The sequence below is a fragment of the Mustela nivalis genome, assembly GCF_964662115.1.
Source record: "Mustela nivalis genome assembly, chromosome: 8".
NCBI classification, from domain to species: Eukaryota; Metazoa; Chordata; class Mammalia; order Carnivora; family Mustelidae; genus Mustela; species Mustela nivalis.
Window position 1 is genome coordinate 113,990,861 of NC_139027.1, and position 72,089 is coordinate 114,062,949.

Genomic DNA, 72,089 nt, shown 5'->3' on the forward strand with positions numbered 1-72,089 from the left:
CCTGGCAGTGTATGTATTATATATGTGGAAAGCATATGCACCGATGCTAGTCCATAACCACATGGATGAAACCCCCAACACAGCACCTGGCCTTGGATGTCTTGGGCATTGTCCTCAGGAAATGCCTATTCAATTTTTAGTCCACACCTTTCTGTTGGGGTGTCCAGCTTTTTTCTTATCCATCTGTAGAAGTTCTTTAGGTATTCTGGATACGAGTCTTTTGACAGACATAAATCTTACACATATCACTTCCCACTCCATGGCCTGCCTTTTTGCTCTTTGCATAGTCTTTTGTGAATAGATATTCTGGATTTTTTATGGAGTCCAATTTTTTGATCTATAACCTGCTTAAGAAAGATTTTCTAGGGGTACCTGGGTGGCTCAGTTGGTTGGGCACCCGTCTCTTGGGTTCAGCTCAATCCATGATCTTAGGGTCATGAGACTGAGCCCTGTGACACCACCAACCCCCGCCCCGCCTTTAAAAGGTGATCGTGATCTGTGACCACCCACGACCAGCGCAGCAAAGATGGCCATGACTCCTCCACGCTGGTGAGTTACTTACCAACCGCTGGCCCAGCCTCGCAGGTGATCTTTTCATTTGACAGCACTCTCAGCACCACACTCCCTCCTTCCTCACCTCTGCCCTGACGTGGGCTGAAGGGGTGTCCCTCTTGGCTCCTCTTAAATGAAACTATAGATTTAAACATAGGAGTTGATGAGGGAATAACAGGAGCCTGGGCTTGTGAATCAAGAGGCCTCATTTCTAATCCCAAGAAGCTGGACAAGTCCCTCAACTTCTCTGAGCTTGGGTTTCCTCAGCTGTGATGAGAGGGTTTGGGATGGAGAGTCTCAATGACCCTTCAACAGGGCAGGATCCTGTGAGATTCAGAACAAGGCTCAAGTCGAGCATGATGCAAAATGTTTCTGCAGTTGAAATTAGGCTTTTGGGGACGCTGTGTGTTTTGATGGCTGTTTCTCAAGCCAGCAGTGAACTTCCTATATGTAATTAAAATAATAAAATCTGAGCACCACAAAGGACGTCTGAGTTCAGCTTTTCTTTTTGGTGGTGAAGAAACACAGACCCAGATAAGTGATGAGCTAATTTTTTGCATCTAAGTCCCTGGACTCTCTGGTGCTCTTAGAACTAGCCCATTTGGCTTTATTAAGTTCCATTTTCTAAATGGCTAAATTGGATGATAAAAATGTCACATTTGAAGTTCTCTAGCCGTGGTCTGGCATTTAACAAAAGCAAAGGATGATGTGAACTATGGTGTTTTTTACTTGCTTTTTTTCTTTTGCAGCCACATTATTCCTGGAATGCAAGAGAGCACTTGCTCTGTGGTCCTCTGTAGAACTTCCTAGAAGGAGCCAAGGAAAATAACCCACCAACAAACTTGGGGACCCCTTCCCGAGCCAGATGTGGAGCCCACCGAAGGGTTGGACACCACTTCCCCAGGTAGAGTGGAGAGATTCACCTAGTCACATTTTACAGGTGAAGCTTTGGTGAGATGCCAAGAGTTATGCTAGAGAATTTTCCTTCAGCTGTATCCCAGGGGGATGGGGAACCATGTGCAGAAAATGGCCACATATGCCTCGGAATTTGCCAGAGTAAAGATGAGGGGTCTCATGGCAGGGGATGTCGATTTGTACCTAAAACAATCAAGAGAACAAATTTTGTCAACTCACTATGTAGAATGACTGCATTGGTTTCCTATGACTTCCATAATAAATTACCACAAACGAAGTGGTTTAAAATAAAACACACTTATTCTTCTACAGTTCTGGAGTTCAAAAGTCTGAAATGAATCTTCTAAGACTAAAAATCAGGGTGTTGGTGGGGTTCTTTTTCTTCTGGAGACTTGAGGGAAGGATCCATTTCCTTGCCTTCTCCAGCTTCTGGAGGCCTGCTATGGCCCCTGACTTGGCCTGTTCCTGCACCTTCAAAATGCATCACCCCGACCTCTGCCTCCATCGTCCCATCGCCTTTCTCTGACTTTGACCATCTCCCTCTACAAGCACCTGGAGATGACAGTGGGTTCACCTGGATTATCCAGGATAATTTCTGCATCTCCAGACCTTTAACTTCATTACATCCTCAAAGAGTCCTTTTGCCACATAAGTACCACCATCATGGTTCCCACAATTACAACATGGACATCTTTGGGGAGAGGTGGTGTTATTCTGCCTCCTCCACCCACCATACAGGCTTTCTGTTGGGAAGGGAGGAAATACGCCACAGAAAATCACTGCATTCACTCATGGGCTTTGGAAAGCTACTCACATCTCTCTCTGCTGCCATTTATCCATCTCTACAGTGAGGTGCTGGTTGAAGCTGGTTCTAGTACCAACATTCTGTGGTTCTAGATCCATGCTGTCCAGTTCAGTTGCCACTAGCCACGTGTAGCTACATGACACTTGAAATGCAGCCAGTGCCACTGACTGAAATTATATTTTGGATATATTGTGTTAAATAAGGGGGTATTATTCAGAGTAACTTCACGGTTTCTTTTTTATTTTCTTTAACATGGCTACTAGAAAAGTTTAAACAGCCTCCATGGTACACCTTAGGTTTCCACTGAACAACACTGTTTCAGACCACCTGGCCCAACCTTTATGATAGAAATCTGGATGAGATATCCTGAGAAATGAGCCCCAGGATGGCAAACGCATGGCATGATCAACACAATTCCCCTTTCCACTCCTGTGACAACACTCACCAACCTTACTCTTTCCACTGTACCAGGATTTGGCCCCAGGATCCTGCTCCAACACAGTGCTGGAGCTGGTGGCTAGCAATCGATCAGAGATGGTACTTACATCATTGGAGGCACATGATCTTGCAACTAACAGAAAACCCAACCCAAGGAAAAATGTTGGCTCGTGTTATAGGAATTCAGGGTGGATCTGGCTTCAAGCACATATAGATCAAGGCTTCCCTCTTTCTCTCAGTTCTGCCTTCTTCCAAATCAACTCCATTCTCAAGTTTCACATGGGGGCTACTGGTTACTCCAGACCCCCATCAGCATGACACCAAATCCTTCAAGAGAGTGTTTCCCCCAAGGCTCAGACAAAAGCACTGGATTGGACCCTTGTGGCCCTGCTTGACGTGATTTGGGTCACACACCCTTCTTGAATTAGTCACTGTGGCCAGGGGAATGGAATTTACCAATTACGTGAACCTCTGGATTTCCAAGTGGAGTGAACTTCCCAGAAAACACGTGGCCTGAGAGTGATAGAAGAGAACCCCAAACAAAAGTTGGCAGGAGGTGTTATCACGGAAGAGAATAATGGATGTCCATGCTGAAATCCCACTGCTGTTTCCAAACTCAGAATCCTATTACTCATGAGATGGACTATAATGCCATCTGATAACTCCGGTTTTTGAAAAAAGTCTTCCTTATCTCAAAGATGTGGTATATACACACACAATGGAATATTACTCAGCCATAAAAAGGAATGAAATCTTATCATTTGCAACAACACGGATGGAGCCAGAGAGTATAATGCTAAGCAAAGTCAGAGAAAACAAATACCATATGATTTCACTTATATGTGGAATTTAAAAAACAAAATAAAATAAAACAAATGAACAAGGGGAAAATAGAGAAACAAACCAAGAAACAGATTTTTTTTTAAAGATTTTATTTATTCATTTGACAGAAAGAGACATGAGACAGGGAACACAAGCAGGGGGAGTGAGAGAGGGAGAAGCAGGCTTCCCGCTGAGCAGGGAGCCCGATGCAGGGTTTGATCCCTGGGATCACGACCCAAACTGAAGTTTGATGCTTAATGACTGAGCCACTGAGGTGCCCCAAGAAACAGATTCTTAACTATAGAGAACAAACAGGTGGTTACCAGAGGGGAAGTGGGTGGGGGATGAGTGAAATAGGAGATTGGGATTAAAGAGTACATGTATCATGACAAGCACTGAGTGATGTATAGAATTACTGAATCACTATATTATATATCTGAAATTAACATAACACTATATGTTAACTGTACTTGAATTTTAAAATTTAATAAAATAATTTAAAAAGTCTTTCTTTTCTGGAGCCAAAATTCACATCTCTAAACCAATGGCACATTCATTCCTATCTATACATGGGGCAATGTGGAATAGGTCTGCATCCCTTGGATGCCACTCATTAATACATTCCACAAGTATTTATTGATTGTCTACTACTCAAAGCTTAGGGATCCAACAGTGGACAGTTGTCAAAGAGGTTATATTCCAGGAGCGAGAGACAGAAAATAAGCAAGCAACAACATAAGTAAACAGGAAATAATAATGGTTGGCCATATACCCCATTTGGATGTTCCTAATATTGTGTGGTCTTGGTATAGGGTTGTCCCAGTGCCAGCCTCCCTCTGCCTCCTCCTGGTAGAGAAGGGGGTCAGCATTTGGCTTTGGGTCAGCCAGTCAGATGCTTTCTCACTGCAGAACTTGGGTGGGAGGAAATATTTGGAGATCCTGGCAGCCTTTGTACCAGATCTTCCCTATGTCCTGAACAGAAGAGCACATCTCTCCCCCTGCTTATTTCCTGCCCAGACCCCACCCTAACCCCTGCTATGTACCTCCAAATCCCCTTTCCATTAATATCAATTTGGTTTCTGTTGGTTGAAATCAAGTTCCCTGATCGGTAAAGTGAAAATTATTTCTTACCCAAATTGCCTCTTCTTCAGACCATGATATGTTAGCATCTTCAACCTTTCCTTGAATAAGTTGATTTCCTAATCATTCTCCATCTCAACCTCTGACCATTGTAATGGAATGTAACTCATAAGTAGTCCCCATACCTTCCCTCTTCAGTGGCGATGAGGGAAGGGTTGAACACAGAATTCTATGTATATTTTGACTTTCCTCTCATTTGTTCTAGAAGAGTTTATAAACTAGATCATTTGCATTGAACAAGCAATAAGTATGTATATTTTAATATTTTTAAAAAATTGAATATTTTAATCAAATTACACCCAGAGGGTTTTTTTTAATATGCCTATGGAAGCACACAGAAATGAGGGCAAAGCCTTTTTGATGACAGCAATAATTTTAAAAATTTCCCTTGTATTTTTTTGAAAGGAAATTACCATGTAAATAATTGTGTTCAGGCTTTACTTGTCTCCTAAAATATGTGGGATTTGGGGGTGGTGGTTAAAGATTTTATTTATTTATCTGACAGACAGTGAGAGAGGGTAGACAAGCAGGAGGACCAGCAGAGGGAAGCAGGTTCCCCTCTGAGCAAGGAGCCCAACACCGGGCTCAATTCCAGAATCCTGGGACCATGACCTGAGCTGAAGGCAGATGGTTAATGACTGAGCAACTCAGATGCCTCTCTAAAATATGTTTAGTATGGTTTGAAGAAATTTAGGTATAAAAAAATTGATTGGCTCACAGTCCTGAGCAGTTCAGGTCTTTGAGGAATAAAGACTCAGAGGTCTCCTTGGCAATGACTTTATGTTTCTTGAATCCAGGCTTTACTCATGAGGCTCCATCTGCCTGGGACATGGTCCCCAGCCCAGCCAGTCCCCCTGGTCTTTCTTGACTGACACCAACTCATCCTGCCATTCCTGGCTTCTCAGAATGCTTTCTCTGTCATCCCAGACTAGCTTCAAAACCTTATTCTACACCTCTCAACACCCTGCATGTCCCCTGATGATGATTTTTCTAACATCTGTCCTTCAACACCATGGGGAGAGGGACAGCGATGTTCACTGCCAAATAAATCTCCAACATCTAGCTGTTTGGCACACAGCTCTCAACACCTCATGCACTGAATTAAATTCGTAAAGAAAAGTAGAAGGGAAGAAAATCCACAAGATACCAAAGAAATCTAGTCCACATATGCTCCAGGAAAAGCAGTCAAGGAGGTAAGATCATAATGGCCCAGGGTTCCATTGTGAGCACATCTTGGTTCTGAGAGTGGCTTACTTCTGCTTTGGGCTCCTGGGTCCCACGTCACTTCCCCTGTCACCCTTTCCTCACCAGGACCAGCTCTCGGTTGGGCTTTCAGTGAGTCCCCAGGAAGAGCCCTGTTGGACTGGTACACATACTGAGTCCAGCCACACTCTTCCACTATTCAGGTACGTGGACTTGGGGAGGCCATCTGGCCTCTGCAGGCTCCATTTTACTTTACCTGTTAAAAGAGGCGAATTGCACAAAAGGAATGCTCTTTCCATCTCAAAAGCCCAGGAATCTGATTTGGATGGAGTTGTGGCTGGATTTTCCGTTAAACCTGAATCTGGGGTAATGGAAATAAAACCAAGCCTGTGACTCTCAAAAGACACATTATCCTTTCTTCAACTACCTTGTCAATTATAATGGAAGAGGGGCTGTACCTTGCCCTTTGAGTCTGAATAAACGCTGATTATGTTGGTATGTTTCTCTGTTTCTCCCTCTTTTCTGATTAGTTCTCTAAAATGCAGGTTAGGCCATGCATATGTAATAAGTATTTGTGCGTTTTGGAATGAAGCTGTAATGATTTGCAAATGTCTTCATTATGAGCTTATAACATCTAGATGTTCATTTTACTCCAATGAAATTACTTCCTCAAAAAGTCTGCCCACGTGTTGACTAAGTGGGCTGATGGAGAACAAATAATCACACAGAATTTTTTCTTCCAAGGAATTCCAAAGGTGATTTAAAAGGGTCCCCCGGGGGAAAAAAAAAGAGAGAGAGAGAGAGACAGTAAAATTATTGTATCAGAAAAACAATCCAGGGAAATTGTTCATGGATCAAAAAGATAAATTGCATTATAAAACTTGATTGGAAAACATGAGTAAAATGTGTTTTAAAACCCTTTGTAAACTTCTAATCATTTTCCAGTGTCAACACTCTGTTCCAGCTAAGGCTTTGGAAATTCACGCACCACACGGGTCACTAATGTTCCTGATCCCATGCATTGAAAACAAGAAATTAGACCCAAACCCCAAATTACAGGCTATAAAAAATATGCTGTAGGAAAAATCACATCAAGACTCAAACATTTTACAACACCCACCAGTATATTTTTTTAAATTTCTCAGAAGTATAATAACGTAGGTACAAAGAAGTACACAAATGGTAAGTATATGGCTTGATACATTTTTTTTTTACAAAATGAATACACCTGTGTCAAGAACACTCAGAACAAGAAATAGAACATTACTAGTTCCCTTAAAAGCCCTCTTTGTCCCTCTTCCCAGACATTTCTCCTTCCAAGGTAACTTTTGAATGAGGTAGCAGAGAAAGGCCCTTGAAAAAGTACACTAAACTAAGAATGGCGAGATGAGGAGGATTTAGAGAGGAAAGAGGGGGGGTCTGGGGGTGGGGGCAGTGTCCCAGGGAGGGGGGGGCATTGTGTCCAAAGCCTGACAGCTCACAGCATATATCACTTTTTATATCAATGGAATCATACAATATGCATTCTTTCATGCATGGTTTCTTTCATTCAACGTTTTGTCTATAGCTGTAAATCATTCGCCCTCATTGCTCTACTCCAGTGCGTGAATATACCACCATTTGTTTATTCATTCACCATTTGTGGGCATTTGGAATCCACTAAAAGGTTGGGATTCTCACCAAGAGAGCTGTCCCACCAGCATTTTTATGAAAGGATCAGATGTGACATCCCTGCCATTTACCCTGAGGTTCTGGAGGTAAGAGACTAAGTGGTAGAAAACCAAGGAACTAGAACAATAGTGTTCAACTCCAGGAAGGATTCTTAAAGCACAGAGGGCTGGATCCCCCACCCCCCGCACCCCCTGCCAGGGTCTCTGATTCAGTAGGTCTGTGACGGGGCCTGAGAACTTGGGATTCTAACACCTTGCTGGGTGATGCTGAAGCTGCTGGGTCAGGGACCACTTGGAGAACCACCGAACTAGAGATATTCATGAAGTTCTACCTCTGTGGGACCCGCTATTATGGAAAACACTGGATGAAGGGCAGAGGCAGAGTCTGCAGCGACCCTTAACACATAGATTCATTTTCCAAATGTCTCTGATTTTATACAGCTTCTATGCAGAAACTTGTACCAACCTTCATGGGTATAGATCTTTCTGGTTGCAAGAAACAGAGACCCACTCAAGTTCCCTCGAGTGATTTCATTTTTATAAGGTGATCTGGGGAGTAAAAGAAGTACAGGATATAATACGAGAAGCCCTCAGCCAGGCTATAGAAAGCTGTGCTTGACAAAGTTATTAAGCAAATGAACTACCCTGGGATCTTGCAAAAATGCAGATCTTAGGAGGTCAAGTGCAGGGCGCAAGGTGTTCTTAATGAGCTCCCAGATGATGTTGGTGTTGGTTGTCTGCAGAGTAACGAGACTGTGCAGCAGCATTGCTGGGTATCCATGAGCAGCTCTGACCACCCTCTAGCAGCTCAAGAAGTCTTCCAAACTCAGATTCAACACTTCTGTTTCTGCTTTTCTCTGCAGCTCCTCCCCCACTTCCCCAGCACTGACCTTCCCATGCTCTGCCTCCCACTTAGACCTGTCATCTGTTTTCTCATGGTTTCTCCTGCTTGAGCTTGACTCACTGCCTTCTGTTCACTTCTGTACCTCTCGACCATCTGCTCATACTGTTCCTATATCTCACATTCAAATTCCCAGGCAAGAAGATCCAATCGGGTCAGAACATCATCTCTCCCATGTAGGATGCTCAGGTCGGACAAAGTTCTTGCACTTCAAAAGCCAAATCATACCTACCTGTCATTCAAGAGTGCCTGTCATTGGCCTCATTAGCAGGAGCCTGAGAAACATGGACATGGGGTACAAAGCATGATGACTTTCTCGGTGGTTCCATCTTCGGCTGCACAGCGGAACTACCTACTGGGGGCAGGGAGCAATACCGAGATCAAAACCCATACCATGGAAATCCTACCAATCTAGGGTGGGGGCCCAGGCATTCATATTGTCTGTGAGCTCTCCAGGTGTTTCTGAACACCAGCAGTTTGGTTTTCTTTTTTAAAGATTTTATTTATTTGAGATCACAACTAGGCAGAGAAGCAGGCAGAGAGAGAAGAGGAAGCAGTCTCCTCGTTGAGCAGATAGCCCGATGTGGGGCTCGATCCCAGGACCCCGGGATCATGACCTGAGCCGAAGCCACTGAACCACCCAGGTGCCCCTGAACACCAGCAGTTTTGAGAGTCACTGTCTGTATTATGTTCCGAAAGCTGCTGTAACAAAGAACAGTAAGCTGGCTTAAAACAATAGGCATTTATTCACTCACAGTTCTGGAGGCTGGAAGTCTGAAATCAAGGTGCTGACAAGACCATGATCTTGCTGAGGGGTCTAATAGAGGATCCTTCCTTGCCTCTTCCAGAGTCTGACAGCCCAGGTATTCCTTGCCTCCAGTTCCTGTCTCCAACTTCATGTGGATGTCTACTCCGTGTGTGAGTCAGTATCTGAATTTCCCTCTTCTTTTAAGAACACCAGTTATATTGGATGGGGCCCGCCCTCCTGAATGCATCTTAACTTGATTACATCTGTAAGGAATCTATTTCCAAATGAGGCTACAAACACAAGAATCAGGAGTTAAGACTTCAACATATTTGATATATTTTAATATATCAATATAATATATTTTATATCTTTGGGGAGGGGGACACAACTAACCTGTAACACTTAACTTTATATAGAAACCTTCTAGAAGGAGGTTACAGCTTAGGCAGGCATGCTAAGAGTGTTCTGAGGGAGTACTATAGGAGACGGTCATCTTGCATGACCTGTCCTTCCTACATTTCCTCCCACCCCCCCAAAAATAAAGCCACCTCTCAATTTGCCCACTCAGTTTTGAGAAAGCTACTCAGTCTATCCACCACGACCTCAACACTCAAGAAAACAAAACCCATACCCTTGGGGGTCTACATTTGGAAGGTGGTTACCCCCACCCTCTCTAACTTATTCTCAGACCTATTTACAAAATTGCAAAGAGGGGGAATTTTGCTATCATGTAATTAGCCTCATATATTTTGTAAGAAAATTATAACTCTTTAAAATGCTAAAGTAGATCAAGCCAAAACAAAATTTTTATGACCAGAAAAATCTGGTTTTTTTTTTTTTTTTTTTATGGCCAAAAAAATCTGGCAGGTTTGTGAGGCTTATTCCATAAATGATGGGTTTTATAATTTTGTAGGAATTATGGGTTCCCTCCATTGATATAAAGATATAAATATGGAGAGATTCCTCATCTGTCACTGACTTCTTGACATATTGATATTTAAGACATTTGCAAATTCTCTAAAAAGTCTAAAAATGTCCCCATCTTCCCTGAGGACCACATGAATAATACTTCAAAAGTAAACACAATTACTGCCTCCAACTCTTAAGACTCATCCAGTACAGAAGCAATGGTCCAGAGCTAATTCCAAAAGCCAGGGAGTGATTTTTGGTTTAGACTTGGCCGGGCCACAGGACTACCCAGTGGCCATAGAAATCACATTTTCAGGACAAAAACAAGTTTCAGTCGTGGCCTAGGTTCACAACCCGCCCAAAATGTTGAGCGGTCACTAAGCAACATGGTCCCGCGTCCACTGTTGTCGACTTTTGGGAGACCTTGGAACCCGGTGGATATCCAACCACATGTTGCAGCCAGCCAGATGTGGGTGCCTGTCCCAGCTTAGCTGCTCCCCCGCTGTGTGCATGTCACTCACCCCTCTCAGCCTCGGTGTCCTCACTGGACCACGAGAATCACACTGTCTCCCTCAGGTGCTATTTTGAATTTGACCTGAAACAATCAATTAAAAAGCTTGGCACAGTGGGTGTCACACTACAGAGATTCAGTTAATATTATCTATTAGTGACCTATTATTTCTGAGATAGCCGTCATCACTTGCTAACATCATTGATGTCTGCATATGTGTGGTGTGTTATCCAAGAAGAATGTTCCTGAAACCAGTTCCATTTTACTTCTCGGTGGTGACCTTCCAGCCAACACGCTATGAATTACCTGTGACCTGCATTGAACTAGGATTTGAGAAATAGAAGGGAACAGGAGACACCTGGTGTGGGGGGGGGGCGGTTATTTCATGTGATCGGAGAACCAGGTATAGCCAGTTGGGGATCAAAAGAGGTTTCATGGAAGAGAAGTTATTTCTGATGAATTTTGGAGGAAAAGGGGAGCAGGTGTGGTGGAAAGTGCATTCCAGACACAGGGAACAGTGTAAAGAAAAAGCCCGGATCACAGAAAGCAGAAATAACGTAAACCAAGAAAGTAGAGGGAATATAATAAAAATTGGGAAAAATGGTGCAAAGGTACTACTGAAAAGAAAATGGCTAAGAATTTCTCCCCATTGAATAAAGACACGAGTCAACAGATTAAAATATTCTGAAAAGCCCTCAGTAAAATCGGTCTAGTTTTTTGTTCTAAATTCATACACACGTTTCAAAACAAAAGGATGCCTAAGCTGGTGGATCTCTTGGCTCCTCTATCAGTGAAGGATGAAGAATAAGCTATCTATGAGAATTAACATGTACTCCTCGTGATCACTGATGTTTTGAAGTCACTTTCAGCCCCAGGCTCCTCCCAGGCTTATTTAAAATAAAAGTAAAAAGGGGGAAAGATAAAACCCAAAAGTAATCAGAGTGGAAAGCAGGTTACCTACAAAGGGCCAAGAATCAGACTGACTCAGGTTTGTCTTTAACAACTAGGATGCAAGGGGCGCCTGGGTGGCTCAGTGGATTAAGCCGCTGCCTTCGGCTCAGGTCATGATCTCAGTGTCCTGGGATTGAGCCCGCATCGGGCTCTTTGCTCAGCGGGAGCCTGCTTCCTCCTCTCTCTCTGCCTGACTCTCCGTCTACTTGTGATCTTTCTCTCTGTCAAATAAATTAATAAAATCTTTAAAAAAAAAAAACTAGGCTGCAAAAATCATGTGAATGATAAATATCTTTAGAGGACTGGAGGAAAATAAGGGAAACAAACCGAAATGTACAAATGGCTCAATTCTTGAGCATTTGGTCGATTGCCAGTTCTTGATGACTTCATTGTCTTGTCGGAGAAAGAAATCAATAGCATACTATTATTTGTATTTTAAAAACCACATCCAAGTGTTATAATAGAATATAAAGACTACTCTGGAATTAAATTCTGCCAAAGAGGGGCTATGAATCCAGTTATGCCTCCCTCCCAGGTGGAAACACTTGACTCTCCAGCCACTGAGTGTGGGGTTCCTGTTGACTTTGCGTCCTACAAAGTGCTGAGTGTGGTTTTCTGGGAGAATCCTCCATAATTTCTGTCTCTGTGCAATCCACATGTGCAGTTCCTTTTGAAAGAGTGGCGAGATATTGGCTGCCATTCCCAGGATATAGTGTGAGTTAGAATCTCTAATTTCAGAAAGACTAAGAAAAGAAACTGATGGAACATGATGGCACAACTTTTCTCTTCTTGAGCTTGGATGAGAGCACAGAAAATGCCATCTCACTGATATGAAACCGTTATTTTCATTTCTTTAAAAAATCCATAGGCTTCAGTTGTATTCTTTAAGATTGCGCTGAATCGGTTCTTCTTAATTTATCTATAATCAGCAATCGGTGACCCTTTAGAATAATGGCATTCAATAAGTGATTCCCAGGTGACAAAAATGAAAAACGACTGATTTTGGAAATGAAGTCTAAACTAATGTACCAGGAATGGCCATCTCTTCTGGGTTTTCTGCTTCCTGCCCTACTCTCTAGCCTTCACCAGAATGTACCATGCTGCCCCCTCTTCATCACCACACCAAAGGTCACCAGCCTGGACTGTCTTCCTCTCTCCTGCCCATTTACTTCCCTCCCCTAGGCTACCAACTTGTTATCCAAAACCCTTTCAGAGTTACCTCCCATACCTAGTTTGGCTAACAGAGCAATACCTGATGTTTTTCTTGTCAGAGAAAGAAATCAATACACTACTATTTGTATTTTTTGTATTTTTTTTGTATTTTTTTGTATTTTTTGTATTTCCATCTTCAAATGTTACAATAGAATATGAAGAACATTCTAGAACAAAATTCAGAACTGTGTTCTATCTGCTCAGGGTAGCTGGCGTTCAGACCAGGAGCTGCTGGGTTGGGCAGTGGGGGCACAAGTGGTTGGCAGCTGCCCAACTTTGGAAAGTCACCATGAAACCCTAGAATGTGCCAGGAGAGGTCTAATAGACCACCTGGGGGTTCAGAAACACAGGCAGTCTGCCCTTGGAAGGAACCATAGGAAAGAAGAAGACTTTTAATTCTAAATTTCACATCTTGCTCAGGAATAATTTTTAAAAGTAGTGCATGCCAGACAGACATGGGGGACCTGAGCCTGGAATCCACCCGAAGCAGAACCAGTCAGTTTCACAGAACAGTATTTGCTTCCTGTTTCCCAGTTGAATCTACGAAGAGTGGTTTGGGAAGCAAGTGGAGGGATTGACAGGTGATAATGACAGTTTCCATGCTCCCTGGGGCTTCCCGGGGGGAAGGCATCAGGCACCAAAGTAGAGTGACACCAAGACATCCCAGAAAGGGCAGTGGAAGGAGGAGCAGGGCATCTTCTATGGCAAAACTGTGAAGGGGTGGGGGGTGGGAGGTTGGGTGAGCCCGGAGGTGGGTATTAAGGAAGGTACGTATTGCATGGAGCACTGGGTGTGGTGCATAAACAACAAATTCTGATAGACTGAAAAGAAATTTAAAAATTAAAAATTAGGGGTGCCTGGGTGGCTCAGTGGGTTAAAGCCTCTGCCTTCAGCTCAGGTCATGATCCAGGACCCTGGGATCCTGGATCGAGGCTGGCATCGCATTGGGCTCTCTGCTCAGCAGGGAGCCTGCTTCCTCCTCTCTCTGCCTGCTTCTCTGCCTACTTGTGATCTCATTAATAAATAAATAAAATCTTTAAAAAAATTAAAAATTAAAAAAAAAAAAAAGCCAAAGTGAACTGTCGGATTTGGTGGTTTGCACAAAGCAGGGAAGTCCTGACTTTAAGAAGAAAGAAGCCCCGGGGAAGGATGGGGCAATTTTCTAGGCTCTTCCCACCCCAGCCTCCTGAAAGGCTGGTGTCCAAAGACTTCCTGTCAAAGAGTATGAGAAAATCTCTGCAGATTTTGCTCTTGTTCTTGTTTGCTTGTTTGTTTGTTTTTTGCCCAAAAGAAGCTCAGAAAATCCAGACCCTGAGAGAGGATGAGTTTGTCATTTCAGTTTTAGTGCAAATCAGCAAAAGATTTTCTCCGACTTTTTAATCTTAAAATTTCAAACCTATGAGAATTTGAAAGAATCGAACGACAATCATTCATATACTGTTTGCCCAGAATTACTGATTGTTACCTTGTCACATTAGCTTGTTTTTGACTGAAATCAATTAGAAAGTAAGTTGCAGGGACGCCTGGGTGGCTCGGTTGGTTGGACGACTGTCTTCGGCTCAGGTCATGATCCCGGAGTCCCGGGATCGAGTCCCACATCAGGCTCCCGGCTCCATGGGGAGTCTGCTTCTCCCTCTGACCTTCTCCTCGCTCATGCTCTCTCTCACTGTCTCTCTCTCAAATAAATAAATAAAAAATCTTTAAAAAAAAAAAAAAAAGTAAGTTGCAGACATCTTTGATAACTAACCCTGAAATATTCGGCTATGTGTCTTCTAAGAGTATGTATTCTCCCACACGCCACAATACCATTAGCACGCTTTATAAACTTAATATCAATTTAATAATACTGAACACAATTCATATTCAGATTTTCCCAGATCTTCCCCCAAAATATCCTTATGACTTCTTTTTTCAATCCAGGATTCATTCCAGGATCACGTCATGCATTTATTTATTTTTTTTTTTTTGTGCATTTATTTTTCAAGTCTCTTTATTTTTAAGATTTTATTTATTTATTTATTTTATGAGAGAGAACACAAGCAGAGGGAGGGGCAGGCAGAGGGAGAACTAGGATCCCCTTTAAACAGGGAGCCCCACATGGGGCTCGATCCCAGGACCCTAGCATCATGATCTGAGTCAAAGGCAGGTGTTTAATGGAGACACCCAGGTGTCCCATCATATCTCTTTAATTTTGTTTTGTCTAGAATAGTTCTCCTACCATGTTGTCTCCTATGATACTGTTTTTTAACTATCCAAGCCAGTTATTTTGCACAATGCTCCTCGATTGTATTTTTGTGACTTTTTTCCACCTAACAAGATTCAGCTCAGGCATTTTGGCCAGGAATACCACAGACAGGAGGTTGTGCCCCTTCCAGGGCATCATACCAGAAGACTCACGATGTCACTCTGTTGCATGGTTGGGCATGTTGGGTTTGACCCCTTGGCTACAGTGATGCCCTCTAGATAACTCTGTTGTAAAGCTCCATTTCCTCCCTTATACATAACAAGCCAACCTGAGCGCTGAGACTTCAAGGCTGAATAAAATCTGGAAGGAGAAGAACAATGGCTCAAGGTGGAGTGAAAAACCATGATTCATCGACAATTCCGTGAAAGAAAAAAAATGCAAGAATTTGGGGGACGGAAGTTAGTGTTCCCCTCCTGCACCGCTTCCGCCTACTGCTTCTCTCCCTGCCCCCTGCTCTCCCTCTCCCCAAGCATCTATGGAGATGCTGGCCAGGGCACTCACGGAATACTCTGGGTTTATGGGATGAGGGTTTGAGCAGTTGTATTTTCAAATGAAAGGAAAAGGTAAGCCGGGATGCTGGCAGAATGGGCAGCCCTGAGGTGGCAGGTGCTTTGTTTGTGGTAATGAACCCTATTTGTTCCCAGCCTCCTCTATCCAAGCCCTTTGGTAATGCCCTCTCACAGGGGCTCTGAACTTCACCAGATGACGTGCTTTGGCCAACAGGACGACAGCAAACCATGCAAGCAGAGAATGAAGAAATGTGTATTTACACATCGGAACCTACCCTCTTGCTGGTCTTGGAACCTTGAATTCCAAGATTATGTGGGTGAGGCCAGGCTAGTCTGCTGGCGCAGGAGGGACCGCATGGGCCAGTCACTCCTGTCTCCCCCGTCTTCGGCCGGAAAACCAGCAGATGGATGAATGAAGCCATCCAGCTCACCAACCAACCTCAGACACATGAACAAGCCCAGATGAGGTCAGTCACACCTGGCCCACATCAGCAGAACTGCCCCGCTGACCCACTGACTCATGGGAAGTAATGAATATTCTTATTTCAAGCCCCGAGATGTTGGAACAGTTTGTTAGAGGACAAAAGCTAAGTGATACACTTGGGATCAACCCTAACTCGCCAACTGGTTTAAGATATAAAGTGTTACCTGTTTTTTTAAAAAAAATCAGATTCCTTTGCACCAATTACAACCTTTCTCAAAACAAAATGAACACCTAAATAAATAATATCTTAAAAAAAAGAACACTGAATCCTTAGCAGGTTCTCCAAAGAAAAACCTAATATGGCTTCAGCAGAGTCTAAATCCAATTGAATTTAAAATCCCTATCTTGTGAATTTCCACATACATACTTACTTTAGTACAAATAGACATATATGTGCATTTGAAGAATACACTGGAACATTCTAAATGTTCTTTAGCCAGGAATGAACATAAATACACTGCTCAGTAGAAACTCCCCAAGCCTCAATAAAGGTCAGAGAATCCAACCTCAAGGAGTAAATGTGTTGAAAAATGTTTAGAGTAGTCAGAAAATCCCAGAGATTGTTCAGACTTTGCTATATATTAGAATCATCTGGAGAAGCTTTTAAAAATCCCAATACCCAGGCCATACCCCAGACCAACTAAGTCAGAATCCCTGGGAATAAGCCCGCCTACCTTTATTTTTTTTAGAGCTCCCCTGGCGGTTCCAGTGGACAGCCAAGCCCGAGGAGCAGACTCACTCACCAAATGTGGCTGCTTGGAAGTAGATCCACAGATGTAAGTCATTCGCAGTCTGGGTAATTTAGAAGCAAGGAGACAGCACACAATCCACTCACCCATGCACATTCCACCACACTTTCTACTGAAGCGTCAGAAGGCATGTCCATTCATCCCTGATTTCTACTTCTGCCAATTTAACATTCAGGGAGGGCAACGTAAAATGAGTGATCTGATGATCAAACTTCCCAATTATCCAATAAAGCTTAATGCCATCTTTCCTTTTCTAGAATGTCTCCTGAGCTCTGGGCAGTTATGAAAATACCCCAGAAGGTATCCAGCTGTTTGATTAGCGGATTAAATAATACAGTGATTCTCTCACCAGCCTGCCCCACTCAGAGGATTCCCTACTCCTCTCCCTGCCTGACTGGCAGCAAACATTTCTAAATCTATTTGGAATATTATTCTTGGCTCGCTCTTCTGAGTTCCTTGGCCCTGACCTCCTAACAATTTTATGGCTTAACCACGGGAGTCCTAAAACTGTGTGCACGAAAAGTCATGGCATCTTCTCTGGGACTCTCCCGTTGGGTGTTTTGTTGCTCAGGGGTTCAGCCCACATTTTACAAGCTCGCTCCTCCAAGTTCTCTGCAGCTTTTTAAGCCAAGAGTCTCTAAAATGAGCCAAACTGTTGTTCTCCCTAGACTTTTAAAACCTTCCAAGGCAACATCAAACCATTAATTGCCTAAGTCATGTCACACCTAGAGCATAAGACATGCTGTATAAACTTCAGTATCTTCTGAACAAGAAGAAAATACACCAGGATGGTGGAATTAGAAAACCTTTGGTGACTTCACACGATTCCACCAATCATGCCCCAGCTGCTAATATCAGCGTCAGCATCTCCCGCCGAGGTTGACCCTCCCAGCCAGAGTTGATATTGACATACTGCGAATCTAATTGAGTCAGGGTTATTCTGTGTTATCACACAGGCTGTGGAACATGAAGCAGAAACCCTAGGAACAGTCTAGAGTCTCAAAAAATATTCTGAGGTCAAGTATGTTGATCTCCATTTACGAGAGGAGCAAATGACTTGTCATGTCTCAACGGCTAAGAGAATGACATTTTGAAACGTGTGCTTAACTCTGTCAGGTCTAAAGGGATGTGAGGAGCTAGGAATGAGCCATCAGAGGCAGGGGTGAGGGCTCAAAGGAAATTTGGCAATTCCATGTCCCTAGAAGGGCAGGGAAGTGAAGCCTGAGGGAAGGATGGCCCAGTGGGCGTTCCTGCTATGCAGGGAGAAAAGGGAACCAGGGGACCCCCGACACAGCCTGGAGTTTCATCAAACAGGGAAAGCACAGAGTGGGGAGGAAAAACAGTCCCAGAAGAGACCAGCGGCTTTCCAGAAGTACAGATGGGGTTTCATGTCTAATATGGAACACGGTTGACAATTACAAACAGATTTCAGAAAGCCATGAGCCAGTTTATAAGAGTGGGTTCAAGCAGAGTTCAAAAAGGAAAAATCTGATTGCCTTCTCTGAGCCAGATCTCCTGGTTCCAGAAGGGCCACGAGGGCACTCCAGACCCCACTCATCCCTGCTCCCCCTCCTGACAGACATGATGCCCTTCCATCCCAGGTGCTTCCAAGTTTCTAGAATGAAAAGTTCCTGCAGGTGAAGTCCTATTCTTTCCTTTAATAAACCATTTGTTTTTCAGTGCTAAGTCTCAAAATGGTGCTATATTTCACTCAGTTATTTGATGAGCCTAGGTGATCTCTATTTTCCTTTCCTAGCTCTACATATTAACACACTTAACTACTTCAATTTAATCAAGCCCACCCTACTTATAAAAGTCACAGTTTCTTCACAGAATATACCAACCCAAAGTACCTCTAGCTCCACTGTAATATCATCTGCCTGAAAGAGGTAGGATGAAAAACGCTAGAGCTACTTTTATTCCTGGGTTGGGGTGCAGAAGGAAGGAGTGCTATCTCCCCACCCACATCCTTGGAGGAGACCAAGTGATTATGCCTACCTCCATCCCAGCCACAGCTGACTGGACCAGAAGTGGACAAGGGTTCCTATTTATTGTTGTCTGAGTTGTGCACTGCACAAGGAAATGGGGGGTGGGTGCAAGTGAAACCTGAGTGCATGTGCTGGCTCAGGGCTATATCTGCCTGGAAAAAAATGATGCCTTTTCCAAATAACACAAATGTCCTTTGTGGGCTAGTGACCGACCACCTGAGCAGGTGCCTGACCCAAGTTGGTTCAAGTAAATTCTCTTTCTTTCCTAGACATGTAGGATTCTTGGGCTTTAAAACTGAGAAGTCAGATGGAGCTGCATCTGAGCCAAGGAGAGAAAAGAACAGACCAAACACACAGAGAGATGAGGATACAGAAAAATAGAACTGGAACTTGGAGACACAGACATTGTGGCGACCCTCCAGCTGTGATTCTGGCTGCTAAGAGCTCTGACTAAGTTCCCCTCTTCAGCATCTGCAGTCCAGGTAATTGAGAAGCAAGAATACAGCACGCAATCCTCTCTCCCCTCCCGATTCCACTCTCTGGCATGGGTTGGTTCAAGTCCATTTCTGGTGGTTGCAACCAGTGATGACTGACTCAGGCAAAGGCCTGGGGAAAACCTATATCCTGGGTGCTTGCCATGCATCATCTGAGTTTTGCGCCTGGTCAGAAGAACTTTCCCTAGTATGTCCACTGATGGGGCCCCCTGATGTGAGGAAGGTTCACCAACACCGGCAGCCTTCTCCTCGAGAAGCCTTCTCACTGGCTAACCATCTGACCAGCTGGTTCTGAACCAATTGTTTGGCCTTTAGAAAACATGTGTGCAAAACTCTCTGATTGGTTTCATTCATTCCCCAGTTCGCTTTTCAAAAACATTGAAAATATCACAAAGAATATTGTCATTTACATAGTACCAAACAACTGGACAACATTTGCTTTGGTTTTGTATGTGCATTCTTTGTTAGACAAAGTAACCCATGTCTTCTGTGCATCAGTTTAAAAATGAAGACACCCGCCTGGGTGGCTCAGTGGGTTAAGCCGCTGCCTTCGGTTCAGGTCATGATCTCAGGGTCCTGGGATCAAGCCCCACATCGGGCTTTCTGCTCAGCAGGTAGCCTGCTTCCCTTCCTCTCTCTCTGCCCGCCTCTCTGCCTACTTGTGATCTCTCACTGTCAAATAAATAAATAAAATATTTTTAAAAAAATGAAGACAAAGTGGGGCACCTGAGTGGCTCAGTGGGTTAAAGCCTCTGCCTTTGGCTCAGGTCATAATCCCAGGGTTCTGGGATCGAGCCCCGCATCAGGCTCTCTGCTCAGCTGGAAACCTGCTTTCTCCTCTCTCTCTCTCTCTCTCTCTCTGCCTGAGTCTCTGCCTACTTGTGATCTCTGTCTGTCAAATAAATTTTTAAAAAAATGAAGACAAAGTAAAAATTAATTCGTAATTTTACCGCTCAGAAATAATCACAGCGAACATGTTGCAGTTTCTTATTCGAGATTTTTTTCCTATGTCTGAAACATTTGGATTATAACCAGCTTTCTATTACAAAGCATTGCCTTCTTGGATGGCTGGCCTGGCTTGGTGTGCTATTTTCATTAATAATAGTCTTTGAAGTGAAGTTGAAAGAGCTTGGGGGAAAAAGTCATAATCGGAGTAACCTATCAGAGCAACCATTAGGCACGGTGAAGACACTGTTTTGGCATTTGGAGTAGATGTGGATGATTGACTCTAGTTAAAATCACAGAAACAGAAAGTAGTAACAAAGTGATTGCCAAGAGCTGGAGGGGGGGGGAGGAAGAAGGAGGAATTGGTATTTAATGGGTATAGAGTTTCAGTTTTACAAGGTGGGAAAGTTCTAGAGATCCATTGCACAACAATGTAAACATACTCACCATTACTGAACTCCATGCTTAAAAATGGTTAAAATTGGGGCACCTGGGTGGCTTAGTGGGTTGGGCCTCTGCCTTCAGCTCGGGTCATGATCTCAGGGTCCTGGGATAGAGCCTCTCATCGGGCTCTCTGCTCAGCAGGGAGTCTGCTTCCTCCTCTCTCTCTGCCTGCCTCTCTGCCTACTTGTGATCTCTCACTCTCTGTCAAATAAACAAATAAAATTATTTTTAAAAATGGTTATAATGGTAAATCTAATGTTATATGTTTCACACTACAGAAAAGAGGTATATATTTAAAAAGACAGATTATTATTTACTAGCTCTGGGAGTAGCCAGATTTTTGTTTAAACCCATCCAATAGCAAAATGACTCCCCTTTAGAGTAATTGCTGTCTGCAAAGAAGAGGTATAAAGAGTCATTATCCTGGAAAAGGTATGTGCTATGCTGAGTGCTGTGATGTGTAAACCTGGCGATTCACAGACCTGTACCCCTGGGACTAATAATACATTATATGTTAATTAAAACAACAACAACAACAAGAGTTGTTATCCCACCAAGAACTTTCTACTTTCAGAAAAACAACAGTAATCAGGAATTCAAGGCATAGACTCTAGCTCTGGGAAACTCAAACCCACCAACAGGGCCTCAGAAAGGTGTGAGCCCACTTTGGAAGGTACGCGAAGTCGTCGACGGGGAGATGGGTGACTTTTAGACTCCCTGCAATTCAATATCCAGAGACCGAGCTTGAATTAGCCGGCCTTAAAGAACAGCAAAATCGCAGTCAAACTGCAGTCGGAACTCTAGCTCTCTAGCTCGCCAGAGTACACACAGTGAGGGGCATTCTATGGGAATTGAACACCCCCTAGGGAAAAGCCATAAATATCAAGGAGCCATTGCCAATGAACAAAAGGTGGGGGTGGTGGGTGGGGATGGACCTGGGAGAGAGTGCAGGCACCTCTGGGTCTTCAGACAGAGCAAGGTCAATGGGAGCCTCACTCCTTCTCCTCTTAACTTCCTTTACACTTTATGAAGTATAAATATGAATATTCACACTATCCTATCTTTGTAGTCTCTTGTCTGCCTTTCTCCTCTTTCTCTTATTCAGCCTCATCTCCAGCTGGAGGTCTCTTGGTTGGGAGGCTGGGTTTCAGTAAACACTATGTGTCTGTGTATGGCCCCTTTTAGCCTCTACCTCTGTTTTTGCAAGGGGAAGCCCCGTGGCCCCTGCTGGTCCTGCCCACACCCTCCTCCTCACTGTTCCTTTTAAAAAGCCCCTTGGGGGACAAGGACAGCTTTGAGTGGAGGAGAGAGTACGGGTATCCTAAGATGGGACTCAAAGTGTTCCCCTTCCCTAGCCCAGCCCCCACCCCCATCTCCCACCCACCATTTCCTCAAAGTCAGGGGCAAGGACACCAATGTTCCATGACCTTGGATGCCTTTGTTTAAAGACATCTTTTATCTCTTCTGCTGAGTATGTCTGTGATGGGAGTGAGAAGACTTGGGAGCTCCAGTCTTATTGTCAGCTTATGCCAAAGGGAGGTCAGCATGGAAAAACATGCCACCAGCTGGACTGTGTGGACTCCTGAGCTGGGAGCCACCCCAGCACCCCATGGCACCCATCCTTATGGAAGCATCTCTGAGCATAAATGTCAGTTGCTTTCTATTTAGAAAGAGACACCTGTGCATGATTCAAACTACTTATGGGGGATATCGTTTCTTAAAACCTACTTCCCGTTCCCTGAACAAGGTGTATCTTTCTTTAAGACGGTACCTCTCACCTTCCCCAGCTTGGCCCTGGCCCAGCTGCACTCCGAGCTGCACAGAAAACTTTATATTGACTAGCAAAGTCTGCTCCAGAGAGCCGGGACTCAAAATCCTGTTGATGTGTTCCTGGTCTTAGCTTTCTGTTCCTGGCCCCCGTGTGTTCTTTAAGGGTCATTACCAACTAGTAGAGGTTCAAACATGTCCACACTGCATTAAATACGGGGGAAATGCTCAACACTGATTTTGTACTTAAGAAAAAAGAGTATTCACACAACTGGAGCTGTTACAAGAGATTACAAGCAAGAAAGCAAAATGCGGTTCTGCTGGGAAGATTCTCGGCCGTTTTGCATCAGAATTCAGTAAGGTCCACTTCTTAGAGTCAAAGACTTCTATCAAGGCTAGTCTTAGTTTCCATGCTGTTTCTTTTTCTTTTCTTTTCTTTCTTCTTCTTTTTTTTAATGGGAACCCTGGTAAAGAATAAATACTTGGGGGGCGCCTGAGTGGCTCAGTGACTTAAGCCTCTGCCTTCGGCTCAGGTCGTGATCCCGGGGTCCTGGGATCCAGCCTCTCATTGGGCTCTCTGTCAGCGGGGAGCCTGCTTCTCCCCTCTTTCTCTCCACCTGCCTCTCTGCCTACTTGTGATCTCTCCTGTCAAGTAAATAAATAAAATATTTTAAAAAAAAAAAGAATAAATACTTGAACAAAAACAGGAGAATCTTAATGAGACAGGGATAAGAATCTACCAGTATGGGCCCCAGGCATGTCTTTTTTTTTTTTTTTTTTTTTTTTTTTAGATTTTATTTATTTATTTGACAGAGATTATAAGTAGGCAGAGAGGCAGTCAGGGAGAGGAAGAAGCAGGCTCCCTGCTGAGCAGAGAGCCCTATGTGGGGCTCAATCCCAGTACCCTGGGATCATGACCTGAGCTGAAGGCAGAGGCTTTAACCCACTGAGCCACCCAGGTGCCCCATCCGCAGGCATGTCTTTTGAGAAGACTTGACACATACTCCAATTTGAGAACCACCATCCTGGTCAGTCCAGTCCGTGCTGGAACGCATTTGGTCCCTGGAGTCGAGCAGGGGCCTTGGGGATCTCATTCATTCTTCTCCTTCTTTGTCCTGGCCTTTGCTTCAGTGCCATGCTCTGCCCCCGAGGCAGGCAGAGTTGACCAGAGCAAGAGCCCAGTGAGGAATCCTGACCTCCGCCCAGTCTCCCTCACCCCAGGGAAACCACAATTCTCAAGTTAGTACAACAGAGTCTAGAATTGGGATTCTGGTGTGAATCTCAACTCTGCCACCCACTAGCTGTGTGAACTCTGGAACTTATTAGCCTCTCTGAGCCTGTTCTCTCAACTGCATGAGAATGCCTGAATCCGACCGGGTTCCTTGGGAGCAAGCAATGGTATCCAATCCTGGATAAAGTAAGCCAAAAAGGGTAATGACTGAGCCCATAGTCTGGCTCACAGAATCAGAGCTGCCGCCAAAGGGGCAAAGCACGCAGTCCTGGGATCAGAGACATGGGAGCAAATTGTGTTGTACAGTCCTGATGCCTCACTCCTCTGTGTGTATGTGCCCTTTGCAGTGTAACTGCGCAGTGCCCTCCTGTAGTAGGTAGGGGGACCTGTGCCAACTGCGACACTGCACTCCGCCACGTGCTTCAATCCATGGGATGTTAGCAGACGCCCGGCAAGAGAGCCTCGGAATAATTTTATACATTAGGATTTACTAGCTCCTGCACCTCGGCCATCACCGTGTAAAGGACGCACTCAGATGAACTTGATAGAGGTGAGAGAAAACAGCGGGGCCCACCAAGAATTACGGTACAACCATGCAAAGTAATGCCCAAGTGGCAAATATTCACACAAACACACACACACACACACACACATCCTCGCTATTTCTGTGTGTGCCTTCCAAATGACAGCAATGACATCTCGTTGCAGGAGGATGCTCAGATCCCAAGGTTATTCTCTGCTCTTGGGCCAGGCCAACTGAAGAGCCTGGGGAATTAACACTACCCCCCAACCCCCCAGGAGATGACTGCGAGCTCCCTCACTCCCTCTGCTGGTGGAACTCTAGAGCACTTGTTCCAGGCTTCCTTCCAGAGTTTCCCCAGGGCAATTAAGTTCCATTTGCTCACAGTGGTAATTTGCATGGTTTCCCACCATTTTGTAGGCTGCTGCCCCTTCTCTGTCCCACTTTTCTACTTCCCTAACTTCCTTTCTTGGGATCATCTCCCTAGTAAACTCAGTGCCCTCTAATCTTTATCTCAGGATCTGCTTTTAGGGAACCCAAACTCAGACAGCCTACTTGCCCCTTGGGGCATGAATCAAGTCACATTCTTTTTACCATTTAAGTTAAATATCTCAGAGATCTGTGTTACCCATAGGGAAAATGGCTTTCCGTCCTCCCCTGACTCCTCCCATCCTGAGCCCAAGCATCCCCCGAGTTTAGCCCGGTTTGCATTTGAATGTATATGAGAAAGTCCAGATAGCAGGGGTTCCTCCTAAGGGGCTGGACTGTGGAGAGGGGACGGAGGAAGCATGTAATTTTTTACTTTTTCTACTGTGTGAATGTGTTCCACGTGTTGTTCCACGTGTTGGCCCCCAAATGCAGCCTCAGGCAGGAGTTGGTGTCCTTCCCTGAGCTCAGGGAGAGGCAGCATGTGAGCCCTTGGGCTTTACCCAGAGGCAGAAGCCCAGGAGCCAAAAAAAAAATCAACACCCCCCAATATCTCATAAAACTAAACCCTTTCCAAACCCAACCAAAGATGGCTCTTGGCTTGACAGCCCTCAATCTTCCCGTCATGTGTGTTGTCATCCAGTTATGCATCCATCCTTCCAGAGAACAATGCCATTTCCACCAAGAAGGTTGTATTAACGGAACTTTCCTTTACTGAGACCGATGATGACCTGCTTCTTGCAAGGACTTTGCTCTCTCAGCCCACCCTGCCCCTACCACTTCCTCTTTCTGAGAGCTCTGAGAACTTTTGGAAAGTTTTTGAAATAATCACAAATTTCTAAACAAAAGTCTAGCTTTCATGCAAACTAGAGAGAGAGCACAAGCAGGCGGGGCAGCAGGCAGAGGGAGAAGCAGGCTCCCCACCGAGCAAGGACAGGATGTGGGACTCCACCCCAGGACCCTGGGATCATAACATGAGCCCAAGGCAGACACTCAATGACTGAGCCACCCAGGCACCCCAAACTACCGTGTTCCTGTGTCTCCTGGAGGGAGTGCGCTGTCAGGCACAGAGCTTGATGCCTCCTCTCACTCCCAATTACAATCTTCCTGGCACTTCCTGGAAGCAGATGGAAACCAGAGAAAGAAAAATACCCTACCTGGGTCAGGTGAGTCAACCAGCACATCTTACAGATCCACTCCTTCTAGAATGCTGTGAAAACTGGGTAGATGGAATGAAGGGTAGAAGCCAGTGCCAACGCTTCTTGACCCACTTTTTCCAACAATGATTCAGAAAGCTTAATTACATTTACTTGCAAAGTAATTTAAAAGTTTACCTAAAAATATGTCTACAGTTGATAACAAGGGCAGCTTCTTAATTTGATGACTAATTACTCTCTATGCGAGACACATGGAGACACGGAAAAATAACTTGAGGTAAGTTTTTTGGAAACAGTGCTCCTCCCTACTGTATCTGGGGTGACTGAGAGGACACCCTGCATTCAGAACCAAGGTCAAGGGTAAGAGAAATTGCTGAGAAATCCTGCTTTTGGTGATTGCCTTCTTAGGGCTTCAGCAGATATTTGCTTATTGATTCTGGTCCAACCCCTGGCACTCACTTCCACCAAAGACTGGGAAGTACCAAATGGCGAGACCCTATGGACTTGAATGTGGTAATATCTACCCAAATTACAAATGCTTTTGTTGTTTATTTATTTATTTATTTATTTTATTATTATTATTACTGCTTTCAGCAATAACACTTTTAGGAATTTATTACCCAACTTAATATGCTTTGGCAGCACATATACCAACTTATTTTCATTTGCCTATATACAAATAAATGTGACATACAGTTATTTACCGAAGCACTGGTAATTTTATACTATAACACTATGTATAGCAGTACATTAGCCAAACATTAGGAAATAACTCAATTTGTAACTTAACAGACATAGTTTGAAAATATTAAGCCAATGTGTCCCGCTTAAAAAAAACTTAAGGGAACTTAAAAAAAACCTGTAGCGTATCCACACAACACACTAGTCTACAATTGTAAAAAATGAAGTATCACTCCATATTTTGATTCGGAAACTTCTTTGAGGGAAATAAATGAGAATATATCTTTGAATTTGTCAAAAGAAACACTAGAAGAATAGATGTAAAACAAAAGGTGCAAAGGGAAAAAGAGAGGAGGTCAGAGGTGAGTAGGATGCTTCTCGAGGTATCCTTTTGTGTATGTTTTGATTTTTGAATCATGTGAATTTTTATTGATTCAAAAATTTTTATGACAAGGTGGTCTTTTATAAAAGACATTTTTAATCACATATTAATCAAGTGTGGAAGTATGGGAAGTTCATGTTGTTTGTTTCCAGTTCCTTGTTAAACTAAAGAATGCTGCTATCAACGTCTTTGTAGGGAAATCTTTAACGACTCTGTTCATTATTTCCAGAGGAAAAACCCATTAAAATATAATTTCTGCATTAAAGGGTAGAAAATTTCCAAGCCTTTTTTTAATGTGTTAAAAAGTCAAGCTCCAGAAAATCTGTACCCACTTTCTTTAAAAAAGAGACTTTGTTCTTTAGAGCAGATTTAGGTTCACAGCAAAATGTAGCTGAAGGTACAGAGATTTCTCATATCCCCATACCCCCTCCCCGACTCCCACACACGCCTCCACCATTACCAACATCCCACACCAGAGTGGTACATATGATGTAATCGATGAACCTACACTGACACATTATTATCACCCAAACCCATAATTCACATGAGGGTTCACTCCTGCTCTGGTACTTTCTATGGGTTTGAACCAATGTATTAATTGACCCATATCCACCATCATAGTATCATAAAAAGTGGTGTCACTGCCGTAAAAATCCTCCATGCTCCAACTATCTATCACCTCCTCTTGCCTAACTTCTGGCAACCACTGATGATCTTACTGTCCCCACAGTTTTGCCTTTTCCAAGATGTCATAGAGTTGGAATGGTACACTAGGTGGCCTTTTAAATGGGATTCTTTCACTCAGTAATATACACTGAAGGCTCTTCAGGGTCTGTCCATGACTTGATGGAGAGCGCATTTCTTTTTAGCCTTGGATGACATCCTTTCATCTGGATGTACTCCAGATAATTGATCCATTTAACTCCTGAAGGACATCTTGGTTGCTTCCAAATTTTGGTGATTATGAATAAAACTGCTATTAACATCCATATGCAGGTTTTTGTGTAGAATAAATTTTAAACTGCTTTGGGTAAAGCAAGCAATGTGATTGCTATATTTTATGGTAAGAATTTGTTTAGTTTTGTAAAGATCCACCAAACCTTCAAAGTGGCTGTACCATTTGGCATTCCCACCACAAATGAACGAGAGTTCCTGATGTTCCACTTCCTCACCAGCCTTTGGTGTTATCCATGTTCTGGACATTGGCCATTCTAATAAGTATGTAGTGGTATCTCATTGATTTTTTTTTCAAAGATTTTTGTTTATTTACTTATTTGAGAGAGTGAGAGAGAGCACGGGTGGGGAAGAAGGGCAGAGGGAGAGGGAGAAGCAAACTCCCTGCTGACCAGGGAGCCGGATGTGGGACTCGATCCTAGGATCCCGGGATCATGACCTGAGCTGAAGGCAGACGCTTAACTGACTGAGCCACCCAGGCACCCCTCATGGATGTTTTAATTTGCATTTCCCTTATGATACATGCTCAGTTACATCTGTATATCTTGTTGTGAGGTGTCAATGAAGGTTTGGGCCAAATTGTTTATTGGTTTGTTTGTTTTCTTATTGAATGAGTTTTCAGAGTTCTTTATGTATTTGGGATTAAAGACCTTTATCAGATGTGTCTTTTGCAAATGTTTTTCTCCCAGTCTGTAGTTTGCCTTTTAATTTTTCTTGACAGTGTCTCTTGCAGAGCTGACATTTTTAATCTTAATGAAGTCCAACTTCTTAATTCTTTTCTTTTATGGATCCTGCCTTTGTTGCTGTATCTAAAAAGCCATCACCAAATCCAAGGTCATCTAGATTTTCTCCTGTGTTATCTTCTAGTTTTATAGTTTGGCATTTTATAGTTGAGTCTGTGATACCCTTTGAGTTAACTTTTGTGACAGCTATAAAGTCTGTGTGTAGATTGATTTTTTTACATGTGGATGTCTAATTATTCCAGCTCCATTTGTTGAAAAGAATTTTTCTCCATTGTACTGCCTTTCCTCCTTTGTCAAAAATCAAAAGACTGTATTTCTGTGGATCTATTTCTGGGCTCTCTGTTCCCTTCCATTGATCTATTTGCCTATTCTTTCACTAATACCACACTGCCTTGATTACTGTAGCTTTAGAGTAAGTCTTGATGCCGGGTAATGTCAGTGCTCCAACTTTGACTTCTCCTTCAATGTTGTGTTAGCTCTCCTGAATCTTCATATAAACTTTGGAATCTCTTTGTTGAGATCCACAAAATAACTTGCTGGATTTTGATTGGGATTTTATTGACTCTATGGATCAAATTGAGGAAAACGGACATCTTGACAAGATTGAGCCTTCCTGTTGGTGAACATGAAATTTCTCTCCATTTATTTAATTCTTCTTTGATTTCTGTCATTAGGGTTTTCTAGTTTTCCTCATAGGAACATTATACATATTTTGCTAGATTTATACCTAAGCATTTTATTGTGGGGGCTACTGATGTAAATGGTATTATATTCTAAATTACAAGTTCCACTTGTTCATTCCTGGTATCTAGGAAAGCAGTTGACTTTTTGCGGGCATGAGGAGAGAGGTTGGGGAGGGGCAGGGTAAAAGGGAGAGAATCTTAAGAAGGCTCCCCACCCAACACCATGGGGGCTGGATCTCTCAACCCTGAGATCATGATCTGAGCCAAAGTCAAGAGTCCGGCATTTAACCAACTGAGCCACCCATGTGCCCCAATACATTTGACTTTTGTATATTAATCTTGTATCTTTATACTTTGTTATAATCACTTACTGGTTAGAGGAAATTTTTTTTTTTTGGTCAATTTCTTCGGATTTCCTAGACATCATGCCATCTGCAACACAGAGCATTTTATTTCTTCCTTTCCAATCCGAAAAAAGAATCTGCCCAATCTGTGTTAAGAAAACCAAGGACCAGAGAGGCAATAGAAACTGCCTAAAATCAGAGCCTGGCGGGAGCAAGGTGGAGGCCTCTGGAAACAGGGCTCCAGACAGGGAGGGGATGTGGGATGGGAAGTGGGATGATGGTCTTTGAAAGGCAGTGGTGGGTATTGTTATCTCAGGGTACCGGTGAGGACCTCAGGGTAGGCGATTTCAGCAGGGCAACCTGCCCGGAATTCCCAGCTTCCCCGGGGGCCTCCGTCTCCACCACCACCCACACCAAAGGGCCCACTCTGCACCCCCAAATTCTCCCCAACACCAGCTCTCGGGCACACGGAATGTACCACAGCCTACTCCTGAACGAGTCGCCCTGTGCGGGAGCGGACGCTAGCACGGGGCTCTTGCCAAAGGCTGGATACTCGGCTTGGTGACCCCCGCGAGGCGCTTCAGCGGGGCATTGGGGGCCTTGCTGGTTCCTCGGAATCCGCATCCTCTAACCCCAGCTAAAGTCCCATTCATACTCGGGTGCGGGGACGCAGGAGCCCCTGCGAATGGCCAACCCGGCGGACTGGATATCCGTGCCAACGCAACCAGAACTCCGCGCGCCCCGTGCGGGGGGCACACCAGGTGCAGAAACGCAGCGCCCAGCCTGCGCCGCTGTGCGGAGGGAGGCCGGCTGGGTACCCCAGGGCGGAGTCGAGCGCGGGGCGGGGCGCACCGGGCCGGGTCCGAGGCGCCGTGCTGAACAGCAGGGGCGGAGCGCCAACTCCAGCGGGAAGACAGAGACCGCGACGCGCGGGGGAAGCGCGCTGGAGCAAGGAAGAAAGAAGGACACCCCGTACGCAGCGCTACTGCACGCACAAGTTGGGTTCCCCCAGGACCATACCGAGCTGCCAGGGCAGCCGAGCGACCCGGGAGGAGGCGCCCAGGCAGGTAGGTACTGAGCTGTATACCGGGTCTCCCTTGGTGAGGTGGGGGGCTTCGCCCGGCCCGGGGGCTCAGACGCCCACTTCTTTCTCGGGGGGATTCTGGTGCCTTGGCCTCCCGCAGCTTTCGGAAGGTACTCGGGCTGGCTCGCAGTGGAAGAGTTCCTGCCGGGAGAGTCCACCACCCACCACGGGCCCGCCAGGACCGGGCGACGGGAAGCCGAGACTGGGGCGCGCGGGCGCGGGCGGAGGGGGCCGGGCCGGCGGGTGTTGGGTGGGCGGGCGAACGCCAAACTGCAGGGGAGGGTCTGGGCGGGGAGGGGGGCATCTTGTCCAAAGAGAGACTGAAAAGGGAAGCCTCTCCGGGAGAATTCCTGCTCACCGGGTCCTGCCCCTACACCCCAGTTTTCTTTCCATCCGGAGGCCTCGCATGCTTCGTTTTTTGAGCCTCAATTTCTGACTCGATTCCCGCCCTTGTTGGGCGGCGCCTCCGGGATCGCGCGGTCGCGCGGGGGGTGAGTAAGGGAGGGCAGGGGAGGGAGTCTGCTCCTGGAGCGGATGGATCTGGGACGGGGAGTGCATCCCGCGAAAAATGGGGCCGGGAACTGAGCCACACGGGCTCACGTCCTCTCCTCCAGGGTCGGGGACTGGAGAGCCGCGGAGCGCGGAAGGCGGGAGGACTGGAGTCCCGCTTCCCCGTCTCGGGCTGAGCGCTGTCTGGACGGACTGGGGTTTCGCAAGAGAGGGAGAAGCCACCCGGACGGAGGACACTCCCGGTCGCGGGCGCCGCTGGCACCCCATCTGTCGAAGGTCCTTCCCTCGGGTATGCGGCCGGCGGACGTGCCGCAGGTCGGAGTGGCCCGGCCACTCTGCCACTGTTGTCCCTGCCCCTATGGTTCCCATTCCTCGCTCTCCCCCTCCTCTGACAGGGCAGAGCCAAATCCACTGTCCAGTTTGGTCCACTTCTTACTACCAGGATCCGGTGGCCCCCACGCTTGGGGTCGTTTCCAGTTGTGTTAAGCGGGGAGAGGCGGATCACAGTGTGATGGCTGGGGTCCTCATTCTTCGGGTTTGGGAATCTGAGCAAAGCGGTTCTGAAGAGGCCCTCAGACGCCTTGCACCCCATGGTGGCCCCTCTCCTGAGGGCTCAGTACTTCAGAGACTTTATTTTCCTTTGCCGTGGGCATCTTGAGGTACTGAGAACATAAAGAACTCAGGCAATGAAAGACATTTCAACCCTCAGGCCCTCCGGGGTCCTCACTGACACCACCTTCCCCCCACCCCCAACTTCCATTCTTGGGAGCTCTTTTCGGTTCAAGTGGAGGAGCCGCCACTTTTAGAGGCCGGAGACCTTGGTGACCAGATGTGGTGCCTCTCAGTTAGGGTTGGTCCTGGTCGGGAACCGAGTGGGGGTCTGGTGAAGGGGACAGGGAGCTGATCAGAAGAGTGGGAGCAGGGAGGAGAAGCAGACAAAGCATTTCTTTTTAGATCTGGTTCCCAAAGCACAGAGGGAGCAGAATTCCCTCATCCACAGTCCCTTTCACCTACAGAATCCTGGTTGGATCCCCATTCATACATCCCACAGACTCCTGTCCCGCCCCCGCTGCGTGCCAGGCCCTGGGCTAGGCAGCAGGAATTTGGTTTACAGGAAGATCAGGACTCAGACAGTGTAAATCACTAGCCCAAGATGACTCAGCCTGTTCATGTGCAAATGAATTTGGTGATTTCCACGTCCATGGTTTGGCCAGGACATAGGGAGCAGTGCCCTGCTTCCGAGGAAAGACCCTGCGGTGTGTATTCCTGTCCTCTAGCTTCATTGTCCTTAACCAACAGATGGCACAACTTTGTGACTGCTGCGGAATACTGGGGCAGCTGCCTGGACAGCTTGGGAAACTTTGCAAAGACCCTGTGGGAGCTGATGGTGGGAAAGGGAGCGTGACTGGGCAGTCACACTGGTGCTGGCCTCTGGGAAAAGGGCAGAGATGTAGGTTGTTGTTGGATGTCTTTGGAGAGACATTCTGTGCCCAGTACTGCCTGTCAGCCCGTGGAAGATTTCCCAATTTCCAGATCTCATGTCTCCCCTCCCATGTACCCCCGTTAGTCTGAGGGGAGTCCCTGGGTCTGGTCAGTCTCTACTTGGGGAACTCTGGTAGCATACTACCAGGCGTTCTCCTGTAGGGTGCCCACTGGTTGTGTCTCCTTTCAGGGTCCAGGATGACATTTTGACTCTCCTCAGGGAAGCGGGCAGTGTGCTAGGCTGGGTGAGTCGTGACACCTGAAGGTCCGAACCCCCAGCTCAGCGTGCTGAGACTCACATACCACTCCTCCTGCTGTCTCCGCCATGGCAGCCCAGCATGGAAACACTAGCTTTGCCCCCAACTTCAATCCGGCTCAAGACTCCACCTCCCCCCTCCCCTTCAACTTCAGCTACGGTGATTATGACCTCCCTCTGGATGAGGATGAGGACATGACCAAGACCCGGACCTTCTTTGCTGCCAAGATCGTCATCGGGGTGGCACTGGCAGGCATCATGCTGGTCTGTGGCGTGGGCAACTTCGTCTTTATCGCTGCCCTCGCCCGCTATAAGAAGCTGCGCAACCTCACCAACCTGCTCATCGCTAACCTGGCCATCTCCGACTTCCTGGTGGCCATCATCTGCTGCCCCTTCGAGATGGACTACTACGTGGTGCGCCAGCTGTCCTGGGAGCACGGCCACGTGCTCTGTGCCTCTGTCAACTACCTGCGGACCGTCTCTCTCTACGTCTCCACCAACGCCCTGCTGGCCATAGCTATCGACAGGTGAGGATGATGTGGGCCAATGGGGGGGGCGGGGCACAGATGGGGGGGGCAGGCTGCCCCTTTCCTCACTTCCGCTCTAACAGGTGGGCCCTGCTGCTGGTCTGCCTGCCTGCTCCTCTATCCGGGGGAAGAAGAGACCCGGTGTCTCTGCTTGTGGCTCAGATTCCCCCCCAAACTAGAGCAGGACGCCCAAGCACCCCAGCTCAGGGCCACGCCTGCAGATACCACTTTTGCCGCAGACTGGCCCCAAAAGCAAAAGCAGAAGGGTTGGGCCACTGGCTACTCAGAAGCCACGGAACACTGACTTCACCAGGGCAATTTCCGGTCGAGAAAACATGGACCGAGTTTTTCCTGCCACCCTTCCCCAAGCCAAGATCAAGAACATTCCTGACTCCCTTATGCCCTGTACCAGACAGTCCTCCCACCCCAGCTGTCTGATTTCACTGAGCACAGTTTAGTTTTGCCTGTTCTTTAACTTCATGAAAAACGGAATCCTATAGTAATGTACCCTGGTTCCTGGCGGCTTTGTTGTAGAGCCAATTTTAAAATAAGGTAATGGCCTATTTGTAGGAAAAAGGGAAGGACATCCTTCCTTTTGTTTTCTTGCATACATCCATGGGCTCATTTGCATACATTTGCATGAGATGTTCTGGAAGTCCTTGCTCTATTATAGATTTACAAAATTTATAAAACTCCTAGTAGCAACTTAGGACAAATCTTACAAATGTTTTAATTATGTAAACAGCTATAGGCCAATGTCAGACCACCAGTAGCTCTGTTTTGGGGGTCGGGGGCAATTGCTGAAACATCTGGGTAAACATCTTTTTCCTTTTTGGTCTCCTTTGAACTCTTCAGTTTTTTCCTTGTTCTCTGTGCTACTTAGGTTTGTCATTCTTTTTAATCAACAAATTGATTATTTTCCATAATGAAATATACACAGAGGTAGAAGAGCCATTTTCTTTGTGTAACATAATTCCTGCAGGAGAAACCATTTTGTTATTACAGCTCTGAGGCTCTCCAGCCCTCAAATCAGTGTTTATAAAAGATAACTGTCAACCAAAGGTACAAAATTGCCCTGGGCAAATGATACAAAGTCAGATCTGGTGCCACCCCAGCCCTACTGAAAGAGAGTCCCTTGAGCTCCATCCCAGGAATCTGCGTTTTTATTCAATTTCCTGAGGGATGCTGTTCTCATCCCCTTTGTCCCACTGAAACGTTTGTCTTTATCATGTTGGGGGTTTGGGGCAATATAGGAGTTTCTCAGGAAGCAACCATCCAGTTACATCACAAACAGTGGTTTCTTTTTCACCCCAAACCAGCTTTCCGTCTCCAGTCCTCTGATCACCCAGGCTGGAAACATTATCATCGGTCTTTTTTTTTTTTAAGTTTTTATCTGAATTCCAGTTAGTTACCACACAGTCTAACAGTAGTGATTGAACAGTGCCATTCAACACCTGGCACTCATCACAAGAACACTCCCTAATCCCCGTGATCTGTTCCTCCCATCCCCTCACCCTCCTCCCCTCCGGTAGCCACCAGTTTGTTCTTCCGTTGTAAGACTGTTTCTCCGTTTGATCCTCTCTCTCTTTTTTCCCCTTCGATCATCTGTTTGTTTCTTAAATTCCACATATAGTGAAATCATACAGTATTTGTCTTTCTGTGACTTATTTCACTTAGCATTATACTCTCTAGCTCCATCCGTGTTGTTGCAAATGGCAAGATTTTATTTTTTTTTTTATGGCTGAGTAATATCCCAGAGTGTGTGTGTGTTTGTGTGTGTGTGTGTGTGTGTGTGTACAACATATGCTAACCTATATATAGACCACATCTTCTTTATCCATTCATCAATTGATAGACACTTGGGCTGTTTCCATCATTTGGCTATTCTAAATAAGGCTACTATAAATACAGGGGTGCATGTATCCCTTTGAACTAGTGTTTCTTTGGGTAAATACCCAGCCGTGAGATGGCTGGATCAGTGGATAGCTTCTACTTTTAACTTTTTGAGGAGTCTCCAAACTGTTCTTCACAGCAGCTGAACCAGCTTACATTTTCACCAACAGCACATAAAGTTCCTTTTTCTCCACATCTTCACCAACACCTGTTGTTTCTTGTGTTTTTTATTTTAGCCATTCTGACAGGTAGGAGGTGATATCTCACTGTAGTTTTGCTTTGCATTTCCCTGATGATGAGTGATGCTGACCATGTCTATTGCCCATCTGTATGTCTTCTTTGGAGAAAGATCTGCTCATGTCTTCTGCCCATTTTTTCATTGGATTATTTGTTTTTTGGGTGTTGAGTTGGATAAGTTCTCTATATGTTTTGGATACTAACCCTTCATTGGATATGTCATTTGCAAATACCTTCTCCCATTCCAGAGGATACCTTTTAGTTCTGTTGACTGTTTCCTTTGCTGTGAAAAGCTTTTTATTTAGATGTAGTACATTTAAATGTAGATCTAACTACATTTAGATGTAGTTCATTTTTGCTTTTGTTTCCCTTGCCTCAGGAGACAGATCTAGAAAAATGTTGCTATAACCGAGATCAGAAAGATTACTGCCTGTTCTCTCTTCTAGGATTTTTATGGCTTCAGGTCTCACATTTAGGTCTTTAATCCATTTTAAATTTACTTGTGTGTATGGTGTAAGAAAGTGGTCTGGTTTCATTCTTTTGCATGTAGCTGACCACTGGAGCATGGGAAGCAGAGCCTGAGATGCGAAGGTGAGGACTGTTCTGGAAATCCTGTACAGCTAACCAAGAGGACTCTCGAAGCAGAGCTAATTCAGGACACACACACTCTCTCTCTCTTTCTCTCTTTTCTTCTGCCCCCACCACCCCCGGCCCCCCGCCATGTAGTTTCAGCATGAAAAGTATCTCAATAACCAATGCCAGAGAGAATTCCTACATTCCTACCTATTTGGTCATCAACTCTTAAATTCTGATATTTTCTCGTCCCATAACACCTTCTTCATTAAAAAGATGTCCCAAAATGCAGAGTTGTCACCAAATAAATCAGAAAGGAAAGAACAATGGCCTAGGAGTTACTCAGAACATCTGGGTTCCAAGCTGTGCACTTGGATAAATCCCTTATCCTCCTGGGACTTACAGATCTTCATCTGTGAAATGGACCTAGTAATAACTTCACTGACAACCTCTCCAGTTTCTTGTCAGGTTCAGAGAAGGTAAACAGACATAAAGCATGTTGGAAGCTATAGGTCTTCGCTAAAACTGATCATTATCCATGACTTGTCCATTGGCAAGAAGGACATCTGCAAGGTCTTTGTTACCATCTTGTCTTCCTGGATGTGTGTGTCCTGAGATCCGCACTCTCCTAGTGTCTGTACAAGAGGTCTCTAAGAAACCAGGTCCTCTACACATGAACCTCGCTCTTCGTCTGGCTGTGAAACACTATCCAGAAACACTAGTAGATAGCCCTTCTGGTATTTCTATATAGCAGGACCAAGGAGTAAACTGAAGTGCCCAGGGAGGCCTGTGTCTCTCCTACCCACCTGTGTCGGGGCTTGTAACCGAATATAAAATAGTCCCAGTGCTCACTATCCAATACCAGTGTCATCACAATGAAAGTGAAAGTTTGGCCATCCATCTTTCTTACAATTTTGCCGTATTTTTCAATTGATTTAGAACCTGAGTACTATTTATTGGGCTCTCCTGTTGTAAAGCCTGAAATTCCATGTGCTGCCTTGACATCTTCAAGCCTCCCAGAGCCTCCGAGGTCTCCAGCCATGAGGTCCTCTGTTCCTGCCAGATACTGCCCTCCACCCAGCAGGAAAGCCTCCTAACCTGCTATTCCTCTCTCTGCTAGACGAACTGCACCTCTGATCCTCAATCTGATGGGTTTCCCCTCACTATCATCTCGCAGAATTATTCAGACAAGCAAATTGAATCATCCCATGGGAGTTGAGGGTCACTTTGTCCTCTTGTCACTATAAAGCCTGCTGCCCACAGCCCCTGCTGGTTCCTTCTGTCCCTGGGTGCAACTCCTACGTGGCTCTGCAGGGTGGGCACCATCCCTCTCCCTGTGCTGTGAGTATATGTGACTAGTTAGTCTGCCCAGTGTCAGGTGTTGTGTGTTCACTCATCTTGTACTGTGTAGATCGGGAGAATCCTGCCTTCATCAGGGGAGTGAATAGGAGGTAGCCAGAATCTCAGTATCTTCCTGAAGCATTCCCAGACTACGTCACTAGCATAATGACCATGTCTTCCTTCAAGTTATTCTTAACCTATCCCTTGGTTATTCTAGGTCTGGGGTGGAAGAGAAATTCTCTGAGGTCAAGGACTGTGTCGTCTTCTACTTTGTCTCCATCTACATAGGTTGGGCACACAGTAGGACCAGCAACCTGTCAGGCATTTACCAGATCATAGCGGGTGCAATTGATGTCCCTCTTGTATCCCGTTACTAACACTTAGGTACACACCTGTCCATTCCCACTTGCCAACAAACACCTGCCTTTCTTTGCTTGAAGGCTTTCTCTGGCTCCCTCACCAAAGACTCTGCTGGTTGGTGAAACAATATCCTGGATCCCCTTTCCCGGGGTGCCCCACATCTGCTCCAGGGGTTCCTCAGCAGGAATAAGCATCAGCTGCCTACAGTGAAGCCTTGCTCGATAACAGCCTATATTGACTGCCTTCCCATGCCGAGCCCCCAAAGGCCTCCAACCTCTTTCCCAGGCTCACTGGAAAGATCAGGATAAAACCGCATGCTGTGTGCTGCTTTAAGATGTCAAGACAACATCACACACCTCATCTGAGCTTGAGACAGCCCGGGGAGGTAGTTGTAAAAGTTTGGTATCGGGAGCTGGCATTCTGGTCCTTGCACTCCGTGAGGTTGGTCATTTCCTTCTCTCCTTAGATAGATTCCTTAGATTCCACGGCAAGCCCACCCCCTACTCTCCTTCCTGCTTTGTAAGGCAGGGTGACACCTGGGGGGTGGGGGGAGAGAGAGAAAGCCCTAGCCCACTGCCCTGAGAAGACCCCCATCTCTCTCTCTGAACTCCAGAGCCCTTCTTTCCCCTCTTACCCATGAGACAATTGGAATGAAGAGTTCTGAAAGCATGAGGTTCTTGGGGAGAATGGCAAGACAGAAGGTCAAGGTGGTATCCATAGGACTAACAGTAAAATTCCACCTATATTCACTGAATACCTACTACCTGCGAAGCATTTTACAAACATTATCATATTTAATATTTATAGCAGCCCCGCAAGGTAGGTGTCACTTTATCCCATGTTGCACTTGAAGAAAATCTCAGAAACGCTGAGCCAATGGAGGTTGGCGGGTGAAGGGGGGGGGGGGTTGCTGGGATCTATTCCACCTGTCTGACCAAAGCCTGTGCCGTTTCCACTAAACCCCAGCACTACTCCAAATGCCAAAGGATGTTGCTAAAATAAGACAAACCCTGTCCAAACTAGATAATTACACGGGGACTCGTTGTGCCATTCTGTCTGCTTTGGCGGCGTGTTTGGGCTAACCTCCAGACAGATGTTTCCCAGCACGCCTCCTTATTACTGATGGCTTTCTGCCCCTGCTCTCCCCGCCCCCCCCCCCAGATATCTCGCCATCGTGCACCCCCTGAAGCCACGGATGAACTATCAAACGGCCTCCTTCCTGATCGCTTTGGTCTGGGTGGTGTCCATCCTCATCGCCATCCCGTCGGCCTACTTCACCACGGAGACGGTCCTGTTCATCGTCAAAAGCCAGGAGAAGATCTTCTGCGGCCAGATCTGGCCGGTGGACCAGCAGCTCTACTACAAGTCGTACTTCCTATTCATCTTCGGCGTGGAGTTTGTGGGCCCCGTGGTGACCATGGCCCTGTGTTACGCCCGCGTCTCCCGCGAGCTGTGGTTCAAGGCGGTGCCGGGCTTCCAGACGGAGCAGATCCGGAAGCGGCTGCGCTGCCGCCGGAAGACGGTGCTGGTGCTCGTGTGCGTCCTCACGGCGTACGTGCTGTGCTGGGCGCCCTTCTACGGCTTCACCATCGTGCGCGACTTCTTCCCCGCCGTGTTCGTCAAGGAGAAGCACTACCTCACGGCCTTCTACGTGGTCGAGTGCATCGCCATGAGCAACAGCATGATCAACACCGTGTGCTTCGTGACGGTCAAGAACAACACCATGAAGTACTTCAAGAAGATGATGCTGCTGCACTGGCGGCCCTCGCATCACGGGAGCAAGTCCAGCGCCGACCTGGACCTCAAAACCAGTGGCGTGCCCGCCACCGAAGAGGTGGACTGTATCAGGCTGAAGTAGCCCGCGGGTGGAAGGCCCGACAGCCGGAACTCCGCACGTCATCCCCTGGGAGCCAAGTTCACAGCGACTATGTACCACACCTCACGGCCCTCAAGGGGCTGGAGGCCGCTCAGTCCTGACGGGCGGTGGGACTCAAGGGGCTGGAGGCCGCTCAGTTCTGACGGGCGGGTAACCGCAGCTGAGGTGAACTGACCACCCACTGTGTGCTGGCCGCACCAAGGAGATAGGACAAGGCCACCGGGAGCTGACATTTACCCATTACCTACTGTGGGCAAAAATTAAATAACAAGCCAAAATGGCAGAAGCTATTGGAATCACCAGTCAGGGACCTCACATGGTTAGCTGCACTCACTCTCCGTCGTGCTACCTGTATTCTCTAGCTCATCAGGGCAGCAACGTCAAAGCCTATAGAATAAGCCACTTAGACATGACGGGAAAGGCAAGGGTAAGTTCGTCCGAGTGTGCGGTTTATAGCCTCATGATAAGAGGGTTCATGCCATCCCTTTGAACTTTCCCACTCAGCTCCTACTACCTCCCTAAAGGTATTCTCTAAGATTCTGGCTGCGAGGAAATTTTTCTCATAACCAGGCCATTGGTTATCTACAATGGTGCAATTTCAAAGGAAAGGACCAGAAAAATCTCTTCTCCACGGATGCTTGCAAGCTCATCATTCTTTTGGGTGAACACAGGCAGTCCTGAAATGAGGAACACACCCAGTCCCTGACACCTTAGCATAAAGGATTTTGGGGGGTTGTAAGGTCAGGGAGGAAGGGGACAGAGAAAAAGGTAGAGCTTGCCCCTGGCGATGGATGTAATCCATGTGGCTAAGGTCTGGATGACTTTCTAGGACCAATCTCTTTTGAGAACAAAGGAAACAAGCTGCACTTGGAAAGGAAAGGCCTGGATTCAAGCCTCATGTGACCTGGCTGCTTACTCTCTCTGCTTCTAGGTTTTGGGTCAGTGAAACAAGGATGATGAGAACACCCGTACTGTCTACCTTACAGGACTCGGGAGAACCCATGGAGGCCACAGTTGCTGAAAGTGCTTTTTAACTCTACCAGTGATAAAAATGAATAAGTGATATTAGACAGTTTGGATTAGGGAAACCCCATCCACTATAACTTACTGTGAAGAAACACTCCCACTTTTGGACCAGAGACCTCTGAACTCTTCACAGTGCAGCCTGTCCTCTGCACCCCCCCCCAAAAAAAATAAATAAAGGAACCCCTGTCCTGGGTAAAAATGAGGAAAATTTAACATCAGAATTTCAGTGACAACCGCCCCCTTAGCCTCCTCAGAAGTGTTGACAATCTTCCCTGCATGTTGTCAAACAGCACGTCCCAAGGCTGCGTAACATTTATATTATTATACATGTGTGGTGATTGTGTATATATGTCTTCCGCTCTTCCTTGGTCCTTTTGAAGCAGAGACTACAAATGGTACCTGGTTTGGGACTGATCCATCCACACTGGGATAACTCTTACTTTTCTCTAGAGAAAGGGTTATTGGGTTGTTTGTTTTTTAATTAATCGCTGGTTTGTCTACCCAAGAGTGAAGCTTCAAGGAATGTTTTCTTCCATCACCACCCAGCGCACTCACCTTCAGCCCAATCACTGTACCTCCAAAAATGCAAACTCACTTTAATATTAGTTTAAGCCAAATGGTTTGTAAATTCTGTGTTTACAAAAATTATTTAATGCATTTTACAGCCAAGCAAGTAAGTATTTGTGGTTATCTGTTTTTTTACAACTATCACTGTGCTTTTATTTATTACCCCCATCCAGGATGGGGACACCAATTGTGTCTGACAAAAGAATTCAGACCTTTTTTCCCCCCTTTTTATCCTAATACGTACATTCCCCTTTAATTTAAATTTAACTGAAACAGCTTTTGTAAATATAAGTGTGTATTGTGATTTTCCAGTGAATCAGTGTTATGTTGTTATCCAATTAAATAATTAACATATGGAATCTTAAGCACAGTGTTCAGTTGTTTACCCACTAATCTTTTTATATATGTTAGTATATTTAGATATAGTATGTTTAGATCTAAAACTAAATAGTTCAATCCTGAAACAGAGAAGAAACTTGTTGAAGGCGTATTTAGAACAGCGGATGTTCGTGCCAGCATCCATCCTCCCCTTGGTTACCCGCATGCAAAAACTGCTTCCTGCCTGTGTTACCCCTTCGTTTCCAAATTGTTGTTTGTGTAATGAATACTGCTGTTTGCATGGAGACTTTTCATTCGTCTAACTGGTGTTAAAGTAATAAATAATAAATTAATTGCATTTGTGTTGGGGCACCTGGGTGGCTCAGTGGGTTAAGCCTCTGCCTTCAGCTCGGGTCCCGGTCTCAGGGTCCTGGGATTGAGCCCCAAATCGGTCTCTCTGCTCAGTAGGGATACTGCTTCCCCCCACCACCCCTGCCTCTCTGCCTACTTGTGATCTCTCTGTCAAATAAATAAATAATTTTTTTTTAAATTGGATTTGTGTTTACTCTTCTCAAGACTAATTGATGATAAGCTTAAGATACTTTTTTTCTTTTTCTTTTCTTTTATTTTTTTAAATTTATTTTTTATTTATTTTCAGCATAACAGTATTCATTGTTTTTGCACCACACCCAGTGCTCCATGCAATCCGTGCCCTCTATAATACCCACCACCTGGTTCCCCCAACCTCCCACCCTCCGCCCCTTCAAAACCCTCAGATTGTTTTTCAGAGTCCATAGTCTCTCATGGTTCACCTCCCCCCCCCAATTTCCCCCAACTCCCTTCGCTCTAACTCCCCATGTCCTCCATGCTTTTTGTTATGCTCCACAAATAAGTGAAATCATATGATAATTGACTCTCTCTGCTTGACTTATTTCACTCAGCATAATCTCTTCCAGTCCCGTCCATGTTGCTACAAAAGTTGGGTATTCATCCTTTCTGATGGAGATATAATACATAGTGTATATGGACCACATCTTCCTTATCCATTCATCCGTTGAAGGGCATCTTAGTTCTTTCCACAGTTTGGTGACTGTGGCCATTGCTGCTATAAACATTGGGGTACAGATGGCTCTTCTTTTCACGACATCTGTATCTTTGGGGTAAATACCCAGTAGTGCAATTGCAGGGTCATAGGGAAGCTTTATTTTTAATTTCTTGAGGAATCTCCACAGTCTTCTCCAAAGAGGCTGCACCAAGCTTAAGATACTTTTTAATGAGCTCGGCTATGTCAACATTTATACATTCTATTGTATATTGAAAATATAATCTCATTCAGCAAACCAGGTCCATTTCTTTGGCTGGAATAAGAGGAAAGATGGCTTTGTGATGAAACTATTAGAGGTTTTTCTTTCAGCATCCAATAGCCAAATAAGTTGACTCTCAATGCTCACGCGTGCATACACATGCGCACACACCCCAAAGCAGGAAATAGCCTTTTAAGGGCACATGATTCAACTTACTCCTTGCTTGGGTGAGGAGATCTAAACTCCAAATGAAGAAAAGACTTGCTTGAGGACAGATAGCGAACACTCATTGGAGCCGAAACATTGCCCCAAGGTCTAACTCTGGTCCAGTGAACTGCACTCAGTCACTGTATTCCAGAGCCCAAAAGAGATGACCTTCTCTAAGAATGCTTAAAAGGCCATTGAAACTGGTTTCTGACCACCTGGGAGAATCTTAAATTGCTCAAAAGATACCTTCCCTCCCTCTAACAAGTGAATAGTGCATCCCATCCATGTGACTTTACAATTCAGCCTCCAAGATTCCAGAGAAACCAAAGAATTACACCAGGGTCCCTGTGTTTCTGTGTTTCTTTTCCCCCATGAGAGAGGGAGATCGGAATACATGGATTTGAAGGTACACGGACCTATTTGGAAATGATGCTAGCACACAAGGGAAAAGTGACCCTGACCCAGATAGTGGGAGAAGGGGTTCATATTCAAAGACAAAGCAAGTCTAGGGCCACCCAAGACAGGGATTCACGCAAAGCCCTACCAGCTGGTTCTGAGCAATGGTCATTCTTCATGCTACCTAAGAACCAAATGCCTTCCGGTCACCAGGTCAGCCTCCCTCCTGAGGTATGCCAACCAGGCACACGGGACCTTGTGGACCAGCTTGTACCACCTACTCCTGTATAAATGTTCAAAGAGCTCCAAATATGGGACAGTTTCTCTGAGAAAGAAACTGGTACAAGAAAAAAATGTGTTTGGCACTTTCTTCAGATGGAACACTGGGGACAGGTGAGGGATTCATTGGAACTTAAAAAAGAATAAGTAATTGCTGGACAGGGCAATAGGCAGCAGGTTTGCCTAGTCCAAGGTCAGCCTTTGGAACAGAAGGCCATGTAGACATAAGGTCCTTGCATCCTTTTACCAACTCTTTCTTTTTTTTTTCCCCTTTTACTGACTCTTATACTGAATTTCCACAGCTGAGTCACAGGCTGATATGAAAGAGGTCATTCCCAGAATCTTGTTTAATCTTGTTTAATCATGTTAATCCTAGCTCTGGATCCAACACCATCCTTTGGCTGAACTCTGCTTTAGGGATGGTCCGCTGTGGGCAAACAAGGGTCTTCCACCCACTCATCCAGTGTCTGTGCTGGCTGCTCTTGAGGAACAGCAGTGATGGAGATGCAAAAATCATGAGGTGACTCTTGAAATAACATATGGCTAGGGGACGCCTGGATGGCTCAGTCGGTAAGCATCTGCCTTCAGCTTAGGTCCTGATCCCAGGGTCCTGGGATCGAGCCTCACATCAGGTTCCCTGCTCAGCAAGGAACCTGCTTCTCCCTCTCCTTCTGCGCCTCCCCCTGCTCATGCTCTCTCTCTTTATCTCTCTCGTTCTCTCTCTCTCCTCCAAATAAATAAATAAAATCTTAAAAAAAAAAAAAGGAAAAAAATAACATGTGCCTAATTCTGTGTTGAAATAGAGACAGGGTAAACAGAAAAATAAAAGGAATTCAGAAGATAGTTTCCTTCTAGTCATGGGGATCAGAGAAGTTTTGGGGTGGCGAGGTCATTAGGCAGAGCCCTGGACCATAGTGAATGATGGGGAGAGGGCATCCCAGTCAAAGGGGCCAGGATGAACAACAATGTAGAAGAGGGAAAATGAGAGGGGCTACACATGGAATGATGAATTGTTTGGTTGGCACAAAGAATGCAGAGTGTTTAAAGGGAGGACAGACTTGGGCAATAGGCTTAAGAGCAGAATGAAGAAAGAGGCCAGGGGATGGGGAAGCCCTGAAAGAGGCTGGGATGCACAATCAGACAGGATCAAACAGTAATTCCTACCTAAACACGTGCATTTGGAAAATACCTTACCCCTTATCCAGGCCTTAGTTCCTTGTGTATTAAATGGGAGTAATAATAGTACCTCCTTCATAGGATTATATGTGGACTAAATATATATCTTATAAAAATGCCTAGAACATCATAAGCGGTCAATAGATATTATCTATTATTTTTAGAATGATTAATTGTAGGAACAGAATTTCTTCTAGATGAATCCAGAAGATTGTGTCATGTATAATGGATATAATATTTTGAGGTTATCAAACCAGAGTATTTTTATTTTCTGTGATCTCAAGTCTCTAGTCATCTTGGACTCCCAGCCATACCAGGGCAGCTCAAATCACAGAATTTTTTACCATAATGTGAGGATGCCCTTCCACTGTTAAGCCTGAGCCAGGAAGTTTAATGACCTTCAGGAAGGAGACTATGGTGTTGGGGGAAGTCCTTTCTATAGAGGAAGAAAAAAAAAAAAAAAAAGACCTCTCCTTCCAGTCCCTATGAGATAAGGAAAGAAAGAAAAAATATTAATTGAACATCAGAGGTATTTGTCCTTGCTTTCTCCTTTACGGGCTCAATCTAGGCGGTGGAAATAGGGTTACAATAGAAGCATCTAAGTTATGGGGAAGCCTAGCATCAAGAAGTAGGGAGGCACCAATGGAATGCTTCCCCAAGCTCATTCTTCCTCAAACACCTTTCAGATGAGTCCTGCATAGGACCTAGAAAGATTGAGAACCAATGGTGGAAGACGCCACCATCTTGGTTGCCAGACACTGTGAGACAGTGTCTGTGAGACACTCTTGACATGTGGGAGCATGCTTAAACCTCTATGTCATCTCACTTCATCATTTAAAGGTAGTTAAATTCCTCCCTCCTACCCCACCTGGAAGTTCTTAATGTAGGAGTGAGATCAGTAAGCAAAGTGAAACGCGGTATGTTATCAGGGCTCCCTTGTGAATAGCTGTTGGGAGCACAAGACCCCTCACCTCATCCAGGAGTAATTAAAAAAATAAGTTCTCTCAGGGTGCCTGGGTGACTTAGTCATTAAGCGGCTGACTTCTGCTCACGTGGTGATCTCTGGGTCTTGGGCCTGAGTCCCACATCAGACGTCCTGCTGAGTGGGGAATCTGCTTTTCCCTCTCCCCTCCCTCTCTCATTCTCTCTCAAATAAATGAATAGAAATCTTTAAGCAAAAAAGTTCATTCTCCTTGGAGAAAGAAAGAGGAGAAGGAGGGAGGGAAAAACAGAGAGAACACATAGCCACATGTCTTCCCACCTGATTTAACAGCAGCTCACTGAAAAATGTGAAGGGTGAAGAGGTATGCCTACTAAATATGCACATGGGGACTTCTGGAAGAGTTCATCCTCTGTGGGATCTGGAAGATCAAAAGCCTTGAACTGCCTTCTGGACCCCCCAGGGCATTCTCATAGATGGAGTTCCTTAGCACCAGAGAAAGTACTGCCAAGGGGAGAGGGGATAGATCCTGGGTGAGGCAAATCCTTTGGGTAAACATGGAGCATCTAAAAAAGTGAGTGGGTGTCTCATGATAAGACCAGAAGAGGAGGCGCCTAGGTGGCTCACTCAGTTAAGTGTGGTGTGGACTCTTGATTTTGGCTCAACTCATGATTCAGGGTCATGAGATGGAGCCCCACATCAGGATCTGTGCTGGGCTGGTGTGGAGCCCACTTAAGATTCACTCTCTTCCTCTCCTTTTGCCGCCCCCCTCCCCCACCGATTCATGTGCATGTGTGAGCACACATGCTCTAAAAACATTTTTTGAAATAAAACCTTAAAAAAAGAAAGAAAGATAAGTTGGTGCTCCCTTTTAAAGCAAGAACAAGGGGCACCTGGGTGGCTCAGTGGGTTAAAGCCTCTGCCTTCGGCTCAGGTCATGATCCCAGAATCCTGGGATGGAGCCCTGCATAGGGATCTCTGCTCAGAGGGGAGCCTGCTTCCTCCTCTCTCTCTGCCTGCCTCTCTGCCTACTTGTGATCTCTGTCTGTCAAATGAATAAATAAAATCTTTAAAAAAAAAAAAAAAGAAGAACAAGATTTAAAAAAAGCTTTCATCCCTTCCATTCAACCTGTAGTAAAAGTCAACATAAGAAAAAATATATAAGAATTATAAAAAACCATTGTTTGCAGATAATCTAATTGTCTACACAGAACAACCAAAAGAATCTAGTAAAAATTAATAGAACTAATAAAAGAGTAAAACAAGGTAGTTGGCTCTAAGATCCAGAAACAAAAATCAGTAGTGAACTTGACAAGCTTATTCCAAAATTCAAGCCAAGTCACCTTTTTGAGGAAGGGATTCTACCAGAGACCAATATTTATTATGAAGCTATAGTCAATAACTAGGCCAAGGAAATAGAATATAAAGCCCCAGAGACAGATACAGATGCATTTATATATGGAATTAACAAAAAAAAATCAAATTTTCTCCAAAATGTGCAAGTTAAGACTCAAGAACTAATTTAATCTGTTATAGAAACAGAGTGAGCTTTTACACACTCAACTTTTTTTTTTTTTTTTTTACTAAAAATTTACACCTCCAGCCTCCTTTCATACTTAATGTGGAGGTGCTGAAAGGGATAAGGGGATAGAAGAGGAAAAAGAAACGTCATCTGCCCCCCTTCAGCCCTGCATGGATGCCTGGACAGAGGCAACTGGATCATGGGGGGAGTGTGGTGTCCAGGCCTTTCTGGGTTGCTAGCAGCTAAGTGAGCAGAAGCAGAGACAGAGCCATGACTCCTGGCTACCGCCATACCTCATGCGAGACTGAAGAGAAGCTCCCCTGACATGAGGCCTGGAAGCTGGGAGGCTGGTCCTTGGATGACTCCACCCAAACCCAGTCAACATCACATATTACCAACAGAATTCCTCTCTCATGCATAACACACCAGGAACTCACTTGCTAAACATTCTGCAATCTCCTTTCTGCCAGAGACAGATTTCCAGTGTCTTTGCCCATTTTTATAATAACCCTTTCCTTCCCACTACTATCACTGAAGAATAAGCCAAAGCTACGTAATCATGAGCTATGATTCCGCCACCCTACATTTATCACATAAAACAAATGGGGTGGGCCTCTGTTTCATGTGCCCTTTCCTGCCTGCCCCTGGTCTCATCCCTACTCAGACTCCTCTAAGACCACAAAAATAACCCTCAACCTCCCTGCCTCCATCCCTATTACCTACTCCAGTTTCTCTGGTGGAACTGGTTCTTTCCAATGACTCTCAGACTGTTGGCTGCTTCTGGTCTCATGCCTGAGTCTGGGCTCGCCAACCCACTGGGACCGAGCCCTGTTAGATGCAGAAGGACTTCCCAGAGTGAAGTGTGTCCCCAGGTGTGTTGCCACTGCCCAAGACCCCTGCCTCTTCTCACCAGAGAACGCCTCCCCAGTGTCAGCACCAGCACAGACGAGTAACGATAACCTATCAAGTAGGTTAATATAAGCCAGGTTAACCTATCAAGTAGGTTAATATAAGCCAGTTCTACTGCTGTGCCTGATTCCTGGGTCCTGCTCCATGGGTCCCAAGTTTATTCGACCTCCTTCTTCCCTCTAAGCGGCACCGCTGCTGCCTCAGAAAATCAATCCCACACAGACTAGGACCTCTACTCTTTCTCTATGCACCAGCCAGGTGCAGACTTTAATGGAGGGACTATTTACAGAAGTGTGGATGAGGCTAAGGGAACCAACAACCGGTGATTGGGCTCCTGGACCCCAGCAGCGGAGGGCAGCTTAACTGCCCTGAGGACTGGAGAGAAGGGAAGGAACTGGTGGCACAGGAGCCACAGGCTGTGAAGGGGCCATTGCTGGAGGGATGGAACTAGTGTCAAAGCAGGGGGCAGGGAGAGTGTATTCTGACCTCTCTCTCCTGCTGCCCTCCAGTCTCTGATGCTTCCCATTGGTCAGACCCAACAAGAATCCAGCTGGCATGCGAATCCCCCAAAATGCCACCCCTAGGGTCAGTCTCCAAGCACAGAGCAGAGCAGAGAAGAGTAGAAAATGACTCTGGGCTGGGCCAACAGCTCAAGCATCCTACCTCTCTCATGGTAGGTCCTTCTTGTCTCTTTCAACCCTGAGAGCTTCCGCTCCATCCGATGGGCTCTCCTCACCCCTAGAGAGGGGAGTCTCTCTTAAGTCCTTCAGGAGATGTTCACTTGGCCATTGTCAAAGCATTATGGCTCCCCCATTGCTGTTCCAACTACTCAGCTACAACTCAGACTTCCTCCCACTCCTGGGGGTGGAGGGTCTCTGGTCACAGGAGTGACTGTGAACTTCCAGAGAGAGGACAGGGAGGGTGTGACTCCCACCAGGGACCTCCCAGTAGAAAGGCAAGCAGGTGGGACAGAGGCAAAAGGGAGGAAGACCACAGAAGTTCAAAGCTCAAGCCAGGACCCTTTGGTCCATCGCTTGGGACACTCAAGGGAGACAATCCCTTCTCTCCTGCCAGGAGGTGCCCAATAGGCCGCAGAATGACTCCCTGATCAGGAGGGCTGCAGACCAGGTAGCAGTGTCCCTTCCAAGTTCCTACCCTTTGTTCTGTCCAGACCAGGCTCAGCTTCCCAGCCCCCACTTAGACACTGCTGTCTGCTCTGACTTAATGCCCATTTTCCTACCTGCATCCCAGCTGCATCCTAGCTGCATTCCCAGCTCCTTCTTTCTAGGTTTATTTATGTCATCCCATCACTTTGTGTTGTCACCTAGTCCCAGTTCCACGTTCTTTGCCAACTTTTAGTGACTTTAAAAAATATGGTTGCCATAACGACACTTGCAAAAATCACGGGCAAGCTGCATTATTTAGCGGTTGGCATGTCCCACCTCAAACGACATCCTAGCAAAACAGAGGGTGTGGGCTTCTATTTTATGTTAACATTGAGATTCAGGAAGGAGAACCAATGCGTTCACCACTGGCTGGCATTCACCTACACACACTAGCTCATTTAACTCTTCAACTACTCTGTTAGGTATAAGCCAGTATCAATCCCATTTTATAGATGAGAAAACTAAGGCCCAGAAAGGTCGAACAACTTGCCCCAGGTCATGCTGCTAGTGAGTGTCAGAAGGGGGACAGGAGCCCGGCTCTGTCCAGCTAAAACACATGCTCTGAACGCGTAAATTAAGTCTCCTTTATAAATCATTTCAAGGACGGAAAGTGGAGACGCAAACATGAGAGATTCTGATGCCCACCTCCAGTAGCCCCTGCTCCTACCATCAGCCCCTGCCCTCCCAGGAAATTTTCTAAGTGAGAATTCTGCCTCTGGCCCATTGCTGGTTAAAGCTAACGCTCCCCTAGTTCTCTTCCTTCCTGAGAACCTGGAGCATTAATGAGAATATCCTCTCGGGGTTCAAACACTGGCTACCCACCCCCGCCCCACATTGTGATCAGATCAGAATCTGACCCTGAGACTGGAGTTCAGGTGTGAGTGGTCAATCCCAACATAAGTTCCTTAATGAGTCAGATAATTAACGAATTAAGGAGAACCCAGGAAGAGAGCAGGGGAAGCAGGATATGGAAGGGGAGGAAGCCAAGGAGGAGAGCATTTCCGGTGGGGCCCCAGGCTCAGCCTGCTCCCATGGAGAAGTCTGGAGCATACATTACCTCGGACTTTGTCCACCTTGGGAAGCTGAGCTCTGTACTTCCATAGTCATCCCTGGCTAGAGAGGGAGGATCTGAGGGGAAGGTCGTGGAACTCCCAGGCCCCTCTAGCTCTTGTCACTGCCCATGCTGATCTTCCCAAAGGCGCAGGTGCCAGTATTCACAGCCAAGTCCATGGCAGCTGGGGATGCACATAGAGAGCTGGGCAGAGGGACCTCAGGGGATCCAGGTGGGACAACAACAAAACAACAATATCCAAGACACACATCAGCTCCTCTCCTAAAACCAAGAGCCAGTACTGTTCTCCTCCAGGGCAACAGCCGGTTCCACCCTCCTGCTGCCATCACTCTGTTGCCCAGGCTGTTCTGAGCATGCACTGGTTGGATTTCCAGTCCTAGCAGGAGCTTTGTCCAAAGCCACTCCACTAGTTCTATATGTCACCAAATGTCCATGATCCAAGGCTGAGGGATAAAAGCAGCATTTTGGAGGGAGACACTTTTCTCTCCTCTTACTGCTGCTGTTTCTCTGGCTTCCCCATAGATTCTGTGCACATCTGCCCCTCGTCTCTACCTGATATTTCAGAGCCGGACTGAATGAATGAGTAGCCAGGGCTGGCAGAGGCAGCCTCCCAGATGGGGCGATCCCAGCCCTCTGTAGTTCCAGGGGGACCTGGGCTCCTGTGGCTGCGCCTTTTCAAGCTCAACTCAACAGTCTGCTGTTGTGTCTTTGTTCCCTTTTATTCCAGAAACAGGAAAAGAATGTTTGTGCTCTCCAGGGAGTGAGGAGGGATGGAGGCAAGGTCATTCTGAGACAGAAACGGGACAGGACCTCCAACCGCTCCTCAGCTACCTGCTATCTGTCAACACAGGAGTTATTGCCACACTATAAAATTGAAAAAGCATGGCTGTTCGCACCTAACAAGCCATTTCCTGCACTATCTAGGGCAGTTTGGGCTCTCTCATGTGTCCCTCAACATAGACACACACACACACACACAGCCCTGGCTGGGAGCAAAAGGGACAAATGACCCCAGGCTCCTGTCCTGCTTGTCCTTAGAAGCTTGTAGGTGGTGCCTGAGTGGTCCATAGAACCCTCAGCCCTCTCACTTTCTAAAGAGGGAAATCAGCGGGGGGACCCAGGCAGTTCAGTGGGCTAAGCCTCTGCCTTCAGCTCAGGTCATGATATCAGGGTCCTGGGATCAAGCCCGGCATCTGGCTCTCTGCTTGACAGGGAGCCTTCTTCCCCACCCCCTCTCTCTGCCTGCCTCTCTCCCTACTTGTGATCTCTGTCTGTCAAATAAATAAATAAAATCTTTAAAAAAAAAAAAGAAGAAGAAGAAGAAGAAGAACTAGAAGAGGGAAATCAGGTCCCGAAAGGCAAACTGCCCTATGCAAAGTCACAGAAACTGTTGGGGGCAGACCATAACCTAGAACCCAGGTCTGGTCTGAGACTAAGGTGTTCCCATTGGGCCATCCTGCTCCCTTCCCTCCATGAGGACCAGTGGTGGAGAGCCCATAGCAGCGTCCAGCTGGGCCCAGCCTGCTGTCCTGAGGAGAAGATTTCTAGGGAAAGAGCCTCTTGAAAAGTGAGAAATGAGTCTCGTGCTCTTTCTCAGGGCAGAAAGAGCCCTTCCCAAGTTGGGCTGCCAGATTCACAAATTAAAATGTAGTATGTCCAGGTGAATTTGAATTTCAGATAAGACATGAATAATGTTTTGGAATAGGGTGTTGACATATGACAATTCTATCTGGCAGCTTTATTCCCAAGGTTCAGGTGGAAGGTCAGAAACACTGTAACTGCCACAGGCCCTTCCTTCTTTCCCTTAGACCCTACAGCAAATTGAATCGGCCCTGTTTTCCAGCTATGGTTCTGGTCTGAAGTCAACAGAGTGCTGGAAAGCATCTGGAAACATTGGAGTGTTAACTGGGAAAGTCAGAAAATATGGATTCCAAAACATTTAACCCACACTACCTCTTTGCTTTTCCGAATTTCTCAGAGAGAGAAATAGACATGTCATGCCACTCTAAGAAAGATGCTGGGCAGATGACCCTGAATTAAGCAGATGCTCCCCCACATATTTCTTGAATGAATGAATGAATGAATGAACAAATGAATTAATGAACCCAGGCCTGAACTATCTTTTAGGACTCAATGGAATCCCCTCCTTCTCTAAGAGTTTCCTCTTCTAAGGAGTCCTGGATGTCAGGGGTCTGGCTCAATCACTCATTCAGGACCCATAGGGTCTATCTCAAAGCTAAGCACAGAACATGAAGCCAATTAAAAGTTGAATGAATGAATGAATGAATGAATGAATGGAGATCTGACCACAGGGACCTCAGGAGTCCGAGAAACTAGCAGCTCTCTAGGATTTGGAGTGCACAATGATAAGAATCCATTATCACCAATCCTGAATCCACTCATTCAATACTAAATACGTTGAGCTTGTTGAGGTCTAAACAGGAAATAGCTTCATTTATCCACTTTCTTTCAAAATTACTCAACCCCTACCCCTAGAAAACATTTCGGGCTAATTGACTACTCTCAACAACAAGACCAGTCTCATTTTGATACTGCTCACTGTTTAGCTATTGAAAGCCAAGTTCAGTCCATTCCCAATCAAAACTCCAGTGTCATGTGCAATTCCAAGCATCAGCTCTCCTAATAGCTCCTTCCTAAACCATGGCTCAGGCCCTGTAATGAGGAAGAGTGCTGTCAGCTGTCCTTGCTTTCCTCCACTTCCTCCCTCCAATGGGACAAAGCAGGAGAAGGAGGGATTAGAGAAAATGGGGAAGGATCGATGTACTTAGCTTGTGCTGTTTGTGGGTGTGCCTTGCCTGTGAAGGTCTTCTGGATGTAGAAGACCCTCAACCTTGCTCCTGGTGGGGCACACCGGGAGTCCTTTAGAAGTATCTTTGCACAAACCTCCACACTGTTTAGTTCTCTGACGTGAGAAATGCACTCCTTGCTGATTCTTGCCCAACCACTTCATCCTAAAATTTCTTCCCACTGGAATCCCCTAATCTCTTGGGCAACCTCCCATCAAGGCTGCTTAAACTTGGTGAGTTCCCATAGTATCCATTCACCCATCCTTGCTCCTTGAAATGAAGAGTACTCTCTGCCTACAGATGCCTTTTCTCCTAGCCCTGCCATCAATGAGCACCAACTAACATTCCACCTTTAGCATAACCTGCTAAGTCATGGACTCCAATAGGTTTCACATAAATCCCCCACTTCCGGGTTTGCCCACACACTCTCACCTCCCTCCTTCCCCATGGCTGCACCAGGCAGATGCAGAATTCTGCATCTCAGCAGGTCACCATTGAGGAAGTAAGAGGCCAGCTGGGAGAGTTTGAACCATGGAGAGAAGGGAGAAAAACACCACAGCAGCTCACACTAGACTGAGCTCTCCTTTCCCAGGGACTCCTCCATAATCATTTTAAATAGAGTTTTCTCATAAAGACTAGAGGTAAGAAGGGGTTGGTGGCCACTAAACTTCTAATACTTCCTAGTAAGTCTGGCATAGGTGTGTCTAGTGTCTCTCTTGGTGATGTAGGTAAATACATCTTACATCGTTCATTCTAGAACCTCTCTTTGGGAAGTTGAGGGTAACTTTTTGCCTACTTATCCTCACCTTCTGGGATTCACCAAAATTCTATGGCATCAGGAAAACTCTCTCAACTTCCTGTGGAAGTCTATTTATTCATTCACTCCTCCATCTGTTTATTAATTCAACACATCATTAGAGTCCAAGATTGAGTGTGGCCAGGGGAGACCCAACAGAAGGAATCTATCTTGATGGAAGTTCTCACTGGGAGAAGGCATCTGGTTCTAAGACCCCATCAAACCATCAGTAAGAATGGGCTTTAAAAGCAAAAAATGAAATAAAGCAGTGTCATCAGTGGCCACAATAATATATGTAAAGTCTGACTCTGGGGACATGAAAACTACCCTTCCCTCTGCATTCACACACTCAGTACTGGGTTCCCTTTGGAACACCACCACGTTTCCTGGAAGGATATTGACAAACCAGAGCTGGTAGCCAGATGTGGCTGCACAGGATGATGAAGGTGAGTTTGCCCAAGAAAAGAGAAGGCCAAAGGGAGAAGGGAAAACGTTTTGTAGCTGCTTTCAGTATTGGCATAGTAAACAGGCATGGGAGGAACAGCCTCAAAGAGTCAAATTTCAAGTAATGACAGAAGATTCCCGGGGATACAGAGTTAAGTTGTGTATATGAAATCACTTTCCAGTATTCAATCCCCTAATTATTTGCACTGTGTGCCAGCGAAGGTGGAAACTAAGATCTGCTGGGCCTTTAATCAGGGAGTTTCCCTACTGCAATTGCCATTGCTTCTGACTGCAATGGGCTTCTGACAGGTTGAAATACAGATTCCTGGGCCCCATTCCAAGCTGAAGATCAGAACCTCTGGAGTGAAACCCAGGGGGTTGGGGGTGGGGGGCGGGGTCTGTGTGTTTCCATAAGCTCCACAGGTGATTCTGAAGTGCCAGTCAGGGCTGAGAACAAATGTTCTGTGGAGTGGGATGTCACACTATGGCCATTGCCAACTCCCAGCTGGGACAGTTTTAAGAAATATTTGGTAAGAAGTGAATTGGGGTGTTCTCACTTAAAATAAGGCACTAGGGTGCGTGGCTGGCTCAGTCGATAGAGCACCTGACTCCTGAACTCAGGGTCACAAGTTCGAGCCCCATGTTGGGTATAGTGCTGATTTAAAAAAAAAAAAAAAAAAAGTTGAAAATTAAATTTAAAAAAGGAACTGAGCACACAAATTATCTCCTACTCCTCCTTAACTCCCCCTGAAAAACAACAAAAAATGCTTCTTAAAAGGCATAAACCACAAAAATAAAGAGAGCAGGAGAGGAAATGAAAGGCACCACGTTTTGGATGTTGGGCAACAGCAGGCTGTGGGGTAACTGAGTTAGAACTGAGAATTGAAAGTCAACAGTGGGAAAATCCAAGAAACAACCCGCTTTGTTCAGCAGAACCCCCAGAAGTTCCAGGTGTTATGGGGAGCAGGGTTAAGGGCAATGCCGAAAACAGGATGAGGTTGAGAGTCTGGTGGCAAAGAAAATAGACACCGAGATTCTCCTCCTTGGTGCCATTCAAAGACTAGAGGACCCCCCCACCCCCAAAGAGAACAAAGTAGAAACACCAGGCACAGCAGAAGGAAGCAAGTACCATATGGTGAACAGGAACACCAGCAAAAATATGTTTACACACCGACTTTACACCCCAACCCTCTTCCTCCATTTATCCCCCAAATTCTGGCAACTAGGGCCACATCCTGGAAGTGGGCAGAGAAGTTTTCTTCTCTGGAAATTGGCCCAGCCAGCCCAGAGAGGAAAGACCTAAAGACAACGACATGGGATTTCCCTAATAAAAGGGCCCAGCCACATGCTCATTCTTCGTTCTTTGAGGAGACAAAAGGGGAGATGGAGAGCAGTAGGGAGTGGAGGGGAATTGGAAGGAGGGGTGAACCATGAGAGACTATGGACTCTGAAAAACCATCTGAGGGTTTTGAAGGCGGGGGAGGGGACGGGATGGGGGGTGTTGGGGGAACCAGGTGGTGGGTATTAGAGAGGGCACGGATTGCATGGAGCACTGGGTGTGGTGCAAAAACAATGAATACTGTTACACTGAAAAATAAAAAAAATAAAATTAAAAATTAAAAAAAGGCCAACAAGTGGGGCACCTGGGTGGTTCAGTGGGTAAAGCCTCTGCCTCCGGCGCCTTTGTCTCAGGTCATGGCCTCAGGGTCTCTGTCAAATAAATAAAATAAAATCTTTTAAAAAATATTTTTAAAATATTTAATATTAAAATATTAAAAAATATTTTTTAAAAGATTTTATTTTATTTATTTGACAGAGATCACAAGTGGGCAGAGAGGCAGGCAGAGAGAAAGGGGGAAGCAGGTTCCCTTCTGAGCAGAGAGCCCGATGTGGGGCTCGATCCCAGGACCATGAGGCCATGACCGGACCTGAGACAAAGACACCGAAGGCAGAGGCTTAACCCACTGAACCACTCAGGCGCCCCTAAATAAAATCTTAGAAAAAAAAGTCAAGTGTCACCCATGAGCACAGACTCTCATCATTCTTAGTGACATGCCCTTCCAAGGTGAGCAGACAACCCAATAACTGAGGAAAGCCATAGACAGAGACAGAAATAATAATTAGAAGAAAGTGACTAAGAGGGGATATATACATACACATATACTTGATATATATATATAAACATTGCATATTAAAAAATATTATTTATATAAATGTGCAATATAAATTAAATATGTAATATTCTCTCTATATACACATACATAAAATAAAATGTCTATGGCAATTCCATTCCTCCTATACCTGTGCCATAGGAGGCATAAATAGAATATTCAAAACAAAATGATTTTTAATTTATAAAAGTCGGGGGGGTACCCAGATACAATCTGAATGTCCATTGACAGGAGAATGGATCAATAAATTGTGGTTATATTCATAAAATGGAACACTGTAGGACAAGGATTTTACATTTTTTTGTTATATTTATATTTTGAAATATACAGTAGGAAAAGGACTGGCTCTTAGCTACCTATGTATCACTGCGCAGATTCAAAATCAACATGGACTAAAAGAAGTAAGTCACAAAGGGACTCACGTTTCACCCCAGTGAGTTCCTCTGTGTGGAAGAAATGTCACTTTCCAGGTCTGACTCTGCCCTTGTGTTTCTGTCTCGATGTGGCTTTGGGAAATCTCTCACCACCCATTTCCAGGACTTAGCCCATTCGGCCACAAAAGAGCTAGAGAGGGTAGCTCTTAAAGCCAGCTCGTTAAAGGAGTCCCTGGCAACATCACATGATGGGGTTCAGCTCTGTTCCCAAACATGAGCCAGGAGTTTAATCCAGAATTTTACTTTTAGGGTGTTTATTTCTTCCAGGTCTTTCACGATGTTTTCAGGGCCCTCCCTGGCATGGCCTGTAGATACAGAAAGATAGTCGTTCCTTCCGTAGGCGTATGGTGGGACAGTAATTCCCCCTGCCCTTTTCCTTCCATTGTACTTTTGGTCTGTGCCTGGCCCAGGCAGGTGGACATCCCACCCTCACTGCCCAGGACAGTGCCGTGACACCATGTAAACACTGCCTCATCCCCACCCCCCACCAGCCTCAGGAGCCCAGATGCACACAGTAGGAGAAACATGGGGCAGATGGTAGGGGTGAGGGAGGGACCCTGAATTGACTGTGTTGAAATCTAAAAGTAACCCCAAATGTTGAAGTAACTATATTCACCCGTAAATCACAGCATTCAGTTTTATGCATTCAGGTGGAAGGTGAGACCATCTTGGTTTGGTTTACTCTAGAAGCAGACCCCAGAGTGAAAGATGTAAGTGCAAGTGGCTTATTCAGGGGACAGTGTCAGAAGACCACACGTGGCAGAGTGGGGAAGAGAGCCAAGAGAAGAGGGCCCACGAAGAACGGGTTGATGAGCAGATTACCATTGTAGACAACTAGGCTCAACCCAAGAGACGTCTGGGAGCCAGCTTAGAGCTCCCCTGGGAGTTGTTGACTGTCGTCAATGGGAATAAGGAAGGTGGCCCAGTCAGTGGTAGGTCTGCCCCCAGGCCAACTCCTTGGTTCTTCCAGCCCACATTGTCTGACAGAAGTAGCCAGAGAACATTCCCAGGAAGCCATAGGATTAGCCAGCACTGAGACATGAGGTGGGCATGGGGGAGGCCATCAATATTGTCTGAGACAGAGACTCTAGATGACTGCGCTCATTGTTAGGAAACAAAGAAAGTTTCAGTTTTGCACTCCAGAGTTCTGTGACCTTGAAATCGAGTTTCAGGTTTGTAGCAAAATCAGCAGAAAGTACAGACTCCCCATACACCTCCTGCCCTCCCCAGATTAATAACCTCCCCCATTATCAATTCCTTACCAGAGGGATTTGTGACAGCTGATCAACCCGTCTTGACACATCATTGCCGCCCGAAGTGCATAGTGGATATTAGGGTTCACTCTTGATGTCTATTCTGTGGGTTTCGACAAATGTATAATGATATAGATCTACCACCACAGGATACCACCACAGGATAGTTTCACTATCAAAAAAGCCTCTGTGCTCTGTTTAATCATCTGTCATCCCACCGCCCCCACCACCCCCAGCCCCAACCCCTGGCGACTGCTGATCCCTTCACAATCTCCATAGTTTCGCCTTTTCCAGGAAATCATGTAGCTGGAATCATAAAAAACATAGTCTTTTTAGATTGGCTTCTTTCACTTAGTAATATGCATTTAGTGTTCCCCCATGTCCTTTCCTGGCCCGATTGCTCATTTCAATAAGATCCCGTTGTCTGGGTGGACCACAGTTAATCCTCTCACCTACTAAAGGACATCTTGGTTGCTTTCGAGATTGGGCAATGAATAAATGAATAAAGCTGCTGTGTACATCCATGCGGGGATTTTTGTATGGACAGCAGTTTTCAGCTCCTTCAGGTAAATGCCAAGGAGCATGATGGCTGGACTGTATGGTAAGAGTATGTTAACTTTTTTTATTTTTTTTTAAGATTTTTTTTTTAAAGATTTTATTTATTTATTTGACAGAGAGAGAGATGACAAGCAGGCAGAGAGGCAGGCAGAGAGAGAGGAGGAAGCAGGCTCCCTGCTGAGCAGAGAGCCTGATGCAGGGCTCGATCCCAGGACTCTGAGATCATGACCTGAGCCGAAGGCAGAGGCTTAACCCACTGAGCCACCCAGGCGCCCCAGTATGTTCACTTTTGCAGGAAAATGTCATACATACTATCTTCCAAAGTGGCCGTACCATTTTGCATTTCCACCAGCAAAGAAATGAGAGTTTCTATCACTCCACATCTTTGCCAGCATTTCCTGCTACCAGTGTTCTGGATTTAGGCCATTCCAATAGTCATGCCGTTGCATTTTAGTTAATTTTATAATGATATTAAATTTAATTGTGACTGTAATTTACAAACATTTAAATGTCTCCTGACATTAAACATCACTTCCTTAAGTGAAGGACAAAGCTGGCCTCTGTCCTCCACATAAGAATTAAATCTAAGAAGGGCACCTTAAGCCTGAGGGATTCTGGCCAAGCGGGGGAGGCATCCCCTCCCCTCAGAGCAGCTGGTTCCACCTTTTGGCCTCACTCCCCTTCCTCTCTTCTGTCCTTCCCTCCTCCTCCAACTGCCACTCAGAGGCTCACATTTATAGAACAGTTACCCTACACCAGACTCAACAGATGTTAAGTATCACGATTATATTATTATCCCAGAACATTCCAAAACATTTGAAAACATCTTTAAATAGAACCTCAATGTATTTTAAGTGACTCCATAAGGAGACGGTGAAAAGAGACGCCATCGGAGAAAGTGCCGGGTACACAATTTAGCAACACGATTCCATTCCAGAGTCCCCTGCTGTGTGGGGGTGACATCAAGTCGTTGAAAGTGCCACATCCGATCCACCAGGAAGTGGGAAGTGTTAACACAGACATTCATGGGTTGCCAAGGACATCTCCCTGCTTCGTGATCCGAAAAGCCTGGAGAGTTCACAGGCAGGTTAGTGGAGCTAAATCACCAGCTCCCACAACAGGAGCGAGAAGTGTATATCCACAGTAGGGGAAGTGGGAGCAAGTTCAGATACCTTTGCACCTTGGTAACCCTCTCAATTTTAAAAATAGAATGTGTGGGAGAGGAAACTCAAGAACATACACAAGGATGTGCATACACACGCTGATACAGATACATACATACAAGGTTCCTTGGATATTTCTTTATTAAAATGGGATCACCTTACGCATGCTTTTTAAACCTAGTTTTTCTCATTCCACAGTATCTTGGGAAGACTGCTCCAGGCCATCTGCGTAACTCTGATAGACTCCTTTTAATGACGGCGCGATATTTCCTAGCACGACTACACCATATGAAAGCATGCTTCCACATGTGCCCATTTTCTTTATTCCCAGTTTCTTTTGGCACAACAATGTTGTGATAAGCATCTCCGTTTTTTATGGACCAGTGGTTTTAGTGCAGGGGACAGACTTCTAGGAGAGTGTTCCTGGGCAGAAGTAGACATATTTCAGTAAAGTGCACAATTCTTGAGTGCATGACTCAATGAATTTTTAAATGATCAATATTTTTAATTGTCAGAGATGTTGCCAGATTGCTGTCTAAATTCACATGGCTACAGCAATGAGGGAATGTGCCTTTGGCACTCATACCCCTCCTGGGGATTTCTCCAGACTGATGGGTACAAAGTGATACTTGTTACCCTACCTGGTATTTCCCTGCCTGCTAGTGAGTTTCAACATCTTGTCACTGGCAAGTTGACCATTTGAATTTGCTGTTCTATAAATCATTTCTTTCAGTCATTGCCCATTTTCTTTTCTTTTTGGGTGCTTGATCTTGTTCTTGTGAATTTGTAAAACCTCTTTGAATATTAACGATTTTAACTGTATCATCTGCATTATTGATATTTCCCCCTGACCTGTCATTTATCCACTAACATTCTCTATGGTTCTGTTTTTCTGCAGAAGCCTGTTAACAACAGTTTAGTGGAAAGGGGTTGGGGGAGGGGAGCTGGTGGTAGATAAAGACATGAGAAAAAAGAGGGAAGGAACAAGTAAAAACAAAAACAAAACAAAAAAAAAGACTGAAATAAACCCAATACATTTGTATAAAATTATGTCTAAGTTTAAAGAAATTAATTACAAGGGTAAAAATATATTTTTGAAAGACATAATGACACCACTTCAAATTTTTTAGAAGACTATTTATTTATTTATTTATTTATTTGAAATAGAGAAAGAGAACACATCAGCTGGGCGGAGCTGGTAGGGGGGCAGAGGGAGACGAAGCAGACTCCCCATTGAGCAGGGAGCCCGATGTGGGACTCGATCTCAAGACCCCAGGATCATGACCTGAGCCAAAGGCAGACACTCAACCAACTGAGCCACACAAGTGTCCCCTGCTTCAGCATTTTATCTGATCATTGTAGATTCACATGCAGATGCAAGAAATTATACGGAGATTCCATATACCCTTTATCCTGTTTACCATTTTGCAAAACTGTACTAAAATATCACAACCAGAGGGGTGCCTGGGTGGCCCAGTGGGTTAAAGCCTCTGCCTTTGGCTCAGGTCATGATCCCAGGATCCTGGGATCGAGCCCCTCATCCAGGCTCCCGAGCCTGCCTCTTCCTCTCTCTCTCTGCCTGCCTCTCTGCCTACTTGTGATCTCTGTCTGTCAGATAAATAAATAAAATCTTAAAAAAAAAAAAATCACAGCCAGGATATTGACATGGATACCGTTAAGACCCAGGACATTATCAACACCACAGGATGTTAACCTTTAGAGTCACACCCACTTTCCCCCATCCTTACCCCTTCATTGGCCCCTGGCAACCACTAACCTCCTCTCCATTTCTACAATTCCATCCTTTCAAGAATATGGTGTAAGTGGAATTATACAGTACGTAACACTGTATGTTTGGATTTTTCACTTGGGACAGTTCTCTGGAGATTCATCCAGCTTGTTGTACGAAGTACCCAGCATCCCTTTTTAGTGCTGAGGAATACTCCATGGCTCAGAGACACCGTGGTTTGTTCAACCATGGAAGGAAATCTGGGTTGTTCCATTTCCAGGGTATTACAAAAAGAGCTGCCAGGAACATTTGTGTGCAGGCTCTTGGGTGAGCATGTTTTCATTTCTCTGAGATAAATGCCCAAGAGTGCAACTGCTGGGTCATATACTAAGTTCATATTTACATTTTTTTCCTTTTCTTTTTTAAGTAAGCTCCAGGCCCAGTGTGGAGCCCAATATGGAACTTGACCTCCCGATGCTGAGATCAAGAACTGAGGTGAGATCAAGAGTCATTGCTGGCCTCTGGGACAGCTGTTCTCGAAAGTGGTCCGGCCTTATCTTCTGGGAAAGTCTGGTCCTTCACTCCTCAAGGCCAGTGGTCTACAAATCTCAAAGTAAGTCTGTTCTGCTACAGATCAAGGCACTTGGGTCAGCTAGGAAGGACAGTGTACTCTTTTTTTTTTTTTTTAAGATTTTATTTATTTATTTGACACAGAGAGAGAGAGAGATCACAAGTAGGCAGAAGCAGGCAGAGGAGGGGGGGAAGCAGGCTCCCTGCTGAGCAGAGAGCCTGATGCGGGCCCCAAACCCAGGACCCGAAGACCATGACCTGAGCTGAAGGTAGAGGCTTAACCTGCTGAGCCACCCAGGCGCCCCAAGGAGAAGTGTATTCTTGAGGCAAGCTAACCCTTAAGAGGATTTGGAGTGCTGTTACAGGGGAACTGAAAGCATAGAGCACCAAGCCTTTTATGGGGTCATAGAGCCTTGTATCAATCAATGTGCCCCTTCCTCCTCTTGCAATGGCCCCCAGTGAGCATCTTCAGTTTCCAGGGACCTGTGTTTCCAGTCTGGCTCTTCTATTGGCTTCCTTACTCCAGTTGCCCCTCTTGTGACAATATCACACTGAACTTGAACTTCAGTAAGTCTTGATATATAGTAGACCATGACCCCACACTGCCTTGTTTTGCTCTGTCAGGAGCGTCTTGCAGGAGCCCTGCAACGGGCTCTCTGTTCAGCGGGAGTCTGCTTCTTTCTCCCCTCTGCCTGCTGCTCTGCTTACTTGTGCTCGCTCTCTCTCTCCCGCTCTCTCTCTCTCTCTCTCTCTGTCTCTCTGTCAAATAAAGAAATAAAATCTTTTGGGCTCCTGGGTGGCTCAGTGGGTTAAGCCGCTGCCTTTCTTTTCTTTCTTTTTTTGGGGGGTGGGGGTGGGGAATGACTTTGTAGTTATAGATCAGTTCTGGGGAAGTTGATACATGTGTGGCACTGCATCTTTCTAGTCATAAACACGGCATTTCTATGCAACTATTTAAATATTCCTTAACATCTTTCAATAAAATCATATCATCTTTCCCATAATAAATCTTGCTTTGACAAATGAAAAATCTGAGTTTATATGGAAAGCCTCCTTGTCTTAATTTCCAAAATGCTCGTAGACTTAACACTGATTTTCATTAGTAAATTGGCTGCTACTGAAGAACTTTCAGAAGAGCTCTTCAGTCTAAGTTCTCATCAGTGAGAAGCAGAGGCTGGGAGGGAATGTCATTCCCAGGAGGTTTTTAGTTAGGTCGTTTTCTCATCCACTTGTTCAAGGGGGAAAGAAAGTGCTCCCTTCCTGGGCACTGTTCCAGGATTTAACTAGGTTTTTAAAAAGTTATGGGGCACCTGGGTTGGTTGAGCAGCTGCCTTCGGCTCAGGTCATGATTCGAGGGTCCTTGGGATCGAGCCCTGCAACAGGCTCTCTGTTCAGCGGGAGTCTGCTTCTTTCTCCCCTCTGCCTGCTGCTCTGCTTACTTGTGCTCGCTCTCTCTCTCCCGCTCTCTCTCTCTCTCTCTCTGTCTCTCTGTCAAATAAAGAAATAAAATCTTTTGGGCTCCTGGGTGGCTCAGTGGGTTAAGCCGCTGCCTTCGGCTCAGGTCATGATTCGGGGTCCTGGAATCAAGTTCCCCATTGGGCTCTCTGCTCAGCGGGAAGCTTGCTTCCCTCTCTCTCTCTCTCTGCCTGCCTCTCTGCCTGCTTGTGATCTCTGTCTGTCAAATAAATAAATAAAATCTTAAAAAAAAAAAAAAAGAAATCTTTTTTTAAAAAAAGTTATATCCTTTCACTTTTCCAACAGACACTTCTACTCGGTGGGCTTGGCACCATGTTGGAAGCAACCAGGATGCATGTGGGAAATTTATTGTAGTTGGTCCCTGTCCTCCCAGAATTTACAATGTCTCTATAGAGACAAGTCCCCTTGGAGTTGTTCTAAACTCCACAGCCCAGAGCTTCAAGCATCCCAAACACTGATTTTAGTTTGTTCTTCCCCTTTGGCCAAAGACAAAGGGATGATAATGCCTGATAATACGGTTCATCTTTATCCCCACAATAAACAATTTTTTAAAAAATGGAACCACTGGTTCCCCTTTTTAATCTACCTCTCCTTCATAGAGAAGAAGCCAATGGCCTCTTCAATTCACTGATTGAATTATTTTCTTAACATGTATCTTTTTTGTGTGGTGTCAGGTAGTATCTCTATCATAAACTTCTATCTCTAATTGGGAAACAAAAGACTTTGCGTGCTGTTAAAGGATTTTTTTTTTTTAGATTTTATATATTTATTTGAGAACAAAAGAGAGAGAGAGAGATAACACAAGCCAAGGGCAGGTTAGGGGGCAGAGGGACAGATCCCCACTGAGCAGGGAGCCCCACATAGGTCTGAATCCCAGGACCCCGAGATCATGACCTGAGTTGAATTCAGACGCTTAACCGACTGAGTCACCCAGGTGCACCTGTAAAAGGAATTTTATGTCAGCAATGGAAGGAGATATTTTGAAGAGGGGGGTTTCACAAAGACAAAGAGAGGACTTGAAATCTGGAGGCCATCTATAACCCTGAAGAGAGAAAGACTGAAATTACCCCGCTTACAGCAATGAAATTATAGACCCAGAGTATGAGATTTCAAGGAGGGAGGGTACATATCCCCCTACCTGCAACTTCACAAAGGAAAACTTATTTGAAACTAGGAAATACGATTAAACTGACAGACAGAAAGTATATTGCATACGCCTTTCAGAGGCGGTAAGTTGTGACACCTGAGTTATGTTTCCGTTCTGCAACAGCACAGAGATGAGAAATCTTTCAGTCTTAATTTAGAAAATGTAACAGCAGCTTGGCATAACTCAGCCACCTACATCGTGCGAATCATCCCATCTCGACGTCGCGGCAGCCGCTCACTCCTTCAGGCTGACCCGTGAGCAGCTCTCCACAGCCAGGCTCACGCATTTCTTGTTTCCCTTCGATCCCTGAACACTTCAGGCGTGTTCGGCTGCGGGTTCCTTCCAGCACTGCTATGACCTACACAGTAGCCGTTGGCCACATGTGCCCATTACATCTTAATTAATTTAAATTAAACAAAACTGAAAATTCATGTCCTCGGTCACAATAACAATATTTTAAGTGCTCAGTCACACCAGGTGAGCAGTAGCTATGGGATCAGATAGCACAGATAAGAGAACATTCTCTTCCTCACAGAAAGCTCCTCAGTGGAACTGTTCTTGATAAGTGAAAGAATTTGAAAATCAAATTAAATAGAAGTCTTTCTCTTTCCTCCCAGACTTCTCTCCTCTTTCGTCCCTCCCTTCTTTTCTACCACGGCCTCTTCTTACACTGGGTTCAGAATTTCTAGAAGAGATTGGACAGGGTTTGTGAGTATGAATAAACTTTCCAGCAATGACCCCGGAGTGGTTATAAAGTGGTCAGTAAAAATACTGGAGCTGTAACCAGAGGAAATTTTAAAAGAATAAACTAAACAGGAAATAAATACTTAATAAATATTTTCGGAAATGTATTAGTAGGTCAATAGTTCTCATGAAAATATGTTTATTAGTACTTTGAATTAAACACAACTCGATTCACCTTAATTTTTTTTAATATTGACTTCACATTTTGTGTACTATAATTTGAAGGGAGGTCTGTTCCTTTCAACACTTGCTTTTGACATCTGTTCTAACCAAAAAAGTTTTCTCACAAGAAGTGAATGTAGTAAAGACATCATCAGATGTGCTCTCCGAAATTGCAATGCTCATTTTTCTCTCTTCCACCATCAATTATGCAAGACTCTTGTTGACACACGGCAAGTAAATCACTCTGTTCCCTGAGGTTCTTGCAGACTAATGAGGAGGTGCCAGTGTTCTTATATATATTAACAATGTATTTCAGTTCAAAACCTACTGAAGGGCCACCTGGGTGGCTCAGTGGGTTAAACGTCTTCCTTCGGCTCAGATCATGATCCCAGGGTCATCGGGCTTCCTGCTCAGTGGACAGTCTGCTTCTCCCTCAGCCTGCCTCTCGCCCTGCTTGTGCACGCTCTCTCTCTCTCTCTCTCTGACAAATAAATAAATAAAATCTTAAAAAAAAAAAAGCCTAAAACCTACTGAAATACTTCATTTGGAAGCTTTTAAATAACCCTTTTGTTCCCAAGTTTCCCCCCCCCACTTTTTATTGTGGTAAAAACACATAACAAAATTTACCATTTTAACCATTTTAAAATGTAAAATTCAGTAGCGTTAAGTATATTCACAATATTGCAAATGGATCTTCAAAAATTTTTTATACCATAAATATGAAATTTTCTAGCCTTTAACTCCTCTTTCCCATTCTCCTCTGCTCTTGGGTACCACCTTTCTGCTCTTTGTCTCTGAATTTGACTCCTTGAGATGCCTTATGTAAGTGAAATCATGAATATTTGTTTTTCCGTGACTTGCTTGTTTGACCTAAAGTCCTCAAGGTTTATTCATGTTGTAGCTTGTGATAGGATTTCTTTCCTTTTTAAGTCCGAATAATCTGTCTGTGTGTCTTTGCATGTGTGTATCACATTTTTGTTTATTTTGGGTTTTTTTAAAGGATTTTATTTATTCATTTGTCAGAGACAGAGAGAGAGCACAAGCAGGGGTAGCAGCAGGCAGAGGGAGAAGCAGATTCCTAGCTGAGCAAGCAGCCTGATTTGGGGCTCAATCCCAGAACCATGGGATCATGACCTAAGCCAAAAGCAGACGCTTAACCAACTGAGCCACCCAGATGTCCCCATGTTCTGTTTATCCATTCAGCAGTTAGTAGGTGTTTGGGTTGCTTCTGTCTCTTGGCTATTGTGAACAGTGCTGCTGGAACATGATTGTACAAACACCTCTTCAAGATTCTGATTTCAATTTTTTTTTTTTGTATATACACTCAGAAATGGGATTGCTGGACGCCTGGGTGGCTCAATTGGTTAAGTGACTGCCTTCAGCTCAGGTCATGATCCTGGAGTCCTGGGTTCGAGTCCCACATGAAGCTCCCTGCTCAGCAGGGAGTCTGCTTCTCCTTCTGACCCTCCCTTTTCTCATGCTCTCTCTCTCTCTCTCTCATCCTCTCTCAAATAAATAAATAAAATCTTAAAAAAAAAAAAAAGGAAATGGGATTGCTGCATTTGCTGCATATGATAGTTTTTAATTTTTTGAGGAACCTCCACACTGTTTTCCATAGCAATTGCACCTGTTTACAATCCCAAATGTGCTCTAGGGTTCTAATTCCCCCACAACCTCCCTAACACTTACTGTTTTCTATCATTGTTTTTTATAGCAGCCACTATAAGTGTGAGATGATATTTCATTATGGGTTTTTAAAAAAAAAGATTTATGTATCTATTTATTTGAGAGAGAGGGGGAGAGCCTGTGCATGCAAGTGGGGGAGGGGCAGAGGGAAAGAATCTTTAAGCAGACTCCCCACTGAGAGTGGAGCCCAACATGGGGCTCCATCCCACAACCCATGAGATCATGACCTCAGCTGAAACCAAGAGTCAGATGCTCAATGGAATGAGCCACCCAGGTGCCCCTTCATCATGGTTTTGATGCACATTTCTCTAATGATTCATGATGTTGAGCACCTTTTAAAATGCCCATTGGCCATCTCAATATCATCTTTAGAGAAATATCTATTAAAGTCCTTTGACCACTTTTAAATTGAGTTGAATTTTTTTGTTGAGTTAGAAGAGGTCTTTATATATTCTGGATATTAACCCTTTGTCGGATATATGATTTGTAGGTATTTCCTCCCATTCTGTATCTCACCTTTTCGCTCTGTTGATTGTGTCCTTTGATGTGCAAGTTTTTAAGTTTGATGTAGTCCCATTTGTCTGTTTGCTTTCGTTGTCTTCGCTTTTGGTTTCATATCTAAGCAATCATTGCCAAAGTCAAGAGCGTTTCCCCTAAGTTTTCTTCTAGGAGTTTTACAGTTTTAAGTCTTAAGTTTAGATCTTTAGTCAATTTTGAGTTAATTTTTGAATATGGTGTAAGATAAAGATCCAACTTCATTCTTTTGCATATGGATATCCAGTTTTCCCATAGCCATTTGTTGAGAGGACTGTCCTTCCCCATCGAGTGGGCTTAGCATCTTTGTCAAATATCATTTGACCATATACACAAGGGTAGGGTTATTTCTGGGCTTTCTATTCTGTCCCATTGTTCTATTTGTGTTTATGCCAATGCCATATTCTTGATTATTGTGCCTTTGTAATATGTTTTTTTTTAAAGATTTTATTTATTTATTTGACAGAGAGAGATCACAAGTAGGCAGAGAGGCAGGCAGAGAGAGAGAGAGGAGGAAGCAGACTCCCTGCTGAGCAGAGAGCCCGATGCGGGACTCGATCCCAGGACCCTGAGATCATGACCTGAGCCGAAGGCAGTGGCTTAACCCACTGAGCCACCCAGGCGCCCTGTAATATGTTTTGACATCAAGAAATGTGAGCCCCCAGCTTTGTTCCTTTATTTTTATAATTTTTTAATTATGTTATGTTAGTCACCATATGACACATTATTAGTTTTGGATGTAGTGTTCCATGATTCATTGTTTGTGTATAACACCCCAGTGCTCCATGCATATGTGCTCTCCTTAATGCCCATCACTGGGCTTACCCATCCTCCCCCGCAAAACCCAGAGTTTGATTCCCAGAGCCCATAGTCTCTAATGGTTTGTCTCCCCCTCTGCTTTATATCCTCCTTCATTTCCCCCTTCCTTCTTCTAATATCCTTCATGTTATTCCTTATGTTCCACAAATGAGTGAAAACATATGATAATTGACTTTCTCTGCTTGATTCATTTCACTCAGCATAATCTTCTCCAGTCCCATCCACACTAATGCAAAAGTTGGGTATTCACCATTTCTGATGGCTGAATAATATTCCCTTGTATATATGGACCACATCTTCTTTATCCATTCATCTGTTGAAAGGCATCTCAGCTCTTTCCACAGTTTGGGTATTGTGGACATTGCTGCTATGAGCATTGGGGTGCATATGGCCCTTCTTTTCACTATATCTGTATTTTGGGGGTAAATACCCAGTAGTGCAATTTCTGGGTCATAGTGTAGCTCTATTTTTAATTCTTTGAGGAATCTCCACACTGTTTTCCAAAGTGGCTGCACCAATTTTCCTTCCCACCAACAGTGTAAGAGGGTTCCCCTTTCTCCACAACCTCTCCAACATTTGTTGTTTCTTGTCTTGTCAATTTTTGCCATTCTAACTGGTATAAGGTGGTATCTCAGTGTGGTTTTGATTTGAATTTCCCTGATGGCTAATGATGTTGAACATTTTTTCATGAGTCTGTTAGTCATTTGCATGTCTTCTTTGGAGAAATGTCTGTTCATGTCTTCTGCCCATTTTTTGACTTGAGAGTCATTTTTTGAGAGTCGAGTTTGAGAAGTTCTTTATAAATCTTGGATACCAGCCCTTTATCTGTGGTGTCATTTGCAAATATCTTCTCCCATCCCATGGGTTGTCTCTGTTTCATTAACTGATTTCGTTAACTTTGCTGTGTAGAAGCTTTTTATCTTGGTGAAGTCCCAGAAATTCATTTTCACTTTTGTTTCCCTTGCCTTTGGAGACATGTTTTTTTTTTTAATATTTATTTTTTATAAACATATATTTTTGGAGACGTGTTTTGAAAGAAGTTGCTGTGGCCAGTGTCAAAGAGGTTGCTACCTATGGTTTCCTCTAGGGATTTTGATGGACTCCTGTCTCACATTGAGGTATTTCATCCATTTAGAGTTTATCTTTGTGTATGATGTAAGAGAATGGTTGAGTTTTGTTCTTCTGTATATACCTGTCCAACTTTCCCAGCTCCATTTATTGAAGAGACTGTCTTTTTTCCATTGGATATTTTTTTCCTGCTTTGTCAAAGATTAGTTGACCATAGAGTTGAGGGCCCATATCTGGGCTCTCTATTCTGTTCCATTGAAATATGTGTCTGGTTTTATGCCAGTACTATGCTGTCTTGGTGATCACAGCTTGGCAATGTAGCTTGTAATCAGATGACATGATGCCTCCAGCTTTGTTTTTTTCTTTTTCAACATTACCTAGGTGATTCAGGGTCTTTTTTGGTTCCATACACATTTTAAGATTATTTGTTCCAGCACTTCAAAAAATGCCAGTGGTATTTTGATCAGGATGGCATTAAAGTATAGATTACTCTGGGCAGCATAAACATTTTTAAAATGTTCATTCTTCCTATCCATGAAGTGTTTTCCCATCTTTTTGTGTCTTCTTCAATTTCCTTCATAAGTTTCTGTAGTTTCTAGAGTATGAATCCTTTACCTCTTTGGTTAGGTTTATTTCAAGGTATCTTTGGGTTTTTGGTGCTATTATAAATGGAATTGATTATCTAATTTCTCTTTCTACAGTTACATTGTTAGTGTATAAGTAAGCAACTGATTTCTGTGCATTGCTTTTGTATCCTGCTACATTACTGAATTGCTGTATGATTTCTAGTAATTTGTGGAGTTTTCCACATAAAGTATCATGTCATCTGCAAAGAGAGAGAGTTTGACTTCTTCTTTGCCAATCTGAATACATTTTATTTCTTTTCATTGTCTGATTGCTGTTGCTAGGACTTCTAGTACTATGTTGAACAACAGTGGTGAGAGTGGGCATCCTTGTCGTGTTTCTGATCTCAATGGGAAGACTGTCAGCTTTTCCCCCTTGAGAATGCTATTCACTGTGGACTTTTCATAGATGGTTTTTATGAAATTGAGGAATATTCCCTCTATCCCTACAAAATTGTTTGGGTTAGTCAGGTTTCCTTGAGATTTTATATGAATTTAGAATGTATTTTTCTGTCTCTGTGAAAAATGCCTTTGGTATTTTGATAGGGAGTGCACTGAATTGGTAGATTGCTTTGGATAGAATAGATATCTTTTTCTTTAAAGATTTTATTTATTTATTTGACAGACAGAGATCACAAGTAGGCAGAGAGGCAGGCAGAGAGAAAGGGGAAAGCAGGCTCCCTGCTGAGCAGAGAGCCCTATGCGGGGCTTGATCCCAGGATCCCAGGCTCATGACCTGAGCCAAAGGCAGAGGCTTTAACCCACTGAGCCACCCAGGTACCCCTAGATATCATTTTTTAAAGATGTATTTATTTATTTTTAGAGTGAGAGAGAACACGAGGGTGGGGGGCAGAGGGAGGAGGAGAGAGAATCCCAAGCAGTCTCTGAGCTGGGCACAGAGACCAACACAGGGCTTGATCTCACAACCTGAGCAGAAACCAAGGGTCGTAAGCTTAACCAACTGCGCCACTCAGGCATCCCTAGAATTGATATCTTAATAATATTAAGTCTTCCTATCTGTAATATAAGATCTCTTTCCATTTATTTATCTCCTTTAATTTCTCTCAATAATGTTTTGTAGTTTTCAGGATAGGAGTCTTTCACCTCCTTGGTTAAGTTTATTCTTATGTATTTTCTTCTTCTTCTTGCTATTATAAATGTAATCATTTTCTTAATTTCCTTTTTGGGTTGTTTATTGTGTTTCCCAAAAATTTTTAAAGTAAGGCAGGAGGTCGATGACCCACTTTTTTTCTTTTATCAATAAAATATAGGGGCGCCTGGGTGGCTCAGTGGGTTAGGCCGCTGCCTTCAGCTCAGGTCATGATCTCAGGATCCTGGGATCGAGTCCCGAGTCGGGCTCT

The 72,089-nt window shown here is 44.9% G+C and overlaps 1 protein-coding gene across 2 annotated transcripts; it reads left to right on the forward strand.

The window, feature by feature from the left end:
- The first annotated feature begins 30,274 nt into the window (after positions 1-30,274).
- On the forward strand, positions 30,275-40,864 carry PROKR2 (prokineticin receptor 2). 2 transcript variants are annotated; one of them, XM_082745412.1, is made up of 4 exons: positions 30,275-30,590; positions 31,222-31,406; positions 32,790-33,382; positions 38,948-40,864. In XM_082745412.1, exons 3-4 carry the CDS (start codon positions 32,925-32,927, stop codon positions 39,642-39,644), a joined length of 1,155 nt encoding a protein of 384 aa, XP_082601538.1. In that variant the 5' UTR covers positions 30,275-30,590; positions 31,222-31,406; positions 32,790-32,924; the 3' UTR covers positions 39,645-40,864. The 2 variants fall into 2 exon arrangements, with proteins under 2 accessions (XP_082601538.1, XP_082601539.1); XM_082745413.1 differs by lacking the exon at positions 31,222-31,406.
- Positions 40,865-72,089: the final 31,225 nt, after the last annotated feature.

Coding starts and splice junctions, on each gene's coding strand:
- PROKR2 (XM_082745412.1), top strand. CDS start 32,925: ATGGCAGCCCAGCATGGAAACACTAGCTTTGCCCCCAACTTCAATCCG. Junction 33,383..38,947: donor CTGGCCATAGCTATCGACAG/GTGAGGATGATG, acceptor CCCCCCCCCCAG/ATATCTCGCCATCGTGCACC.